Source organism: Carcharodon carcharias, chromosome 19 (assembly GCF_017639515.1).
Source record: "Carcharodon carcharias isolate sCarCar2 chromosome 19, sCarCar2.pri, whole genome shotgun sequence".
In the NCBI taxonomy this organism is placed as follows: domain Eukaryota; kingdom Metazoa; phylum Chordata; class Chondrichthyes; order Lamniformes; family Lamnidae; genus Carcharodon; species Carcharodon carcharias.
Window position 1 is genome coordinate 76,235,095 of NC_054485.1, and position 72,089 is coordinate 76,307,183.

Here is a 72,089-nt window from a genome sequence, read left to right on the forward strand (position 1 = left end):
TCACGGTTGGTGCTGCGGGTGTGTATCTGGGCTCCTCATGGTGGGTGCTGCGGGTGTGTATCTGGGCTCCTCACGGTGGGTGCTGCGGGTGTGTATCTGGGCTCCTCATGGTGGGTGCTGCGGGTGTGTATCTGGGCTCCTCACGGTGGGGGCTGCGGGTGTGTATCTGGGCTCCTCTTGGGTGCTGCGGGTGTGTATCTGGGCTCCTCACGGTGGGTGCTGCGGGTGTGTATCTGGACTCCTCATGGTGGGTGCTGCGGGTGTGTATCTGGGATCCTCATGGTGGGTGCTGCGGGTGTGTATCTGGGCTCCTCAAGGTGGGTGCTGCGGGTGTGTATCTGGGCTCCTTAATGTGGGTGCTGCGGGTGTGTATCTGGGCTCCTCATGGTGGGTGCTGTGGGTGTGTATCTGAGCTCTTCAGGGTGGGTGCTGCGGGTGTGTATCTGGGCTCCTCTTGTTGGGTGCTGCGGGTGTGTATCTGGGCTCCTCACGGTGGGTGCTGCGGGTGTGTATCTGGACTCCTCATGGTGGGTGCTGCGGGTGTGTATCTGGGCTCCTCAGGGTGGGTGCTGCGGGTGTGTATCTGGGATCCTCATGGTGGGTGCTGCGGGTGTTTATCTGGGATCCTCATGGTCGGTGCTGTGGGTGTGTATCTGAGCTCCTCAGGGTGGGTGCTGCGGGTGTGTATCTGGGATCCTCGCGATGGGTGCTGTGGGTGTTTATCTGGGATCCTCATGGTGGGTGCTGCGCGTTTGTATCTGTGCATCTCAGGGTGGATGCTGCGGATCTGTGTCAGGCCTCCTCAGGGTGGGTGCTGTGGGTGTGTATCTGGGCTCATCACGGTGGGTGCTGCAGGTGTGTATCTGAGCCCCTCACGGTGGGTGCTGAGGCTGTGTATCTTGGCTCCTCACGGTGGAACCGCGGTTGTGTATCTGGTCTCCTCACGGTGGGTGCTGTGGGTGAGTATCTGGGCTCCTCATGGTGGGTGCTATGGGTGTGTAGCTGGACACCTCATGGTGGGTGCTGCGGGTGTGTATCTGGGCTCCTCATGGTGGGTGCTATGGGTGTGTAGCTGGACACCTCATTGTGGGTGCTGTGGGTGTGTATTTGGGCTCCACACTGTGGGTGCTGCACGTGTGTATCTGGGTTCCTCACGGTGGGTGCTGCGGGTGTGTATCTGGGCTCCTCAGGGTGGGTGCTGCGGGTGTGTATATGGGCTCCTCAGGGTGGGTGCTGCACTTGAGTATCCGAGCTCCTCACGGTGGGCGCTGCAGGTGTGTATCTGGGCTGCTCATGGTGAGCGCTGACTGTGTGTGTCTGGGCTCCTAACAGTGGGTGCTGAGGGTGTGTATCTGGGCTCCTCACGGTGGGTGCTGTGGGTGTGTATCTGGGCTCCTCACGGTGGGTGCTGCGGGTGTGTATCTGAGCTCCTCATGGTGGGTGCTGCGGGTGTGTATCTGAGCTCTTCACGGTGGGTGATGCAGGTGTGTATCTGGGCTCCTCACGGTGGGTGCTGCGGGTGTGTATCTGGACTCCTCACGGTGGGTGCTGCGGGTGTGTATCTGGACTCCTCATGGTGGGTGCTGCGGGTGTGTATCTGGGCTCCTCACGGTGGGTGCTGCGGGTGTGCAGCTCGGCTACACATGGTGGATGCTGCGGGTGTGTATCTGGGCTCCTCAGGGTGGATGATGCGTGTGTTTCTGGGCTCCTCATGGTGGGGACTGTGGGTGAGTATCAGGGATCCTCATGGTGGGTGCAACGGATGTGTTACCGGGTGCTTCATGGTGGGTGCTGCGGGTGTGTATCTGGGCACCTCTTTGTGGGTGCTGTGGGTGTGTATTTGGGCTCCACACTGTGGGTGCTGCATGTGTGTCTCTGGTCTCCTCACGGTCGGTGCTGCACTTGTGTATCTGGGCTCCTCACAGTGGGTGCTGCACTTGTGATCTGGGCTCCTCACGGTGGGTGCTGCGGGTGTGTATCTGGGCACCTCATTGTGGGTGCTGTGGGTGTGTACTTGGGCTAAGCAATGTGGGTGCTGCACGTGTGTATCTGGGTTCCTCAGGGTGGGTGCTGCGGGTGTGTATCTGGGCTCCTCATGGTGGATGCTGCGGGTGTGTATCTGGGCTCCTCACGGTGGGTGCTGCAGGTGTGTATCTGGGCTCCTCAGGGTGGGTGCTGCGGGTGTGTATCTGGACTCCTCACGGTGAGCGCTGACTGTGTGTGTCTGGGCTCCTCACGGTGGGTGCTCCGGGTGTGTATCTGGGCTCCTCACGGTGGGTGCTGCGGGTGTGTATCTAGGTTCCTCACTGTGGGTGCTGCACTTTTGTATCCGAGCTCCTCACGGTGGTTGCTGCGGGTGTGTATCTGTGCACCTCACAGGGGTGCTGCGGGTGTGTACCTGGGCTCCTCACGGTGGGTGCTGCGGGTGTGTATCTGTGCACCTCACGGGGGTGCTGCGGGTGTGTACCTGGGCTCCTCACGGTGGGTGCTGCGGGTGTGTAAGTGGGCTCCTCACGGTGGGTGCTGCGGGTGTGTACCTGGGCTCCTCAGGGTGGGTGCTGCGGGTGTGTAGCTGGGCTCTCCACGGTGGGTGCTGCGGGTGTGTAGCTCGGCTCCACATGGTGGATGTTGCGGGTGTGTATCTGGGCTCCTCAGGGTGGATGATGCGTGTGTTTCTGGGCTCCTCACGGTGGGTACTGTGGGTGAGTATCAGGGATCCTCATGGTGGGTGCAACGGATGTGTTACCGGGTGCTTCATGGTGGGTGCTGTGGGTGTGTATCTGGGCTCCACACTGTGGGTGCTGCACGTGTGTCTCTGGGCTCCTCATGGTGGGTGCTGCACGTCTGTCTCTGGGCACCTCATTGTGGGTGCTGTGGGTGTGTATTTGGGCTCCACACTGTGGGTGCTGCGGGTGTGTATCTGGGCTCCTCACGGTGGGTGCTGCGGGTGTGTATCTGGGATCCTCAGGGTGGGTGCTGCGGGTGTGTATCTGGGATCCTCATGGTGGGTGCTGCGGGTGTGTATCTGGGCTCCTCAGGGTGGGTGCTGCGGGTGTGTATCTGGGATCCTCATGGTGGGTGCTGCGGGTGTTTATCTGGGCTCCTCATGGTGGGTGCTGCACGTCTGTCTCTGGGCACCTCATTGTGGGTGCTGTGGGTGTGTATTTGGGCTCCACACTGTGGGTGCTGCGGGTGTGTATCTGAGCTCCTCACGGTGGGTGCTGCGGGTGTGTATCTGGGCTCCTCATGGTGGGTGCTGCGGGTGTTTATCTGGGCTCCTCAGGGAGTCTGCTGCGGGTGTGTATCTGAGCTCCTCAGGGTTGGTGCTGCGGGTGTGTATATGGGCTCCTCACGGTGGGTGCTGCGGGTGTGTATCTGGGCTCCTCACGGTGGGTGCTGCAGGTGTGTATCTGGGCTCCTCACGGTGGGTGCTGCGGGTGTGTATCTGGGCTCCTCATGGTGGGTGCTGCGGGTGTTTATCTGGGCTCCTCAGGGTGGCTGCTGCGGGTGTGTATCTGAGCTCCTCAGGGTGGGTGCTGCGGGTGTGCATCTGAGCTGCTCAGGGTGGGTGCTGCGGGTGTGTATCTGGGCTCCATGTGGAGGGTGCAGCGTGTGTGTATCTGGGCTCCACACGGTGGGTGCTGTGGGTGTGTATCTGGGCTCCTCATGGTGGGTGCAACGGATGTGTTACCGGGTGTTTCATGGTGGGTGCTGCGGGTGTCTATCTGGGCACCTCATTGTGGGTTCTGTGGGTGTGTATTTGGGCTCCACACTGTGGGTGCTGCACGTGTGTCTTTGGGCTCCTCACGGTGGGTGCTGCGGGTGTGTATCCGTGCACCTCACGGTGGGTGCTGCGGGTGTGTATCTGGGCTCCTCACGGTGGGTGCTGCGGGTGTGTATCTGGGCTCCTCACGGTGGGTGCTGCGGGTGTGTATCTGGTCTCCTCACAGTGGGTACTGCGGGTGTGTATCTGGGCTCCTCACAGTGGGTGCTGTGGGTGTGTATCTGAACACCTCAGTGTGGGTGTTGCGCGTGTGTATCTGGGCTCCTCAGGGTGGGTGCTGCGGGTGTGTATCTGGGCTCCTCAGGGTGTTTGCTGCGGGTGTGTATCTGGGTTCCGCACTGTGGGTGCTGCACTTTCGTATCCGAGCTCCTCACGGTGGTTGCTGCGGTTGTGTATCTGTGCACCTCACGGGGGTGCTGCGGGTGTGTAACTGTGCAACTCACGGTGGGTGCTGCGGGTGTGTATCTGGGCTCCTCACGATGGGTGCTGCGGGTGTGTATCTGGGCTCCTCGCGGTCAGTGCTGTGGTTGTGTATCTGGGCTCCTCATGGTGGTTGCAACGGATGTGTTACCGGGTGTTTCATGGTGGGTGCTGCGGCTGTGTTTCTGGGCACCTCATTGTGGGTGCTGTGGGTGTGTATTTGGGCTCCACAATGTGGGTGCTGCACGTGTGTCTCTGGGCTCCTCACGGTGGGTGCTGCGGGTGCGTATCTGTGCACATCACGGTGGGTGCTGCGGGTGTGTATCTGGGCTCCTCACGGTGGGTCCTGCGGGTGTGTATCTGGGCTCCTCACAGTGGGTGCTGCGGGTGTGTATCTGGGCTCCTCACGGTGGGTGCTGCGGGTGTGTATCTGGGCTTTTCACGGTGGGTGCTGCGAGTGTGTATCTGGGCTCCTCACGGTGGGTGCTGTGGGTGTGTATCTGAACACCTCAGTGTGGGTGTTGCGCGTGTGTATCTGCGCTCCTCACGGTGGGTACTGCGGGTGTGTATCTGGGCTCCTCACGGTGGGTGCTGTGGGTGTGTATCTGAACACCTCAGTGTGGGTGTTGCGCGTGTGTATCTGGGCTCCTCAGGGTGGGTGCTGCGGGTGTGTATCTGAACACCTCAGTGTGGGTGTTGCGCGTGTGTATCTGGGATCCTCAGGGTGGGTGCTGCGGGTGTGTATCTGAACACCTCAGTGTGGGTGTTGCGCGTGTGTATCTGGGCCCCTCAGGGTGGGTGCTGCGGGTGTGTATCTGGGCTCCTCACGGTGTTTGTTGCGGGTGTGTAGCTGGGTTCCTCACTGTGGGTGCTGCACTTTTGTATCCGAGTTCCTCACGGTGGTTGCTGCGGTTGTGTATCTGTGCACCTCACGGGGGTGCTGAGGGTGTGTATTTGTGCAACTCACGGTGGGTGCTGCGGGTACGTATCTGGGCTCCTCACGATGGGTGCTGCGGGTGTGTATCTGGGCTCCTCATGGTGGGTGCTGCGGGTGTGTATTTGGACTCCTCACGGTGGGTGCTGCGGGTATGTATCTGGGCTCCTCACTGTGGGTGCTGCGGGTGTGTATTTGGACTCCTCATGGTGGGTGCTGCGGGTGTGTATCTGGCTCCTCACGATGGGTATTTTGCGTCTGTATGTGGGCTCCACACAGTGGGGGCTGCAGGTGTGTATCTGTGCACCTTACGGTGAGCACCACGGGTGTGTATCTGGGATCCTCAATGTGTGTCCTGTGGGTGAGCATCAGTGGTCCTCGAGATGGGTGCTGCGGTTATGTAGCTTGTCTCCTCACAGTGTGTGCTGTGGGTGTGTATCTGGGTTCCTCATGGTGGATGCTGCGGGTCTGTATCTTGGCACCTTACCGTGAGTGCTTCGGGTGTTAATCTGGGCTACTCACTGTGGCTGCTGTGGTATGTATCTGGGCTCCTCAAGTTGGAGGCTATGGGTGTGTATCTGGGATCCCCATGGTGGGTGTGTATCTGGACTCCTCACAGTGAGTGCTGACTGTGTGTGTCTGGGCTCCTCACGGTAGGTACTCTGGGTGTGTATCTGGGCTCCTCATAGTGGGTGCTGCAGCTGTGTATCTGCGTTCCTCATGGTGGGTGCTGCGGGTGTGTATCTGGGCTCCTCAGGGTGGGTGCTGTGGGTGTGTATCTGAGCTCCTCATGGTGGGTGCTGTGGGTGTGTATCTGAGCTCCTCACGGTGGGTGCTGCTGGTGTGTATCTGGGCTCCTCTCGGTGGGTGCTGTGGGTGTGTATCTGGGCTCCTCTCGGTGGGTGCTGTGGGTGTGTATCTGGGCTCCACATGGTGGGTGCTGCGGGTGTGTATCTGGGCTCCTCACGGTGGGTGCTGCGAGTGTGTATCTGGGCTCCTCACGGTGGGTGCTGCGGGTGTGTATCTGGGCTCCTCACGGTGGGTGCTGCGAGTGTGTATCTGGGCTCCTCACGGTGGGTGCTGTGGGTGTGTATCTGGGCTCCTCACGTTGGGTGCTGCGAGTGTGTATCTGGGCTCCTCACGGTGGGTGCTGCCGGTGTGTATCTGGTCTGCTCATCATGGGTGCTGCAGGTGCGTATCTGGCCAACTCACGGTGTGTGCCGCCTGTTTGTATCTGGACTCCTCACAGTGAGTGCTGCCTGTGAGTGTCTGGGCTTCTCACGGTGGGTGCTGCAGCCGCTTATCTGGACTCCTCACGGTGGGTGCTGCAGGTGTGTATCTGGGCTCCTCACGGTGGGTGCTGCAGGTGTGTATCTGGGCTCCTCACGGTGGGTGCTGCGGGTGTGTATCTGTGATCATTACGCTGGGTACTGTGGGTGCTTATCTGGGCACCTCACATTATAGCGGGTGTGTATCTGGGCGCTTCACAGCGGGTACTGTGGGTGTGTATCTGGGCTGCTCACCGTGCGTGCTGCGGGTGTGTATCTGGGCTCCTCATGGTGGGTGCTGCGGGTGTGTATCTGAGCTCCTCACGGTGGGTGCTGTGTGTTTGTATCTGGGCTCCTCACAGTGGGTGTTGTGGTTGTGTTACTGGCCTCCTCATGGTGGGTGCTGTGGGTGTGTATCTGGGCTCCTCACGGTGGGTGCTGCCTGTGAGTGTCTAGGCTCCTCACGATGGTTGCTGCGGGTGTGTATCTGTGATCATTACGCTGGGTACTGTGGGTGCTTATCTGGGCACCTCACGTCATTGCGGGTGTGTATCTGGGCTCCTCACGGTGGGTGCTGTGGGTGTGTATCTGGGCTCCTCACGGTGGGTGCTGCAGGTGTGTAACTGGGCTCCTCACGGTGTGTGCCGTGGGTTTGTATCTGGGCTCCTCATGGTGAGTGCTGTGGGTTTATATATCGGCCGCTCACAGTAGGTGCAGCGGGTGTGAAGTTGAGCTCTTCATGGTGGATGCTGCTGGTGTGTAGCTGGGCTCCTCACCATGGGTGCTGCGGGTGTGTATGTGGGTTCCTGACGATGGATGCTGTGGGAGTGTATCTGGACTCCTCACAGTGAGTGACGCGATTGTGTATCTGGGCTGCTCAGATTGGGTGCTATGTGTGTGTATTTGGTCTCCTCACGGTGTGTGCTGTGGGTGTGTATATCGGCTCTTCACAGTGGGTGCTGCGGGTTTGTATCTGGGCTCCTCACGGTGGGTGCTATGTGTGTGTATCTGGGCTCCTCACAGTGGGTGCTGCGGTTGTGTAGCTGGGCTTGTCACAATGGGTGTTAAGGGTGTGGAGCTGTGCTCCTTACACTGAGTGCCATGTGTATCTAGCTGGGTTATTCACGCTTTGTGCTGCACTTCTTTGGGACAGCAGCACGACCAATCCTTGATCATTACCCCCTTCAAGTACCTGATGGGAACCCCAGCACCTGAAATTTCCCATCCATCATTTCTGCACTGTCGCTGGATCAAAATCCTAGAACTCCCTTCCTAACAGCACTGTGGTTGAACCTACACCACATGGACTGCAGCGGTTCAAGAATGCAGCTCACCACCACCTTCTCAAGGGCAATTAGAGATGGGCAATAAATGCTGGCCCAGCCAGAAATACTCAGATGTCATAAATGAATTTTAAAAAGTGGGTGGGAATTCATGCAGTCTCAAGAATGGGGAGGAGAGTGTTTGTGTAGCATACGAGGTAAGGGTTACATGCACACTCATGACTAAGGGTGGGGGTAAGTCTTGCGCAGGAGGAAAGTGTTCCACAGAGACTTATGGAGGGGAGGGGGGTAGAAATAGTGTTGTGGTTAATCCTGAATGTCTGGGGCTGCTGAGTGACAAAAAGTCGTAGTCCTGGGACTGAGGCCAAAAGGTCGAGGTGGGAGATCAAAGGCAGTCCGCAAGCTCTGTGGGCCATGCTAAAGGGCTATGCATGGCACACACATCATGTCCTGGTCCAGGGAGAGGCCAGGTGTATCTGCTCAATGAAGGTCAGGCACAGCTTGGGGAGCAGGGCGTGGTCATAATCTCACACTCAGTGGTCCTGGGGGTGGCTGGCTCAGTACTGAGCTACAGATGGGATGGTCATGGTCATGGGAGGCATCTGCAGTGACGGAAGGGATTCGCATCTGTACTTCACCATGCATGTAGCCTCAAAATGGGAGGGGTGAGGCCCATATGGAGGCATTGACAGTGATGGGTTCAGGGAGGAGGACAGGAGTGTCCACAACAATTACATTGGACTCCAGGGTTACTGGGGGAGGCTGGAGAATTACTGGAGTGAGGTCTACCTGCACATCATGGGGTCTAGATGATCAGAGGGATATGAACAGTGACAAGGGGAGAGTCGAAACTGGTCTAGAAGGAGTAATGCAGCACTACCACCTTGAGACCCTGAAGCAATGATGCAGTTTCAAATCAAAACTGGAAAAAAGTCTCCACGGGATGGGTCTGTGGCAGTGTGGGAGGGGTCCACGGCTGGACTTAGGGGCCCTCTCATGGGGCAACTTCATACACATTAGAAGCTCCACGTGGAGATGAAGGTTCAGCTGATAGAACACGTGAACACTTATTATTGAGGAGTTAGAGTTGGAACCACTAAGTAATGGTGCGCTTTAACACGAGACTGTAATAGTCAATGGGTTCACATTGGAGGTGGTCTCATTGAGCATTTAAACTGAGAGAAATGTGGGAAGAGATGGCCAGCCATTAAGGGTACACAGCTGTTGGACATTTGCAAGTATGCCAGGAGTGTAGCAAGGTGCTTCAAGGAGGACAATCCTCAGTCACTGGTTATCACTTGACCGCCTGAGAACTGATCTAAATCCAACAGTAGCATCTCTCCAAATGCCATCCCTCATGCATGAATAACACTCAGGCCTCATCTTGATGTTGAGCCCCCAGGATGATATCGCTCTTCAGGGTGCTGTGATCTGTCACTCTACAGCATGGAAGCCAGTATGTGAGTCACCTTACCTTTGTAAGGGCATGGAGTGCTTCAGTGGACCATCATACGATCATTGACAAACACTCATGACCCTGCCCACACCAGGAGCTTCCCAAGTTCATGTCCAGCATTAGCTTGGCAACTGGGAGAGCTGTGGTGCAGTCTCAACACAGCGTTTATGTATATAGTGCCCTTGTAAATACTAAAGACCACGCAGGACATGTATATGAGCTTCATTCTCATCCCATTAGAGTCTCCACATTACAGTTACAGTCCTCCACATTTTCGTTCTGCCAGATAGCAATATGTACGAGGAAGTCTAAAACACTGATGACACTATCACGTTCAGAGAACCATGGCGATTGCCCTTCTGAGACCTGGCACAGGGATTATGTCAAGCCGCGCTAGCCAGGCCATCAGGTACAAACTAGCGTCCCCACATGTAATAGGCCGGCATCATGAAACTAGGCACACACCTATAACATTGCAGACTCATTGCTGTCTCGCAGTCGATTCAAGAGTTACCAAGTGCAAACTAGGCCCACTGCTCCTAATCTTGCAGATGGAGAGTGGGAACTATTGTCAGGGTAATGTTGGGCAGTAAACACGGTTATGAGTTAATGCTGCAGGCCAGGGGGAAAGGCTAAGGTCTCCGACGATTATTTTAACTGTAACTCTCACCTCAGTCATTACATGGAAGCCACTGAAAAGTACACTTGGTTGGAATGACTCCAATGCAGGTCACAATAAATAACTATAACATACACTGAGAACAGACTTCAGTGCAGCTACATCAGGATAATGCATAACCTTCCAAGAACTACATACTGTCCAACCACTTTATTCATAGAGGAACTGGCTCTGTTCATGTCACTCCTGGGGCACCTGTTACACTTGGATACCCGCAATACATTGCACCATATGGAAGAGTGATACACTACCTGAGAACTTGAGGCAGAAACATAAAATATACTTACACACATATATTGCAAAGTATATAGTGATTGAACACCCGGGCCACCATTGCACTCTCAGTACTTATTAACTTTTCTAACCCTACCGCTATGTCTAGGTGCATCCCTGACATCCACAGCAGGGCGGAGACAGCCTGCTGACAGCTAGGCCCTGTTGTCTGAGATGACTTTGGTGTGTGTCCTCTGGGGGGGCCGAGGTCTGGAGGGCCCCAGCCTGCTAAGGGTCTCCTGCTGAGGGGCAGGTGCACCCCCTCAGCCTAACCTGCTGGAGTTGATGGGATCACAGGCAGAGGGGATTTGGAGCAGCCGGACACCCTTGGAGTGTCCAGTGTGGATGCCCCTCACGCTTGCTCAGTTTTTTGTTTGAATGCAAGAATTGAAATCAGTTCTGATGAAAGCTCATCACCCTGAAATGTTTACTCTGTTTCTCTCTCCACAGAAGCTGCCAGACATGCTGAGTATTTCCAGCATTTTCTGTTTTTGTTTCACATGTGCAGCATCTGCAGTGTTTGACCTTTGATTCACCTGGGGAGGAGATCTGCCCACACAAGCATCATGAGGTGTCTTCTTAGTGAATGACCCCACTACATCTCAACCCATCGTGGATTCAATTAAATAGCCAGGGAATTTGGGTGCAGGGATGGCCAATGCACAATTACCCAGCACTCGGAAGGAAGTGATGAAAGCAGCGCATGGACTTTTAGTTGCCTGCTTATGTCCATGATTGTAGTGTATGTATGTAATAGTATATGTATGTCAGCACTGTATGTAATGGTGAGTGGCTGCACACCTCACCAGGGAGCCCAAGTTCATGTGAGGCAAGTGTAAAATAACCTATTTTTATTTTTATTGGGCTTTGGCTTTAAAATTGGATTATGGCTTTAAAAACTACCATGGCTACAGTTTGGAAGACATGTTCACTGGAACAGGATGAGGAATATCTACAATGTTGCTATCCTGGAACAGAGTGTGCCATAAAAGAACAGGATGGTGCCGGAAAGAAGTCCTGGACTAAGACCTAACAACAGTATTTTAATTGGCTCCTGACCATGTGGCCAGGGTTTTGTGTGATAACAGTGCAGGCAGAACTGCTCCTAGCCTGCAAAGAGGGAAGGCCTAAAATCTCTCTCTCCTGTGTTTGTAAGATTCCAGTAATTCTTCTATAGTACCTAGCTGTAACCTGCTTTTTCTGAAAACCCCTGTCAGGAGGAAAAGGGGAAAATCACCAGTAGAGACATTGAAAAGCAGGTTTTTCAACGAGTGAACCACAGACTGAAAGTGCTGAGAGACCACCTCATGTCATCAACAACAAACTGCAAGGAACCTAGAAGACATCAATCAAAATCAACCCACAAAATCTTGTATTCCAGATTGGTACTGTAGACTATTTTATCTCACCCTTAAAATCCATGTTTTATGTGTGTGTGTAGGTTTGAGTATAGGGGTTTAAGAAGGGGTAGAGTTTAAGTTATAGAGTTAGAAATTTGCAGTTCATATTTCTTTCTTTTGCCACTGGTTAAAGACTATTTGTTTATTAAACAGTTATTTACTCGTTAGTTTACAAACCTGGTGCTCGTAATCTGTTAACCTAAATTAAACAGTTAGGTAGAATTGGGGAAATTTGGTGGTCTGATCAAACACTTGTCCTGGCTCGGGGAGCAGTGGAGCTTGATATTACATTGCACTAGCCCCAGTGAGTTGTGATACAAGCAACATTTAAAGATAGCCTGCAGTACTTAAAGCCAAATTGCACTTTCTAAAGATGCAGTAGTAAGGGCTAAAACTGTTTGGACAACATTTGAAGAGCTTCAGGAAGGACCCAAAATGGCACATCATGTAGAGAGCATGCGGCCAGGTTTTTGGATGCCACACTGGAGTTGCTGGTGCAGGATAAGGACCCAGAGAATAGTGCTTATCTTCCCTCAGGAGGCCCTCCAGACAAGTGCTTAGAAGGCAGTGGTAGCAGCTGAAGACCTAGATGCAGTGCAGCAAGAAGTTTAACGACGTTACATGAGTGGTCAAGGTCAGTGAATGTATTCTTACATGCCATATCCTTCAATTGCACCACCAGCCTCACACTCACTGCTCCATTCACCACATCCCCTTCAGTCAATAATCTATATCAACCTAAACCCAAACTTCACATTCATAATCTGCACCTCACCCTGACACACTTAACATTACTGCAGGCCTCTAACTCACATCTCACAACTTGCCCACAATTAACTTTTCAACTATGGCAGGCACATTCTAACAACTCTGACACAATCACTTTCTTTTATATGAAAAGTCAACCCACAATGGAAGGTAGTAACAGCAAACGAGTCTGGGACGGTGAGGGGGGGGGGAGATTGGGTGGGGGATGCGGAGGGGGTGGTGGTGATGGTGGGAACAGGCGCCACCACTGACCCCCATGGAGAAGAAAGTGCTGGGTATAATTGACACAGTGGCCAGCACCATCATTGAAACCATTGAGATGATGGTATGTTCCTGCATAATGCACTTCTCAAAATCCACTTGACCCTTGTCCTACAATCTGTAATGATGTGCCAGCTGTAGGTGGTGTAACAATGCACTTCTTTTGTTCTTCCCCAAATCCCCTTCCCTCGCCCACAAACCATACCTTGTCCATTTCTGTTTTGACGCCCAAGAACTGCCACCTGACCAAGCAATGAAGCCTGAAGCTGTAGGCCCAGGGGAGGAGAATGCCGTGAGGTCAAAACACCATCACTTTGAGGTGTCAGTTATGGCCACCTCATGTGTCAGATACTGGCACTGCACATACATTACAGGGGAGTATAGAGCTGGGATCCACTCGCAGTGAGTCATTGGGCACAAGTGGATTGCATCCTAGGGGAAAGGGAAAGCATGTGTGCCAACTCGCTGGAGAGCCAGGTCACAGACAAGTTCTGCTGCAGAGAACTTGGATGAGGACTCTGATGGGCCAGTGTACAGGAAAAGGCTGATGGGTGAGCATGCTGAGATGCTTGGTGCATTAGCAGGGCTTTTTATTGTGGACATCGCTGGCAAGGCCAGCATTTACTGCCCTTGAGGACTAAGAGGCTTGCTAGACCATTTCAAAGGGCATTTAAAGGTCAACCACATTGCTGTGGGTTCGGAGTCACATGTAAGCCAGACTGAGTAAGGATACCAGATTTCCTTCCCTAAAATACATGAGTAACCAGATAGGCTTTGAATCAATGATACTTCATGGTCACTATTATTATTGGAACTTCAATTCCACATTTATTAATTGAATTTAAATCCCACCAACTACCATTGTGGGATTTGAACTCATCTCTGGATTATAAGTCCAAAGACATTACTACTACACCACCATCTCCCCATATCCTCTGAAGCCTGCCACAGAGCTTCCAGTCACTGCCAACAAACATGGAGCAATTGGCTCCAACTTGATATAAAACTTTGTGCAGAACTTGAAGCTCATCCTTTCCAGCAAGGAAGTGGTGGCCAATCCCATGAGAACACTTGAAGATCCAATCGCGATGTAGCATCAGATGGCTGGTACCTGACCTTCCATTGCAGCACATAAAGCAACCATCCAATGTTTGAATGTTGCCATGGAAGCTCAGACTGAAGTCATGACATCTCTGTTTGTTGCCATGCAACCTCAACTTGGCGCCATGCAGGCTCAGACCGCTGCCATCATGGCCATGGATACCAGTGCTCAAGCAGTCATGCAGGGTCTGATAGCAGTCCAGCAAACTCCCCTACAACGGATGACTGGGGTTGCCTGAGGCACCACCCCAGAGCAGTGGTAATGGCTCCATGGAGCATAAACCTGCTGCCCCCTCTCAGGGTGACAGCATTCATGCTCCCACCATTGCCAATGCCCAGGCTGTTGCCTCTCAGACAGCCAGCCCAAACTGCTGTCAACCATACTGAGGTGGCACAATCCAAACTCAGGCCCTCAAGGCTCACAGCTGCTTAAAGTCATCCTGCAAGCCACCTGCAATCTCTTCCACTGAAATTCAGCAACTTTCCACTGGCATCCACTGGGGTAGGATTGTTTAAGAGCACTCGGACAGGAAAAGATACACTCAAGACAGGTACGAATGATAATGAGTTGAGTATTGCAAGGAATATCGGATGTGCTATTGGATAAAGTTGATATGGAATGGTTCTTTGTTGGTACAATACCTTTAATTTCAGGATTGTGGCCGAGAGGAAACCATAATCATCCATAGCAGAGGAATGGTAAAAGTGTGAATTAACAATAATCTGCAGAATCTTTCAAGGGAAGTGAGTCTGAGTATGTGCTCACAGACAGCCTGTCTGGACCTCCGAGTGTGAGCTGCTTCCTCTTCCTAAGGTGGTCGCTGAAGACCTGGTGGTGAGGACCGATTCCTCATGAAGGCCATTGAGGATGCAGGGGACCATCACTTATTGGTCTGATACTGGAGGGCTCTAACTGAACAGTACAGGCAACAATATCATTGTTTCAGAATGTCAATGGTCTGCTCTATGACATTCCTTGTTACATTATGGCTGTCATTGTTGGAGGACTGTCCGCATGTGGTTGGGCGGTGGAAGGGAATCATCAGTCATTTGTCCAGTGGCTGTGCCTTGTTGCCAAGCAGCCGCCCAGTGCTTTTACAAAGGTGGCTCAAATAAGACAGCAGCTGCTGACTGGTGCAGATGAGGGAAAAATGACTGTTTCCAATATAGAAGGTATTCACCACATGATGTTCTGGGTATGGTCACACACCATCTCCACGTTCAGTAAGTGGTACTCCTTGTAATTTCAGTACAATTTCCCATTGAGAAGTACCACCCGCAAAGCCACTGTACTCATTCGATGGCCCATGAGGAAGCCCACTATCCTGGCAAAGCTACGCACCCACTTCTCCTGCTTCCCTCTGCTTAGAGAGAAGGCAATGAAGTCTCCTCTACTGGTGTACAGGGCCTCTGTGACCTCCTGGATGTGGCATGAATGGCAAAACACAAGGTGTTGGTGCTATCGCCTGTAGTATTCTGGAAAGATCTGCTTGCCCAAAAATTCAGTCATAGTCACCTTAGCGACCACTTGTCAGCCCCATCCTCAACCTGCTCTGAGTCCACAAGTCTAGCAGAGAGCAGGACAGTTCAGTAAGTTCCCTGTGAAGTGCCGCTACCAAACACATTGCTCCTGGCTGAGGTGTAAGCAGGAGAATAGCTTCCTGAAGACCTTCGGTGGGTAGAGCCTCCTGCAGGGTTAGAGGTCTTCTCCTCCTCCCTCTGAGAGCAGATGTCTCGTCTGATGCCCGTGCCTCATCTCCCTCTGATCCTGCAGCCTAACCAGAGTTGAAACCATGGCCCCAATGACTGGGAGCAAGTGGTGACCTCAGAGGCCTTGTAGATGCACAGAACTCACTCCAAACATCCAGTACCACTCCCTTCTGTTTTTAAACAACATATGGGTGGCATTTTCCGGTCCCACCAAAATCAATGGATTTTTGAACAGTTTGCCACATTTTCCAGCCCCTCCCCCGCCAGGACAAGGCTGTAAAATTCCACCTTATGTGTTCGTCAGAGGGCGATAACAGGAGAGGCCAGGTCCAGAATGGTAGGTTGGGCAATAAATCAGTGTTACATACTGACATCACGACCTGCCACTGTGCACACCTCTGGCATACTCACAGGACACTCGTCCTCCATGGTATGGATACTGGTGCAGGCTATGTCATAAGTAACTGGGAGCAACTCCCCTGCCCCCTGTCACCTTCACAACAACCAGATCCTGTAGCAATAGAGCCACCAAAAAACAGCTGAATTTTGCAGCCATTTTCATCTCCAATTAAATTAACAGAAGGTAAATGTAATGCGGTGTAAAGCAGGCTGCTCCCTCACTACTAAGCCTGGGGTGAACCAATCTTACCTCAGCGTTTGTAACTGGATTAATTTGAGAATGTAAATCCCCTCCTGCAGGGGGAGACATTGTAAAGTTTATCACAGGCTGAAATTCAACTTTAAACATTCCACACGGGTTAGGATTAAACACTTGTCCCAGTGACAGCTGATCCTCAGCCAGCCTGTGTTCAGAATGGCTATTGGAGTAATCTGAACTAAATAGTTATACGGTAGTTCAAGGCTTGTTTAAGTGGCACCAGTTACTCAGAGATTCTCATTCTGTAACATATATGGAGAAACTAAACTCCCCCAGTCACAAGCTACAGAAACACACAGCATATTGAGATGGTAATTGTGCCTGAGCCTCTAACACTCTCAGCAATCACTGGGATACAAATTGGTCTTCAGATGTTGTGCAAAATGGACAATGGTTTGTTTATTTCATCACTCATTCAATTGCTGACATATTCAGCTCAATGGGAAAGGAGATAGGATAGTGTGTAAAACAGGCTAATGATTCACTATGGTTCATTTGCATTCTCACCTGAGATGATTTTCTACATATTCACTACCCCAAATCTATCCCAGTTGGTCAGATGAAGCTGATTTAATGGCATCCCACTGCCAGTAATGAGAATCAAAGTGGTATCCATTAATTCATTCTGATTCTCCTAACCCATCACTTGTACAGGCAGAGTCAGAATACAGTCAGTTCTTATAATTTCTCAGTCAGTTGTTGGATATACACAGGTTGGAGTGTGTTAGACAGACAACCTCATAGACATTCATATCTTGGATAGGGATTCAGATCCATCCCTGTTGAACAGGCAGGTTTGTTCAGTCTATTGGCTATAATAGTTTATTCCAAATGAGTGTGCGAACATTCTTAACCCAGTTCTCACAACATAAAAATGTTCCAGTTCAGTGTTAGTGACAATATCAACTCAATTCAAACAGATTAAAGACAGTCATGAAAGGACATCTTGGGCTGAAATGTTAACTCTGTTTCTCTCCACAGATGCTGCCTGGCCTACTGAGTATTTCCAACATTTTTTTTGTTTTTATTTCAGATTGAAGGGGACAGTGATTATTGTATTATACATTTTAGGATGATAGTATAGGGCAATAGGAAACCCAGAGTAAAAATAATTAATTGGACGAGCTGACTTTGATGGGGCAAGAATGGAGATGGGCCAAATAGACTGGAATGAAAGATTGGCAGGAAAAACTTTAGCTGAACAATGAGCCACCTTCAAAAAGGAATTGGTTCGAGCACAGTCAAGGTATATTTCATCGAAAGGGAAAGGTAGGGCAAACAAATCCAGAGCTCCCTGGATGAAAAAGGAGATAGAAGTTCAGGTAAAGAAGGAAAAGTGTGCTTATGACAGGTATCAGGTAGAAAATACAATTGAGAACAAAAGGTTCAGAGGGGAGGTGAAAAAGCATATTAGAAAAGTGAAGAGGGATTATGAGAAAAGACTGGCAGCCAACATAAAGGGGAATCCCAAAGTCTTCTATAGACATTTAAATTATAAAAGGGTGGTAAGAGGAAGAGTAGGACGATTAGGGACCTAGAAAGGAATTCACACATGAACGAAGGGGCCACAGCTGAGGTATTAAATGAATACTTTGCATCCGTCTTTACCAAGGAGATAGATGCTACCCAGGCCATGATGACAGAAGGGAAGCTATGTCACTAGAAGGGTTCAGAATTGATAAGGAGGAAGGGTTGAACAGACTGTCAGTACTTAAAGTTGACAAGGCACTAGGGCCAGATGAGATGCATTCAAGAATGCGGAAGGAAGTGAGAGTAGAAATTGCAGGAGCACTGGTCATAATCTTTCAATCTTCCCTAGACTTAGGGGTGGTGCCAGAGGGCTGGAGAATTGCAAACATTATGCCCTTGTTCAGAAAAGGGTGTAAGGATAAGCCCAGCAATTATAGACCAGTCAGTTTAAATTCAGTGGTAAGCAGGGTTCTAGAAACAATTTTCAGGGATAAAATTAGTAGTAACATGGAAAAACGTGGGTTGATTAGGAAGAGCCAGCATGGATTTCTAAAGGGGAAATCATGTTTAACTAACTTGCTGCAGTTTTTCGAAGAGGTAACAAAAAAGGTAGATGAGGGTAATGCTGTTGATGTGGTGTACATGGTTTTTCAAAAGACATTTGATACAGTGCCACACAACAGACTTGTGGGGAAAGTTATTGCTCATGGAATAAAAGGGACAGTAGCAATGTGGATTCAAAATTGACTGAAAATAAGAAGCAGACACTAATGGTCAATGGATATTTTTCCGGCTGGAGGAAGGTTTATAGTGAGTTCCCCAGGGGTTGATATATATTAATGATCTAGATCTTGGTGTGATGCGGATGATATGAAGCTTAGAAGTGTTGTGAACTGTGAGGAGGATGGTGTGGAACTTCAAGAAGACATAGACAAGTTAGTGGAGTGGGCAGATAGGTGGCAGATGAAGTTCAATGCGGAGAAATATGAGGTGATGCATTTTGATAGGAAGAAGATGGACAGACAATATAAAATAAGGGGTGAAATTTTGAAGGGGGTGCCCGAGCAGAAAGACTTGGGTGTATATGTGCATAGTTCATTGAAGGTGGCAGGTGAGGTGGAGAGCACGGTTAATAAAGCATATAATATCCTGGGCTTTATTAATAGGGGCATAGAGTGCAAGAGCAGAGAGGTTATGCTGAATTTATATAAGACATTAGCTAGACTTCAGCTGGAATATTGTGTGCAGTTCTGAGCACCATATTATTGGAAGGATGTGAACATATTGGAGAAAGTGCAGAAGAGGTTTACAAGAAAGGTTCCAGGGATAAGAAACTTCAGCTATGAGGATAGTTTGAAAGGTTGGGATTGTTCTCCTTGGAGAGGAGAAGGCTGAGAGGAGATTTGATAGAGATGTTCAAAATCATGAGAGGGCTGGACAGAGTAGAGAAGGAGAAGCTGTTTCTGCTCATAATAGGATCAAGAACGAGAGGGCACAGATTTAAAATGATTTGCAAAAGCAGCAAGTGTGACATGAGAAAAAACTTTTTCACACAAGTGGCTCATGTCAGGAATGCACTGCCCAGAAGTGTGGTGGAGGTAGGTTCAATCGAGACATTCAAGAGGGCATTAGGTGATTATTTGAATAGAAACAATGTGCAGGAATTAGGGGAAAAGGCAGGGCAATGGCACTAGGTTAAAATGCTCATTTGGAAAGCTGGTGCAGACATGATAGGCTGAATGGCCTCCTTCTGTGCCATTCAGATTCTGTGATGCTGGGACCAGGTTATTAACTGAAATGCATATCAATACCACATTTTCCTTTTCGGACTGCTTATCAGAATTTTGGGCACAAGTTGCCCATGATTTCTCATCAAAATTTAACAGATAATAGAATGTATGTAAAATGCAGAGGATAAAAATCTAGACTATGTTTTCTGGTTTGAGAAGAATGCATCACATTTGTGCAGTCAGCATAATCTTCTGATTTTAGGCAACAGAGCACAGATTTAATTTGTATCTAACCTTGTGCCATACCTGTCCCATGAGTGTTTGATGAGGATAGCGTAGACGGAGCTTTACTCGGTATCCAGCTCCGTGCTGTACCTGTCCTGGGAGTGTTTGATAGGGACAATGTAGAGGCAGCTTTACTCTGTATCTAACCCCGTGCTGTACCTGTCCTGGGAGTGTTTGATGGGACAATGTAGAGGGAGCTTTATTCTGTATTTAACCCTGTTCTGTACCTGCTCTGGGAGTGTTTGATGAGACAGGTGTAGAGGGAGATGTACTCTGTTTCTAACCCCGTGCTGTACCTGCCCTGGGAGTGTTTGATGAGACAGGTATAGAGGGAGATGTACTCTCTTTCTAACTCTACGCTGTGCCTATCCTGAGGATGTTTGATGGGAACACTGTAGAGGGAGTTTTACTCTGTATCTAACCCTATGTTGTTCCTTCCCAGTGATTGTTTGATGGGGACAGTGTAGAGGGAATCTGATTGTTGGTAGACCCAGCGTGTGACATTAATGGCAGGTTTTAAAATAAGATAGGACTGGCAGTAAACAATTACACACCTACTAAGATTTTATTGTCAGGATCATCGGGTAAAGAAAATCTGGCTGGGATTTCCTGTGCCTGCCGGTGTTGGATGTGTTCGGTGGCATGAGCGGACAACATGGCGTGATCGGTTTCATGATGCTGTGAAACCAGTTCATGATCATCTGCTCAGTCCGCCAATGACAGACTGCATTCCCCGCCATCGGACATTGGGAACTCATTGTAATACATCAGCATATCATAATTAGGCCAGCGGCCGAAATCGTTGCCCACCCCACCAGCTCAATCATCCATCCACGTCATGTGCCGACGTATTTCACAACAGCAGTAGTGACGTGCGCCTGGCAGGCTGCACTTCATTAGGGACTTCAAGGTTTGTTTGCCTACCTTGCTTCGGGCAGCACTCGCAGTCATCAGTGCCAGGCTTCACAGACAGCACCACATCACTTTTAGGGGGAGCTCACAGCAGGTCTCTACCTACCTGATCAGCCATATGTGGGTGGCTTTTCAATGACTGCAGGGCAAGGTCTAGCTTGGGGAAGGGGGAGAAGTGGCCTGAGGCAAGGGAAGAGGCTGCAGGGTGAGGGCTGTACTGGGGGAGGGTTTCCCAGGGTGTGTGTGCAGGCACATGTTGATCTGTGCAAGTGGCCTAAAGACAGTGATACCTGAGGAAGCAGTCTCCAGAGGAGATGAAGCCAGATGGACATGTGAGGGTGTGTGTGTGAGAATGGGTGGTGATGACCCTTGAGCTGGCAGTGAGTGAGATGCCAGTGAATGTGTGTTGGGCTTGAGTGTGTGAGTTTAGAGTGATGAGATGGTTGCCTTACCCTGACAGCACAGATGAGATCAATTCTTTCTGCATTGGATGGCCAACCTCTTCTGTGCAGCCTTGGCACTGATCACCACTGCCATTGCCTACCAAGCCTGGTTGGTCACACCACTGCCCATCCTGCAGCCAGATTGAGGGAACAGGACATTGCGGCAGGCCTCCACAACATCCAAAAGGCATTCCAGTGACACATCACTAAACCTGGGGGCTGCTGTCTTTTTGCCTTTCGTGGACATCTTCCCTGCAGCAGTCCGGGGCTGGGAGCGCTGAGATCTGTGCGTCCGACTCGATGAAGCGGCGAGGTGATGGCGTGGTGGGCAAATGAGAACCCCCCCACCATTGAAACGGCCTGTTTCCCGGGAATGCACAAATAATGTGGCAGGTTTGGGGATACAGTGTGAAAACCCACCATCGCGGCCAGTGGATAAAATGTCGATTTACCCACTTGCTACCAACTTCACTGCAATTCAAGATGATTCCACCCTCTGTCTCTTTATCGTTCTCTCAAGGTTTGACCTGATTTGAGAAGGAGGAGAGATTGGGACAAGCTGAGGACGGAGACAATGTGAAACTGACCATCGAGCAAAAGGAGCAAAATCCCAAACTCAAAACTGTAACATTTTCAATCCTTGTTGGATTGTGATTTGTACTGACTGATTTCAGCAATTGAGGCTCCTGTCCAGCTCATCTTAACCTTATTCTCTCTATCCGCAGCATCTTCAGAAGAGGAGAAAAGATAAAAAAGGCAAAAAAAGGGGAAATTCTTGGATTATTTGCTATGATTCTACCAGGAACTTTATCCCAATAGATTGAACATCCTGAGGGAGGATTCTGATCAATACTGATCAGGAGTCATCATGAATCATTCACCCAGTTTCTCTCTCCAAAGATGCTGCCTGATCTGCTGAGTATTTGCAGTATTTTCTGTTTTATTTCTGATAAATACTGTTAAATGAAACAGAATGAATGCAGGCTAGGAATATGAAATAGACGTGGAGGAGAGCAGGAGACATTGGAAACAGCGTTAAACCATTAGCAGGAACTTTTTAGTTCAATAAAAGTAAACAGATATCTCTTCACTTATGAAAAAAGATCTTCATCTCACTGCTATTTTTTCTCAAATAAAACAAACTCAAGGTTCATTTAGAGAAATTTAGAACAGGCTTGAATTTCACCTGGAAACAGCTGATGGAGAAGATCTCAATTTGTGATTGGCTTATTAATGCTAAAACTCATGTCAATTACAGTGATACTTCAGTAAAGTGAGTGAGATAGAAACTTAGCTTCAGAGTCACACTGACAACAGACTGAGGGAAGCTGGCACTGGGTGAAGTCTGATCACAATTGGCAAAAACGAGAGGATTAGAATGGATGTTGGGAGATACTTTACTGTGTTGGTGCTGGTTTTAATTCATGGAGCCTGGGCTGTGAAATGTGAGTTATGAAAAAGTAAAGTTTAATAGTTTATAAATTTTAATATCTGATCCCACTGGATTCAGTGTGACGTTATTTATAGGGACTGTTAATTGTATATTAACTGGGTTTTTAATTGAATTCAGCTGTTGGATACTTACTGGGGATTTACCGATATTCATTATATATATTGTATGGGAGCAGTTAGGAGGTACATGTCTGCAATCTGTAACTCTGTAAATAAATTGTTTTATATAGGAGCAGACTAAAAATGTGGTTGATGGTATTGTAGTTAGGTGCACGATATGTAATGTGTGTCTCTGTAAATAAAGGCTTGTAAGTTTATAGAGACTAGGCTTCAGTTCTATGCTTCACCACCTGGCTATCTGGATTATAACATTATTATATTTATATTGTAATGCAACAACCACAGCTTGCATATATATATAGTTCCTTTTACATAGGAACATGTTCCAAGGAGTTTCACTGGGGGTTAATCAGACAAGACTTGAAAGAGTCCAGGGAGGAATCACTTTAAGGGGTGACTTGCTTGGTCAAATTAATTGATTTTAAAGGAGCTTCTTAAAAGAGTAGAGTGAGGTGGAGAGCTTCAGGGAGGGAATGTAAAAGTTTACGATCGAGACAGCTGAAGCCATTTCCACCAATGGCGGGGTGTGAGAGCCAGATCTGGACAAAGTCTGAGTGCTCGGAAGGTTGTAAAGCTGGAGGAGGTTACAGAGACATGGAAAGGGGAAGTCACGGATTAATTTCAACAAGAGGATGAGAATTTTAAACTTGAGGTGTTGCCAGATGGGGAGACAATGCAGATCAGTGGGTGCAGGTCTTGGTGTGAGTTTGGACATGGGCAGCAGAGTTTTGGACGAGTTCAAGTTTATGGAGGGTGGAAGATAGGAGATCAGTTAAGAAAGTAACAGAACAGTTGAGGCAAAAGGTAATGGGAGCATAAAGGAGGGATCCAGTAACACATAATCTGAGGCAGGAAGTGAGACAGGAGAGGTTACAGAGATGTAAGTAGGCAGTCTCAATGATGGAAAGGGGACGACATTGGACACTCAGCTCTGGGCCACAGAGGTCATTAAGATTGCAAACTGTCTGATTCAGCCTCAGTGAGTGGCCAGGGAGGGGAATGAAATAGTCAGCTAGAGAACAGAGACAATGATCAAGCAGAGGCTTTGATCTTCCAAATAATTCGTTAGAAGAAGTTTCTGCTCATCCAGTGATGGACGTTGGACTCTCAACGTGACAAATCAGAAACAGTGGAGGGGTCGAGAGAAATGATGGTGAAGTAGAGCTGGGTGTTGTTGACATACATGTGAAAACTTAATGTAGTATTTTTGGATGATGTTACTGAGGAGCAGCATATAGATGAGAAACAGGAGGGGGGCAAGAATAAATCACATTGAACTTACACATAATAACACGGCATAGAATCCGGCCATTCAGCCAAACCGGTCCATGCCAGTGTTTATATTCCACTTCAGCTCGAACATCCTTCCTCCTCTATCGCTAATACCTCCATTCCATTCTTCATCATGTGTTTATCTAGCTTCCCCTTAAATCCACCAATACCTTTCACCTCAGCAACACCAAAGATAACAGTGGGAGCAGATAGAGAAGCCATTGAGGGGACTCTCTGGCCACAGTTAGATAAGAATAGAACCAGATGAGATCAGTCTCACCCAGCTGGATGATAATAGAGAGCTATTAGAGGATGGAGAGGTCAATCATGTCAAAGACTGCAGATGGATCAAGAAGGCAAGCTGAAGAGGACAGAAAGCTCCCAGGGAGCAAAAAGGCCGAGAAGGATGAGGAGGAAATGCTTATCTTTGACACATAGGGTACCATTTGTGGATTTTGAAAAGAGTCATTTCATTACTGTGACCGAACCCTGACTGGAAAAGTGTCTTTTAAAGGTGATAGAGAGGGACAACATCTGAAGAGAGAGAACCATGAACAATATTGGCTAACATGGGGGCCAGGAGGGGGAAGTTGGATGATCAGCAGTTTGGTGAGAATAGGGTTGAGGAGGTGGGTCTCATGGACAAGATGAGCTCAGAGAGGGCAATATGGGGAGATGGAAATGAAACTAGAGAAAGATGTGAGTTCAGGGAGAGGGCAGGGACAGCATTAATGGAAGTTTGTCCAGGTGGGCTAGTGGAAGGGAGGGAAGTGGCAGAGGCAGCTGATGGGATGGTTTTAATCTTAGTGACAAAGAAGCTCCATGAACTCCTTGTTCCTGTTGGAGGTGAAGGTGGAGGAGACAGGTTTAAGAAGACAGCTTGCAGCAGAGAAAATAAACCTGCAGATACCTTTGCAATGGGACTCAGGCAGAAGTTAAACATTTTGAAGGAGTCAGGAGATGGCAGTGGGGTAGGGTTGGCAGTCTGGGCACATTCAGGAGATTGGGGCAGAGGACTTCTACTGTAGTGGCAATGTATATTACACGCTCTGTCACGGTATGACCTATGCCTATCTGCCCCTAAGACTCTCATCTTCCCTAAGACTACAACTATTCTGGGATGGACTTAATCCCAGGTCACCTTGCAAGTTAGCCCACACTGCATGATCACCCTCTCTACTTGCTCTCCAATGGGGAAGATTTCTGGCATGAGATCTTTCATCAGAGCCTACAGGATGCTTTCAAGAGTCCTCCCTCAGTGTGCCTCTTACTCAGCGTCTTTGGATGATGTTACTGTGGTTGTCAGTCTAATGTAAGGATCGAGTGGACAGATGAACTCTACACATTCAGTTGGCACAACCCGCTCTTTTATCCATTGTAATCTTTACCCCTCCCCATCCAGATGATCAACTATGGGCTGTCACAGATGGCACTGTTAAGAAGCATGGCATTACATCCGCTCTGAATGTGACCTGTGGCAACAGACTCAAACTTGCTAGTTTTCTCAGTGCCAAACTACGTGGTCGTGATATCAGCTGAGAATATCATTTGTGCAATTGAAGCTCTGTCCATCACAACTTCCAACAACCACTTCAGCCCATATATTGTGCAGTCCAAGGATCATACTTGTGTCCTCACAGACAACAAACCTCGTGTGTAGGCCTCTGAGAAACTGTGTAGGGGAGAATTTCTGCCAGTTGAAGGACACACTAGTTTCCTTTCCACAGTCAGTCGAAACCATACCTCTTACAGATACCTAGCTGGATCTGGGAACATTTCTTCGCATTCTGCAAGCTGCAATGCACCTGACTGTGGGGACCCCACATGTCAAGCTTGTTACTTCATACACCAGATCTCAGCTTCCACCATTCTCTGGAGATCCATTGAAGACATTGGCCGGAATTATTGGTGGGGGTGAGGAGCCAACCAAAAGCCCATTCAGCGGGACAGGAAGATCCCGCCCATTGTGTCAGGCTCCATAAAACTCCCTTTCACCAGCAGGCCAGCATGGCAAGCTAGCCAGTCTGAATGTCACTTCCTTTGTCGAATGCTTGCCTACCTGTTGAAAGGTACCTGCCCTTCAAAGCAGCTTACCAACATTCACAATGTCAAACCACTGGATGGTAGCTACCTCTAGATTGCTACCATTGCTTGGATGGTTTACTCATTGTGTGGCACAATGAGCCCCTTTCCCCTTCCAGGGAATGCATTATCTTTCCATGTAATGTTCTGAAAAACCTTACCACTACTCGCCACCTACATCTTGGTCACCCATCATGTCATCAGCTCAAATTGGTCACTCATCAGTATTTCTATGTGTTCGATATGGATGCCTCCATTGAACAGGTTACAGCTAGCTGCCATATCCGCGCTGTTCTCCAGACCATCTCACACACTGTTGTAACCCAGTCTCAGACATTCCAGAGGTGGTTAGCATCTCATTTTCTGCTGTTATCAAGAATGAGCAACAACTCATTTTTCATGTGCGATAGTGTGTCTCTTCTTACACTGCCACTTGCATCATTGCCAATGAACAACATAACACATCGAGGGATACTCTCTCCAGTTGTGCTTTGGGCTTTGTCTACTTGATGGTTCCCAAGCTGTCATACAGATAGATCCAGCCCCTGGTCTTTCTGCCTGTTGGGAGACAAGCTGCTTCAGGAACATTACATTGTCATTGAGTTTGGGAGATTGAAGAATTCCAACAAGAACCCAGTAGTAGAGAAGGCAGTATGGGAACTGGAGGGCAAGCTTCTATGTCAAGAACCACAAGGAAGGCCTATTATACCTTTGACCTGGTCTATTGCCACTGCTCGACTCACCTTCTTCCTTCATTCCCAAGGCCTTTCTGCAAGAGAGTTATGGATTCAAAGAAATCAGTTCATCAATGTGCAGATTCCCCTGTCCAACAACAGGGTTATTGAGACTCAACATCGGATCAGCCAGGTCAGAAATCCAAGGACTCCAGGACTCCAACTAACACTCACCTCAGTTGATGTTGGTGATTTGGTCTACCTTCATGCTGATTAAAACAAGTCACAGACCTGCCAGTGCTACTTGGTTACCTCTGTCGATGATGGCTGGGGCAATATTTGCAAGTTCATCTGTTCCCAACTACATAGCACAACTTATTCATCCAGGAGGTCTGGATGCTCCCTTCCTTCTCCGCTGGGTCTGTGATCTGCTCCATTTCCAGCTATGCTTCTACCAGCCATCGTGAATGCTCCCGACCCATCTGGCCTGTTCCTGCACACACTAGCATAGCAACTGAGCTGTCTACACCTTTCACAGCTCCAGTCAACGACAGGGTCAACTATGCAAGCCCCGCAGCCTACAGTAGATCCCCCAGTCACTGACATTGGGACAGGTCCCTGAGCTGCCCCTCGAAACAGATGCTGATAACTGATCTGGAGCCATGGCTTTATCGCTGATCCAGTCTCGTGGTCCCCAACCTAGAGCCTTGATCTGACGCAACCATCTGATCCAATCTTGCATCCCCAAGCCCAGGCTCCTGATCCTATACCAGCAGATTGTAGCACACCTAGCCAGCCAACTGCATGCACCACTAGCCCTGTTTCCTCAGAACCTGTGTTATGATGCTCCACTTGACATAGACACCTCCAAAAATGGATTTTGTACTTCAGGATAAATGCTAATATTTGGGGGCAGAATAAACTCCAAAGGCTGGAAGGAAGTCCATCCCTGTGAAATGTTTGCCTTCCCACATACAATTCCTCTGCATGTGTTTGAATTACCTTTTGCAGCTTTTGTTTCTTATATATGTGATGCTGTAATCTTTCCCCCTTTGTTCACTTGAGCCTTCATTTCAATGCAAAGAAGCTGTATGCCAAAAAAATTTTGAAGTTTAATATATGCATTGTTACAGAAAGCAATTCCATGGACATGGAAGAGAAAGAGGTCATACCATTACATGTTATCGCCCTCTGGTGGCTGGGAGCCCATTCTCATTTGCATGCGAACATTTTGTATTGGAGGTTGTACAGCTCAATTTGCGTTATATTAAACCTCAACATTTTCACCTAAACACTATTAATATTGTGATCCAGTTTATGTGCCAATCTGAAGGTGAACACAGCTCACTGGCGCAGTCATAGAACCAAGATTAGAGCCACTTCAGGAATTTGTACAGCGAAACTAGGGCCTATATTGAAGGTTCAGTTTAAGAAATAGTTTGATTCTCAGAGAACTGTATTCTGTTCAGTCAATCAGTACCTGTAAATTAAGCCAATTTGTTGACTTATAATTAGCCTTGTTTCAATAGAATGATCATCAGCCTACTTCCGGAAGATAGGAGTAATGTTCCCACCTGGACATGCATGGTCAGGATCACTGTACCCAATACAGGTACAGATAACAACGGGTTTTATCGTTAAAGCCTTGGATCCCACTATCATGTGACTAGACATTGGGTAGTAAAGCAAAACTACTGACTATACTGATCTCACCGACGATGTTCCCTAATCAAACAGCAACTTAACTGATTATCCTCAGAATGTATTCACTTAACACAGCGGCAGGTAGCTTACTAAGCCAATTAAGGGACCTGTTAAAGCCGTTCTCTCCCTACCCTGCAGTGACTGAAAGATGGCCAGAGAGGCAACTTTCGGCAGTAGATTGTGGACAGGATGCCAGCAGTCCAGGTGATGAAAACAGCCACAGCTAGGGTTGTCAACTTTCCAGGATTGGCCTGGAGTCTCCAGAAACTGAAGATCAATCTCCAGGACAGTGCTATGTGCAGCCCTGGAGAAAAATCATAGGGATATTAAAACAGATAGGTTTTATTTTTTAAAAATCTTGGAACATTTCTCTTTACCAGATATAAAAAAATATTTAAAATGGGGGTAGGGTGGGGAAGACTGCTTGGCTGACTGTCAAGCATCGTGCAATTGGATATTGAGTTAATTTTGCTTCCCAATTGGGGTAGGAAGGCAATACATCACAAGGATGGAAGAATGGGTATGTTGGCTGACTAATGGCTGGAGCGTAGGGGGCAAAATGAAACCTCCAGGTACACGTTTAGTCACAGTTGGCAACTCTAGCCGCAGCCCACCCTGTGAAGGGTTCCTTCAGCACCAGGAGCCCACCTGCCATCCCTAATTTAGAGGGTCAACACACTCTGTGGCCAATCCGAAAAAATTGTGTCAGTTCATTATTGCCACATTTGATCCTGGTGTAGATCCCAGACTCCAAAGGGAAAATCCAGGCAGGATTTTTTTTAAAGCGGTTTACTGACTTCTGACTATGGGTAACCTTGGCCCTGGAACCTGTGGGAGTTCAGGAATACTTAGCCTGATTGAGGGTCGATTTATTAGGGAACAGAGTCATTGCTTGATTCAATCCAACTATGGGATTGATATTTCAGTCGGTTTATTCCTGTTTTAATCGGGTTGTTTTGGTTTAATAATGTTTATTCTCAGGTGCTGTGAGCTGTAATGCTGACTCTCTCTCTCTCACACAGACCAGCACAAAGATTACCTGGTCTACGTGGTTCAGGAGCAGAGTCCGGATAAACAGTTTGATGTGGAGGTGGACGGTGATGAGGTTCTCTACATGGATTTCAACCTGAAGAAGGAGGTGGCGCGGATCCCCGAGTTTAACAACCAGGCAATGCAGGGAGGAGAGGCGGGGATCTCAGCCAACATCGCCATCATGAAACAGAGTCTAAATGTGTTGAAGAACCTGTCGCACGGGACCCTGGAACCGACATGTAAGTGACCGGGTTCACCCCCCGGGTCAGAGCTGGAACCAGGCTCAGTGAAACCACGGGGCCCGGCCCCGCCCAGAGCCCGGGCCCCGCCCCGCCCAGAGCCCGGGCCCCGCCCCGCCCAGAGCCCGGGCCCCGCCCCGCCCAGAGCCCGGGCCCCGCCCCGCCCAGAGCCCGGGCCCCGCCCCGCCCAGAGCCCGGGCCCCGCCCCGCCCAGAGCCCGGGCCCCGCCCCGCCCAGAGCCCCGGCTCCAGTGATGGGTTAACCCGCAGCTCTTTGCCCACTGCCCCTCCTGCTGGATTTATGTCCTTACTCCCCAGTCCCTGGGTTTTGGAGATTTAATCCCAAACAATTTGGGTTTTGGGAGAAAAGATATTTAAATCTTGATCCCATGGGGGAGATTGTAACTGGGAGCAGGTTTCAGGTGAATGGGGAATGCAGAGAATTACCTCCTGTTTAGTGAAAGTCTTTATGACCAGAGATTTTATTGGTCATACCCTATTATCACAATATGGTAAACCACAGAGTACAATAATATTTACCCAAACCAAACATCTCCCATTTCATATTTAAAAATTGTATGCAAAAATTACAAGAATTTCAAACACAGCCCTTAAAGCACCTGGTCATTTTATGGTATGTGTGAGATTTGTTGATGTTTGGTGCTGCAACACGTGTTGGTGTACAGGACTGATGAACAGTCAATTCCTTTTTTCATTGGCAATATCAGATCTGTCTCACAAGTTGTTTGCTGTGGTGGAGAAGCTCTCCAGTTGAGTGTAGATGTTTGTGGCTGCAGCCATAGATCTAGTCATTCACCTTCACTGTACATCCAATTTGACAATATCTCCATTATATCGAGACAATAATCTAGAGACGCTAACACCAAATCCAGGGACATTTTACACCGGAACACCAAACTCAGGGGCCAACTCTTAGGAAATAAAATAAGGGACTCATCAAGTGCTGGTGATTGGGAGGTTGGGGCAAGGGCAAAGGGGTGGTGGTGGCAGATAAGAGCGACAGCAGGGTGGGTGGCTCAGTATGAGAGGAAGTGAGAAGAAGGGGTCCTGAAATTATAATGGGGGTAGAAAATCAACGAAAACTTGCAGCATATCTTTCTGAGTCATAACATTATCGTCTCTCTGCTGGCCATCTGAACTCACTTGCAAACCCATTTGAATCATCAGACTCGCCTGGGATCAACCTCCCACATGCTGCCCTAGAAATACAAGACAAATAGCTTCCTTTAAGGGACATGGGACAATTCCTTAAATTACAGGACAATTGATCACCCTGCAAGGAAACTGCACCTGGACTGTGTCGCCAAATCTAGGGACCACTTACACCCTTGAGATCCAGGGACCACTAGAAAGACAAGCAGACACATGAGAACATCATCACCTGTAAGTTCCCCTCCAAGCCACTTGGAAATATATGACTGTTCCTTCACTGTCGTTGGGTCAAAATACCCTACCTAACAGCACAGTGGGTGTACCTACACCACATGGACTGCTGCGGTTGAAGAAGGCAGCTCATCACCTTCTCAAGGGCAGTTAGAGATGAGCAATAAATCTGGCCTAGCCAGTGAAGCCCACATCCTGTGAATGAATTAAAAAGAAACTAATACCGAGGCACTGCATCCAGGGACCACTTACACCAAGACATCGCATCCAGGAACTGCTTACACCGAATCCAGGGACCGCTTACACCGAGACACCGAATCCAGGGACCGCTTACACCGAGACACCGAATCCAGGGACCGCTTACACCGAGACACCGAATCCAGGGACCGCTTACACCGAGACACCGAATCCAGGGACCGCTTACACCGAGACACCGAATCCAGGGACCGCTTACACCGAGACACCGAATCCAGGGACCGCTTACACCGAGACACCGAATCCAGGGACCGCTTACACCGAGACACCGAATCCAGGGACCGCTTACACCGAGACACCGAATCCAGGGACCGCTTACACCGAGACACCGAATCCAGGGACCGCTTACCACTGAATCACCGAATCCAGGGACCGCTTACCACCGAATCCGGGGACCGCTTACCACCGAATCCGGGGACCGCTTACCACCGAATCCGGGGACCGCTTACCACCGAATCCGGGGACCGCTTACACCGAGACACCGAATCCGGGGACCGCTTACACCGAGACACCGAATCCGGGGACCGCTTACACCGAATCCAGGGACCGCTGACGCCGAGACACCAAATCCAGGGACCATTTACACCGAATCCAGGGACCACTTACACCGAGACACCAAATCCAGGGACCCCTGACGCCAAATCCAGTGACTGCTGGCACCGAGACACCGAATCCAGGGACCGCTTACACCGAATCCAGGGACCGCTTACACCTGGACACCGAATCCAGGGACCGCTGATAATGTGACTTGCACAGAGACAGCAATTCCAAGAATGGTAGGAGTTGCTATCTTTTCTGAAATTCTCTACTCTATTTGTTTTGTCCCATGAATTTCAAGAGATCAATTGACTCACTCAAAATGTTATTGTGCTTAATGGGCTTAGTTTATTCGTATCGTGATTACAGATTTAACATTGGCAAGATTTGAAATGGTTACATAAAAATTAAAATGGCTACAGAAAATGAATATAGAAGAAACGGGTTGAAAACTGATAATAAAGAGAACAGCACCTGCTTTGTTACTTTACTCCCAGCAAGTCAACTCTTCACTGATATCTAATGTCAGAATTTTTAAATATTCTTTTATGGGATGTGTGCATTGCTGGCATTTGTTGCTTTTGAACTGAGTGGTTTGCTTGGCCATTCTAGAGGGAAGTTAAGAGTCAATCATATTGCTGTGGGTCTGGAATCACATGTAGACCAGACCAGGTAAGGACGGCAGATTTCCTTCCCTAAAGGACAGTGAACCAGACAGGTTTTTATGATGATCGGCGATGGTTTCATGGTCACCATTACTGAGACTAGCTTTCAACTCCAGATTTTTTATCAATTTAATTTGTTACTTAATTGAATTTAAATTCCACCAGTGGAATTTAAACCCTAACCTCAGATATCAGCCTGGACCTCTGGATGTTCTCCTCTCCAGAGACTAATTGCAGTGCCAGGTGGGAAAGTTGGCACATTTTCTGCCAGCTGGCATGGCAGGTTTCGACACCAGACCGTCCACTTTTCACCTCGTCATATATACATGAATGAGCAGCACGTCCTGTCTCGTGGTGGGGCAGACTGGGATTCGTCTGGCTTGCCATTACCTTATTGGCATTCTGGCCAAATTCTGACATTACCTATTGGCTCGTATTTCCAGGCGTCATATTTAAACAGCACACATTCACTCTCTGCAGCCCAGGACTTGTCATGGTGTGCACCAGAATGGCCGCCAGAAGAGACAAACGTGGACGGCCAAATTCATCACAATGCACTGGCGACACTCCTCCAGGCAGTTGAGGATCGGTGGGAGATACTTTTCCCCCATCATAGGAGCCGGAGGTCCACCAATCTCACCACCAAGTCTTGGGAGGAATTCGCCAGAGCGGGTCAGTGCCTGCTATCTGCTATCAGGAAGAGCATAAATGATCTCATCTGTTCCACTAGGGTAAGTGAACCTTCTCCTCACACAACTCATGCTCTCATAAGCCCATCAGGCATAAACAGGGTTGTAGTCCACAGGGATCTCGCACTGTACCATCACAAACGACATCATCACTGATTCTCTCAAGCACACTTCATCTCTTGTCATTCTTCACAAGTCGCATCCTCAGCTCTTACATATGTCCACTCAGCACACACAGAAGGCAGGTATGCTTATCATCTGCTTTGGCATCCGTACAGCTCATAGTCTGACCATCTGTCAGTTTGCAGGACAAGATCGTTCGCAACAACAAGGAGAGATCCCAGGCTGGAGCTCAGGCCACTCGCTACCTTCAATGAGCAGGCAGCAGAGCTGGCTGGTGAGGACAGAGCCCATTGCTGTGCCAAAGGCAAGACCAGCATGACCACTGACTGCTCTTTAACATAGGTGACTATCCAGCCAATCACTAATTATCCCTATTATAGCCACCAGCAAGAAAAGGAGGAGACAAAGCGCTAGCCAGCCCATCAGCCCCTGCCCCCAGACCACCTTAGATGATGATCCTGAGGACCTGCTAAATGAAGACCCGTCAATGCATTCATCTGCACCCTCCATCAGCGCAGAGACATGCACCTTGATAGGACCTAGTTTCAGAGCAGGCTCAGGGTCACCATCTGGTCAACACAACACAGAATCTGGTCCACAGCAGGCAAAGGCAGTGACAGCCAAGGTCTCTGACACTCGGAGGACTGCTGGAGACCAGACTCCTGCTGAGTTTGAATCCGATGACGTGCCTCTGGATCAGCCCTCAGAGAGATGGTGGAGCTGCAAAGACAGACAGGTAAGGCTGTCAGAGGCCGTCAGCAGATTAGAACGGAGGATGGAAGAGTCTGCATTCCACCTGATGTCTATGTGCTGACAAAAAAAGGAATGAAACCAGACGGACCACCCAGCATCGACCTAGGCACCGAAAACTAACATAGCTGGCCGAGTCCTAAAGGACACAGCTGCTAGACTGGGTCTGCGGCAGGTGGTGAGGGAGCCAACAAGAGGGAAAAACATGGTGACCTCATCCTCACCAACCTGCTTGCCCCAGATGCATCTGTCCATGACAGTATCGGTAGGAGTGACCACTGCACAGTCATTGTGAAGATGAAGTCCCGCCTCACATTGAGGATACCCGCCATCGTGTTTGTGGCACTATTTCGGTGCTAAATGGGACAGATTTCGAACAGATCTAGCAACTCAAGACTGGGCATCCATGAGGCGCTGTGGGCCATCAGCAGCAGTAGAATTGTACTCGAACACAATCTGTAAACTCATGGCCCAGTATATCCTCCACTCTACCATTACCATCAAGCCAGGGCAATTAACCCTGGTTCAATGAAGAGTGCAGGAGGGCACGCCAGGTGCAGCACCAGACATACCTAAAAATGAGTTGTCAACCTGGTGAACCTATAAAACAGGATTACTTGCATGCCAAACAGCATGAGCAGCAAGTGACAGACAGAGCCAAGCGATTGCACAACCAACGGATCAGATCTAAGCTCTGCAGTCCTGCCACATCCAGTCGTGAATGGTGGTGAACAATGAAACAAATCACTGGAGGAGGTGGCTCCACAAATATCCCCATCCTCAATGATGGCGGAGCCCAGCACATCAGTGCAAAAGGTAAGGCTGAAGCATTTGCTACAATCTTCAGCCAGAAGTGCCAATGGATGATCCATCTCGGCCTCCTCCGGGGGTCCCCAGCATCACAGATGTCAGTCTTCAGTGCATTTGATTCACTCCACGTGATACCAAGAAACAGCTGAAGGCACTGGATATTGCAAAGGCTATGGGCCCTGACAACATAGCGGCAATAGTACTGAAGACTTGTGCTCCAGAACTTGCTGCATCCCTAGCCAAGCTGTTCCAGCACAGCTACAACACTGGCACCTACCCGGTTATGTGGAAAATTGCCCATGTGTGTCCTGTACACAGAAAGCAGGACAAATCCAACCTGGCCAATTACTGCCCCATCAGTCTATTCTCGATCATCAGTAAAGTGATGGAAGGGGCATCAACAGTGCTAGCAAACAGCACTTGCTTCACAATAACCTGCTCACTGACACCCAGTTTGGGTTCTGCCAAGGATACTCAGCTCCTGACCTTGTTACAGCCTTGGTTCAAACATGGACAAAAGATTTGAACTCCCGAGGTGAAGTGAGAGTGACTGCCTTTGACATCAAGGCAGCATTTGACCGAGTGTGGCATCAAGGAGCCCTTGCAAAACTCAAGTCAATGGGAATCAGGGGGAAAACTCTCCACTGGTTAGAGTCATACCTAGCACAAAGGAAGATGGTTGTGGTTGTTGGAGGTTAGTCATCTCAGCTCCAGGACATCACTGCAGGAGTTCCTCAGGGTAGTGTCCTAGGCCCATCCATCTTCAGCTGCTTCATCAATGACCTTCCCTCCATCATATGGTCAGAAATGGGGATGTTCACAGATGATTGCACAATGTTCAGCACCATTTGCGACTCCTCAGATACTGAAGCAGTCCATGTCCAAATGCAGCAAGACCTGGATAATATCCAGGCTTGGGCTGACAAGTGGCAAGTGACATTCATGCCACACAAGTGCCAGGCAATGACCATCTCCAACAAGAGAGAATCTAACCATCTCCTCTTGATGTTCAATGGCATTACCACCATTGAATCTCCCACTATCAACATGACCAGAAACTGAACTGACTAGCCATATAAATACTGTAGAACAGGTCAGAGGCTAGGAATCGTGCAATGAGTAACTCACCTCCTGACTCCTCAAAGCCTGTCCACCATCTACAAGGCACAAGTCAGGAATGTGATGGAATCCTCCCCACTTGCCTGGATGAGCGCAGCTCCCACAATACTGAAGAAGCTGGACACCGTCCAGGACAAAGCAGTCCATTTGATTGGCACCACATCCACAAACATTCACTCCCTCTACCACTGACACACACTAGCAGCAGTGTGCACCATCTACAAGAAGTACTGCAGGAATTCACCAAGTCTCCTTAGGCCGCACCTTCCAAGCCCATGACCACTACCATCTAGAAGGACAAGAGCAGCAGACACATGGGAACACCACCACCTGGAAGTTCCCCTCCAAGTCACTCACCATCCTGACTTGGAAATATATTGCTGTTCCTTCAGTGTTGCTCGGTCAAAATCGTGGAACTTCCTTCCTAACAGCACTGTGGGTACCTACACTACATGCATTGCAGCGGTTCAAGAAGGCAGCTCACCACCATCTTCTCAAGGGCAATTTGGGATGGGCAATAAATGCTGGCCCAGCCAACGAAACCCATATCCTGTGAATGAATAAAAAAAAAAATGCCAGAGCATCGAAGTCACTTTTGAGACTGTGGTGACTGTCATGGAGACTTTGGTCCAGTAGTTTGTGCTGGTTATGCCCTCGGCCTGCACACCATCGCTGTAGCCATGAGTGGATCCATTAGTGGCTATGTGAGAGGGAGACAGGGCACTTGTCAAGGAGTCAGGGAGGGGTCTCTGATGCCCACAGGGAGGAGGAGGAGAGTCAACTGGACAGCCCTGGGCAATCCACGCAGGATGCTCCTGGGCTGTCCAGCCTCTCCAAATGCCCTCTGCATGTGACCCCAGCAACTCCAGCTGCTCAGGCCAAGGAGACATCAGCCCCACAGCAGGAGAACCAAAGCAGGTCGGGTCCCTCCAGGCCTCGGGCCTCCAGAGGACACCGCCAAGTTCATCATAGACAACAGGGCATAACAGTCATAAGGCTGCCTCCACCTCTGCTGTGGATGTTGGGGAAGCACCAAGGTCTAGCGATAGGTTAAGAAAAATTAATAAATACTGAGAGCACAATAGTGGCATGGGTGTTCAATCACTGTATACACTTTGCACATCTGTAAATATATTTTGCTTATCAGAAATTTTCATTTAGTGAATGGCTTTTCTATCAGATACAATGCTCTAAGATCATACAAGTGTAACAGATGCCCTCTGCCCCCGCCCTCACTTATCTCACATCCCTCAGGCCTACAATGTTTCACACAGTCTCAGTACAGTGAGCCACATTTCTGTCCACAGCAGTGACATGAACAAAGCCTCTTGCTGTTTCAACATGGTGATTGGGTAATGCATATCTTAGACTTGTGTCTGAGGATCATATCATGTGGCATCATGAGTATAGATTTTGCAATTTTCCTTATTCTCCTGATGCTGCTGCACTAAAGTCTGATCTCTGTGGATGTTTTAGGTTTTAATGGTGACCTACATTGGAGTCATTCTCACTTGGTGCACAGTACAGTTCAATGGTCTCCATGTAATGCCTGTCAGCCTTGGGTGTGAGTTACATTTCAAGTAATGGTTGGGAACCTTAGCTGTTCATAGCAGCCTGAAGCATGATGTCATGACTGTGTGCACAGTTAGACATCACCCCTGCAGTAGTTCCCATTCTCCACCTGCATGATGCAGAGATATGGGCCTAGTTATCACTTGGTGACTCTTAAAATGTCTGCTAGATGGCAGCGACTATGCAAGGTCTGCCTAGGCTCCTGATGCCAGACTATTAAATAGAAGGACGCTACTCAGGACTTGAATGTCTGGCTAGTGTGGCTTGACAGAGTCCCTGAGCCAAATCTCTGATGGGCAGTCGACATGGTTATCTGACCGTGATAGTGCCATCAGTATCCCAAATTTCCGTGTGTATATCTGAAACTACTGGAATGAAAATGCGAAGATCTCAAAATGGGATCAGAGCAAAGTTCCACTACATCTGATGCGAGGTCTTTATCAACAAAGTTACTGATTAATGCCAAATGCAATGTCGGCATTTTCTGGCCCACAGATACCAAGGCTAGGCTGCACGTGAGCTTGGGAAGCTCCCCATCCGAAGACTGGGTCTTGAGTGCTTATCAATGATAAGACGATAGAGCTGCTGAACTTCCCTCTTTGCACAGTGGTGACCTGAATTTCAGACTCGCATCTGTGACTGAGAGTGACTGATCACTGCTTCCTAAAGAACGACCTCATGTTGGGGTCTCATTATGATGACGAGGCCAGACATTATTCTTGTGTGAGGGGTGGCCTGTGGAGAGATGCCGCAGTCTGGATTCAAATCAGACCTCAGATGTTAACGTGGGAACCAGTGATTGATAATTGTCCTCCTTGAGGTGCATTGCAATGCTCCATGAGAGCACTGAGGTTTGCAGTGCTTCTCCTGCCTCTTGAAGGCTGCCATAGGCAGTGAAAAGCGATGCTTGAAAAGACTGCCCCATGTCTAATTTCTTCACACTGCGCACTGGCGGAGTTCTTATCCCATTAACAGAATGGCCACCTGCTCCATCGGCTGTCTAGCCTTCCGAGGATGAGGCCATTGTGACTACATTTTCTGAGAGTGATGACTTTCATTGACACATCCTTTTCTATCCTCAATATCTCAATGTCGAGCTTGCGTGGGGAGGGCACAGGTGAAAGATTGTTTGAGCTATTCATTTTCATCATCCTGGAACTTTGTGGCTATAAGGATCTCACAGACACGTCTGGCTCATGCTATGGCATCGTCCCCGGGGCCTCAACATCCTCATCAAGCTCAGCCCTCCTTGACTTCCTCCTCATCAGAGAAGAGGTGCAGCCCCTCCATCTCTCCATCCGGCAACTCATCCCCCCTTTGGAGTGCTAGGTTGTGTAGAGTGAGAAAACTATGATGATGGGGTACACCCTCTGGGGAGAGTACTGGAGAGCACCGCCTGACCGGTCCAGACATTGGAAATTTTCTTCAGCATGCCACTGGTCTGCTCAATCACGGAGCATGCCAAGGAATGACCTATATTGTACCTCTCCTCTGAAGCACTTTGTGGCTGCCAAATGGACGTCATTAGCCATGTCTTTTGTGAGTAGCCTTTGTCACCAAGGAGCCAACCCTGAATGTGCTGAGGGCCCTCGAAGATCTCTGGCACCTGTGAGTGACTCGATATAAGAGTCATGGGAGCTCCCAGGGTACCTCGCATAGGCTTGCATAATCTGCTTTTGTTGGCAGCTGCATGTTGAGAGAATAGAAGCCTTTTCCATTCATGAATCTTACTGGCTGCTGTTAGGGAGCTCTTAAGGTCACATGAGTGCAGTCGATGGCCCCCTACATCTGTGGGAATCTGGAGATCGCTTCAAATCCCACTTCTCTGACAGCCTGGCTGGCTTCATTCAGGAAGAACTGGACATAATTGTCTGCCTTGCTGCATAGGGCTTCAGTGACCTCCCTTATGCGTTTGAGTGGAGGATTGCAATATTCCACAGAGGTCTCCAGTGGAGCCATGGAGCGAGCCACTCACAAAAAAGTTGAATGTGGCGGTCACCGTTAGAGGCACTGGTGAGGGATGGCCTTCCTGGCTGTGCTGTGCCAGATCCTCCTGAAAATGTGGCTGATGTGAGCCACCACCTCGCTCTCGCTCTCTTGCTCTCTCTCTAAACCATGCAGTTTTTATTTAAACCATGATTTGCCTTTGCCCAGAAAATTATCTTTTGCCTTCTCCAGCAATTTTCCATTATGTGAAGCCCCTTTATAGTCAATTTTCCAGGAAAAGAAGTTTATATTTTGCTAGAAAACTTTATCTCAATTAAAGGTCTAGTCTTCATAATTAAAACACTAGTGTCTCTGGCTGGCCTGTAATCACTGTCGTTTTCCTTGATTACATTTTTTTTGTCTCACGACTTGGTTAAGGTTTATTTTAGAAAATAACTGTATAACAGAGTCCATGTTCATTGCAGCAAGACCTGGACAATATCCAGGCTTGGGCTGACAAGTGCCAGGCAATTACCATCTCCCATCTAACCATCACCCCATTGATATTCAATGGCATTACCATCACTGAATCCCTTGCTGTCAACATCCTGGGAGTTACCATTGACCAGAAACTGAACTGGACTAGCCAGTTAAATACTGTGACTACAAGAGCAGGTCAGAGGCTAGGAATCGTGCAGTGAGTAACTCACCTCCTGCCTCCCCAAAGCCTGTCCACAATCTTCAAGGCCCAAGTCAGGAGTGTGATGGAATACTCTTGCCTGGATAAGTGCAGCTCCAATAACACTCATGAAGCTCAACACCATCCCACCCAAATGAGCCTGCTTGATTGGCATCTCATACACCACCTTCAACGTTCACTCCCTCCACCACTGACACACAATGGAAGCAATGTTTACCATCTACAAGATGCAGTGCAGCAACCCACCAAGGCTCCTAAAACAGCACTTTCCAAATCAAACCACTATCACCTAGAACAAGGGCAGCAGACACATGCTTTCCAAACAGTTTTTACAGCACAGGAACAGACCATTAGGACTGATGGGTCCATCCGAAGTTTACACTCCACATGAGCCTCCTCAGCCTAATCTCCTCTTTCTTTCTCCCATTTATCAATTATGTTTAATTACCGTAACACTTCATGGTTATTTGAGCCATTCAAGATTTTTGGTTCCACAGCTGCATGAAAGATGTTACAGATTCGTGCTGAACACAATTTTTTAATGAACTGATGTCAGATTGATTCACTTGGTAAGACTCTTGCCCTTGAATCTGAAAGTTTATGGTTCAAGTCCCACATAGAGAATTAAGCATAAAATTTAAGTTGACATTGCAGCAAATCACCAAGGTTACTTCAGCAGCACCTCCCTCCTTGATAACCTCCACCATTGAGAAGTCAAGAGGAACAATGGGCAGAATCTTCTGGTCCCAACAGCAGTGGGAGGCTTGGCAGCCGAGGGAACTTAATTTGATGAGGCCAAAATTTAGTTTTCTGACGTCAGGATGAACTTTAGGAATTCTTTTCTCGGGAATTCAAAGGTGGGTCGAGCTTCCGGCGAACAATATCGGGAAGCCCTTTTGCATTAGCATGTCATACCTGCTCATTAAAAGGCCAGCTTGCTGGAATTAAGATCCCCTTCAAGTTAAGTTCCCCACCAGTCAGAAATTAAAATGTTCACTTTTGCAACTGTATGCACGTGGCATGTGCCTGACAAAATTGACTTCTTCCATGATTAATGGTGAGTTGGTGCTACATTGCCTTTTTTGGGGTGTCTGTAAATGCCAGCCTATGCTTGAGACCTTCTGGTGGCAGTGCAGGAAGGAGGGAGGAAGGGTTAATGAAGAAGGGTGCAGCAGTGGCTGGGCAAAGGTGGAAGGGGTAGTGCAGGCTGTTCGAGTGCCTTTTAAGCATGGTGCCCAGACCATGAACCCCATGAGGTAAGTTGGAGGGGGAGCTTGATGAGGTAACGGTGGGATGGCAACTTCCTGCCCAACCCTGCTGCAAGATTCGCCGAGCTCTGCACAGATGCATAGATAATGAGAAGAGCGATGCAAGATCACGCATGTTCAGCCATTCCACCACTCCTAGCAGAAATCACTCCCACTTCTGCTCCAGCCACCAAACTTAGACTCCAAAGCAGAAGATTCTGCCCAATGTATGAGAACAACATGATCTCCAACTTATCCTCCAAGTGACACATTATCCTGATTAGACATCTATTGCCTTTCATCATCATCACTGATAAATATCCTGGAATTTCTTACCTAAGAGCACTGTGGGAGCTGTGTTACAGAATTGTTAAAGCACAGGAAGAGGCCATTTGGCCCGTCACTTCATCCCCGGCTGTGCCGTCCTTTCCCTGTAGCACTGCATCGTTTTCCTTTTCAGATAATGATCCAATTCCTTCTTGAGTTCCCTGATTGAGCTTGACTCCACCACACTCTCAGGCAGTACATTCCAGATCCTAACTACTCTCTGCATGAAGAAGTTTCTCCTCATGTTGCCATTTCTCCTTTTGTCAATTACCTTAAATCTGTTCCCTCTGATTCTTGATCTTTCCACCAGTGGGAATAGTTTTTCCCTATCTACTCTGACCAGACTCCTCATGGTTTTAAATATCTCTATCAAATCTCCTCTCAACCTTCTCTTCTCCAAGGAAAACAGTCCTAAATTCTCCAATCTTTCTATGTAATTTAAGTTTCTCACTCTTGAACCATTCTTGTGAATTTTTTCTGCACCCTCTCTAATGCCTTCACATTTTTCCTACAGTGTGGTGCCCAGAACTGTACATAATACTCCAGTAGAGGCTGAACCAGTGTTTTATACAGGTTTAACATAACTTCCTTGCTTTTGTACTCTATGCCCCTATTGATAAAGCCCAGGACACCATATACTTGATTAACCGCGCTCTCAATCTGCCCTGCCACTTTCAATGATTTTGCACATGTACAGCCAGGTCCCTCTGTGCCTGCACCCCCTTTAAAATTGTATCCTTTATTTTAGATTGTCTCTCTGTTTTCTTCCTACCAAAAATAAATCACTTCATACTCCTCTGTATTGAACTTCATCTGCCACTTGTCCGCCCATTCCACCAACCTGTCTATGCCCCTTTGAAATTCTACACTATCCTCACAGTTCACACTTCTGAGTTTCATTTCATCCACGGTCTTTGATATTGTGCCCTGTATACCAAGGTCAAGGTCATTAATATACATCAGATAGAGCAAGGGTACCAGCACTGACCCCTGAAGAACTCCACTACAAACCTTTCTTGAGTCTGAAAGCATCCATTAACCACTACTCTCTGTTTCCTGTCATTGAGCCAATTTCATATCCTGTTGGTTTGTCCCTTTTATTCCATGAGCTCTGACTTTGTCACAAGTCTGTTGTGCGATACATTATCAAATGCCTTTTGGAAGTCCATGTACACCACATTAACAGCATTACCCTCATCAATCCTCTCTACCTCATCAAAAGACTTAAGCAACTTAGTTAAATGTGATTTTCCCCTTACAAATCCTTGTAGGCTTTCCTTAATTAACCCATATTTTCCCAAGTGACTATTAATTTTGTCCTTAATTATTTCTAGAAGCTTCCGCACCACCGCGGTTAAGCTATCTGGCAAGTAGCTGCTGGGCTTGTCATTACACCCTTTTTTGAACAAGGGTGTAACATTTGCAATTCTCCAGTCCTCTGACTCCATCCCTGAGTATAAGGAAGACTGGAAAATTATGGCTAGTGCCTCTGCAATTTCCACTGTCTGTATCCTAGGATATATCTCATTCAGTCCTGATGCCTTATTAAATTTTAAGTATAGACGGCCTATCCAATACCACCACCTTATCAATTTTAAATCCCTCCAGTGTCAGAATAACGACCTCTTTCACCATGACCTGTGCAGCATCTTCTTTATTGTAAAGACAGAAGCAAAGTATTAATTTAATACCTCACACATACCTCCTGTCTCCATGCAGAAATCCCTTTTCTGGTCATTAATTGGCCTAATTCTTCCTTTTGCCACCCTTTTACTATTTAAATGTCTATGGATAACTGTTGGATTCCCTTTTATATTAGCTGCTAGTCTCTTTTCACATTCTCTCTTTGTTTAGCTTATTTCCTTTATCACTCCGCCCCCCCCCCTCCCCTCCCCCCAAATGTTTGATATTCAGCCTGGTTCTCAGTTGTATTCGCCACCTGACATCAGTCATCAGCACACTTGTCCCTCTTTATCTTAATCTCTATCTCTTTTGTCATCCAGGGAGCTCTGGATTTCTTTGCCCTATCTTTCACTTTTGTGGGAATATCCCTTGACTCTGCCTGATCTATCTCCTCTTTAAAGACAGCCCATTGTTCAGTTACCATTAGTCCTGCCAACCTTTGATTCCAATTTATTTTGGTCGGATCCATTCTTCCCCCATTGAAGTTGGCTTTGCCCCAGTTAATTATTCTTACTCTGGATTGTCCCCTGTCCTTTTCCATAGTCAACCTAAACCTTCTGATACATTGATTGCTGGTCCTAAATGTTCTCTTACTGACACTTGATCCATTTGTACCCACCTCATTCCCAAAGCCCAGTGTCTTCTTCGTTGTCGGACTGTAAATATACTGTCGTAGAAAATTTTCCTGAACACGCTCTAAGCACTCTTGTCGCTCTCTGCCTTTAACACCATTACTATTCCAGTGTATTTTTGGATAATTAACATCCCCATTATAACTAGCTCTGTAATTTCCTTGCAAACTTGTTCCTGTACATCTTTCCCTCTAGTTGGTGACCTATAGACCACACCGAGCAATGTAATTGCACCTTTCTTTTCCCTTACCTTTAGCCAAATAGATTCTGTCCTTGGCCCCTCCGGGACATCCTCTCTCCCCAACACTGCACTGTTCTCCTTAATTAATACTGTCACCCCTCCTCCTTTCTTTTTCTATTTTTCCCAAACATCTTCTATCCAGGAATATATAATACTCAGCTCTGCCCATAAGGACGGCAGCAATTCAAGGAGAAGGACCCTACCATTTTATCTTGGTGGTTAGGGATGAACAATAAGCGGCACACACATTCTAAGAGCAACTAACGCATCAAATGGGGCAGACATTCTGAGTTGCTGTCTTTCAGATGTAATGTTAAACTGAGGTTGCTTCTTTCTTCAAAGGTGGTCATCAAAGGTCGCATGGTGCTACTGAAAGAAGAATAGATAGTTCTCTGAGTGTCTTAGTCAAAGTTTATTCCCCAGCCATGGATACAGATGAACTTGACTTTCATCTCATTGGCTGTTTGCAGGATCTTGCTGTGTACACAGCAGATTGAAATCATTGTTTGTAAAGAATTTGAGGATGAGATAAGGGGCTATATAAATGTAAACTCTTTCTTTAGTTAACTTGTCTTCTACTATAGGTTGAAATAGTCTAATTTCTGATCTGAACTGATAGCCTCCTCATGGTTAGGAATTGGTTATTGTCATTCATTGTCTAATTCCACACTGCATACCTACCTGTTATACAATATATTATAATATTACATTCTGTTTATCCTGCTACATCACTGATTAATGGTATCCATATTGTGTGTCCTATCTGTCCACAGTTGCCCCTCAGATTGCCATGTACCCTGAAGACCCTGTAGAATGGGGACAGCCCAACATGTTGATCTGTCTGGCTGATGGGTTCCACCCTCCACACATCACCATGAAGTGGAGAAGAAACAATGAAGAACTGACTGATGGAGTCAACATCACAGAGTACTATATAAAAATAGATTATTCCTACCAGAGATTCACATACCTGAATTTCATCCCGAGTCCAGGAGATATGTATTCCTGTCATGTGGATCATGAGAGTCTGGAGGAGCCAACAACTGTATTCTGGGGTCAGTATGGATTTGATTATCCAGGAATTGATTGCTGGTTTATAACAAGCAACGTGCCCAAACTTCACTTCTTGTTGTTAAAAGGCCTCAATTTACATTTTTCACCTATAAAGTCGACAGAATCCCATGTACTAAAATGTAATTAGTTTGACTGATTGGTGAGCAAGTGTGATTAGGGCATTAATTGTAAACCCAATGTAGAGTCCAACAAAAATATCTCAACGTCTGTAATTAAATCAAAAGTTGACTTTCACAGATGAGTAGAAGTGGTTCATTGTGTAATCTTCAGCAATGAATCTCTGCTCAGTGTTGAACTTATCCAGTCATGGGTCCTGCAGAAAATATATGTAGAACAATACCATGAAAACCGACATCACGCTAGCTGCACTATGTGTCTGTTACATTTCTCTGTCCTGCATGTTCTTTATACTTTGAATTCTGTGGTTCAGATTATTCTCATTGGTGAGTTTTTCACTCAGTTAGGTACTCCAGACCACCTTCAGCAATAATGAAATCTAGAGCAGCCCAGAAAAGTAAGCAACAAGATTTATCTAATGCCGCCCCCTGTTTCTGAGAAGCAGATTATCACACCAAACCCCGTTTTAGGCTTTAACTGTGAACAAGTTAATTGAAAATTTGATGAACAAGTGATCCTTATGTATAATATATTCTATCTTGCATGGTGTTTCCCACAGTAGGTCAGTGAATATAATAACTTCTTTACCTTTGATGTCTCTGTGTTCTTTCTCTGGCCTTCTTTTGCCCCTCTCTCTTTCTTATTGCCTGCTTTCTCCTTAATTCTTCTTGCTTCCTCCACTCTCATGTTTTCTTGTTTTCTCTTTCTCTCTCTCTCTCACTCTCTGTACACCACCAACAACTTTGAGGTTACGCAGCATATATGGCCATTGGTCCCTTCTCCTCCACCAAGGACTCAGCCTTTTCCCCACTCCTTTCTTTTTTCTGACCATGTTCTGAGAAAATCAAAGTGTGATATCACAGGGAAACAGGTAAGTGATTGGTTGGTGAGTATCTTTTTTCATTATCTTCTGAAACTCAGGTAATTTATTCATAATTGATAGCTTTTATTAGTAGCAGTAAGGTTTACTTGCAGTAGTAAAGCTTATTAGTAGTACCTTTATCAAATAAATTAATTGAGAGAAAAATAAATGACACAAAGATTGGCCGGGTGGTTAACAGTGAGGTTGAGTGTCTTGGGCTACAGGAAGATATAGACGGGATGGTCAAAGGGGCAGATAAGTGGCAGATGGAATTTAACCCTGAAAAGTGTGAGGTGATTCACTTTGGAAGGAGTGTTACCTGGCAGGGGAGAGACCTTCATCGCGTTTCTGCCAGGGAAAGAGAAATGGCTATAACCAGTCGAACTCCTTACCATGGGGTACCTAACACCATCCGAGTCATGGTGAAGGGCAGCGAGCAAGGAACAGGAATGGATAGGACCTTCTTCACCAAGAGGATCCTATTCAAGCTGTGTGGTTTCGAGGCTGCGGAGATCTACTGCCTACAGGATTTCCCCAGTGCTGGATTTTTTGATGTGACTTTCAAGCAAGTGGCAGCTTGTGTCAAACTCCTGAAGGTGTTTGAGGAAAAGAAAGACCTGCCAGAAATGAAGATCCTGACGGCGGAGCCGCTCTTTGCTCTGCCGTTGCAACGAGACTGGGTTGCGACGGTGCATCTTTACAACCCCTTCGTCCCTGTCACGGACGTGCTCACCTTCCTTACCAGGTACTTCGATAAGGTTGGGAGCTGCACCGCGGTTAGAGATGATTTGGGGATCTGGACATGTAAACGCCAGGTTAAGGTAACGCTCAAGACCGACGGTAAGGAAGCCGTCTTCCACCCTCCTTCCAGATTCGCTATCGGGGGAAGCCGTGGGTACCTTGTCTACGCTGGGCAACCCAAACTTTGTCGCTCATGCGGCAAGTCTGGTTATGTGGTGGCCAACTGCAGCGCCGTCCATGCAAGAACTCAAACAGGAAGGGCACCAGACAAAAGACTGTAGACAGGCTAAGTGCTGCAACCTGTGTGGCGAGGCAAGTCACCTCTACAAGACCTGCCCCAAACGTTGCTGTACTTATGCACAGGCAGCCAAAGCCAATGAGGGGGAAGCAGAAGAAATGCCTCGTGTCACTCCAACTACCAAGGCCCCCAGGGAGAACAACGGGACAAAGGAGGACACAGAGAGAGACAAGGTGGAGTAAATGATTGGGGCAACAGACGGCCAACCAACAGCACTGCCCCCTGAACCTCCCACTCCTCAGGAGAGCGAATCAACGGAGGAGGAGGAGGCAGCAGTGGGAAAGCAGCAGGGGGAGTGGCAGCTGGTGAAGAGAGCCAAAAGGAAGAAGGGGCTAAGAAGAAACCAAGCCACTTCTCAGACAAGAGGCAAGAGGCATCTCCTATCCGACACGGATAACAAGAGCAGCAGCTCTTCGGATGAAGAAGGGCCAGGGCGGCACCAACAGAAAAAGCGGCAAAACGCTACGGAGTTGGAGGATGAAACACCCGAGCTCCAGAACATTGGAGACAATGAAGAGACTAGCGCACCCCAACTTTGCCCACAACCCGAAGAGGCCAGTGTACCACAGCCCCAGGAATCTGGGAACAGTGAGGCGCTCAGCGCACCCCAGCTCCGGGAAGCCGGGAGCAGCAACACCCCAGAGGGGGAGAGGATTGGAGAAGCTTCTCCAACAGAGGACATTTCAAACCCCGCTCTCTGCACGGACCCCCAGATGCCACCCGAGCAGAACACCGCCATTGGGGAGGTTCAGGACGCTTTCCTCAGCCCATCCAAAGTGAAGCAATTTGAGCACACTACGGGCATGAAGGAGCAGACCAAAGGTCTGGAACTCTCAGAGACAACAGGTTTGGTAAGCGACTAACTGCTTTAAAATGGGTGTAAAGATTGTATCCATAAATGTGTGTAGCATTAAATCTACTACGTGATGTGTTGCGACCTTGGACTACCTTGTCAAGGTCAAAGCTGACCTGTTGTTTCTGCAGGAGTGTGCGATACCGCACCTCAGCTCCTACAGGCAATGGTCACGATGGTGGTCCCATGGGCCATCGATCTGGTCGGGAGGAAACGACCCTCGTTCCTCCGGCCTGGGTATTCTGCTGCGGGGAGGCAACTTCACCGTCTCCCAGGTTAAGGAGGTGGTGGGCGGGTACCTCCTCGTAGCAGACGTAATGTACAAGAATGCTCCACTCCGGGTAATTAACGTCTACGCCCCGTCACAAGGGGCTGAGCGTCTGGAGGTTTTTCAGCAGCTCCCACTGCTGCTGGCAACTTCCAGGCCAGTCATTCTGGGCGGTGACTTCAACTGCATCATCGATGCGGCTGGACGATCTGGCAGGGCCGAAAGCAGATTGGACGCTACGTCCAGATCCCTGATGGAAACAGTAAAGGATGCCAAGCTGCACGACGTCTTCAGCAACCCTGCAGACGGAGCGCAGCGTAGATACACCTGGTCGCGGCCTGACGGGTCCGTCTGTTCCAGGATAGATTTCCTGTTTGTGTCCCATGCATTCACAGTCAGATCCATCGACGTCAAGTCGGTGTTCTTCTCTGACCACTGCCTCCTACTGGCTGACTGTCACTTAGAGGAAGACCAGAGGGTTGGCAGGGGGCCATGCAAGCTAAACGTGAAACTGCTGACCCCAGAGAACATTGAGGAGCTCAAGAGGGATTACAAAGGTTGGAGAACCATGAAACCCCACTTTGAATCACTGACACACTGGTGGGAAACAATCAAGGGAAACATCAAGAGGTTTTTCATCCTCAAAGGCACAGAAAGCTAGAAAAGAACAGAGGGAAATGTCCCGACTCCAGAAAAACATGCAGAATCTGCTCCGGCTGCAATCGATGGGGTTCGATGTCAAGGAGGAACTCCAAGAGGTGAAGAGCCAGCAAGCCTCGCTCTTTGCCTCGGAGGCCTCCAAGAGCATCTTCCATTCCAGAGTCCGCTCCATGGAGCAGGACGAGACATGCTCACGTTTCTTCTTCCAAAAGGTACACAGAGAGAGCTCTGTGATCAGCAGCCTGAAGGAAGAAGATAGCTCAGTAAAGTCATCACAGTCCGACATTTTGAGGATCAGCAAATCCTCTTATGCCGGATTGTATGACGTGAAGCCCACAGACAGCACGACCTCCCAATCCTTCCTGTCCTCTATCATGGAGGTCTTAGACGACAGTACACGGGAGAGTCTGGACAAAGCGCTAACTCCTGACGAACTGACTGAGGCCCTTGAGTCCTTCGAGAAGAGTAAAATTCCCGGAAGCGATGGCTTGCCGGTGGAGTTGTATTCGGCTCTGTGGGACTGGATCGGCCCGGACCTGCTAGAAGTGTACGAGAGTATGCTCCTGGCCAGCAGTATGTCATAATCCATGAGGAAAGGCATTATCACCTTCATCTACAAGCACAAGGGGAAAAGGGAGGAAATTAGAAATTGGTGACCCATTTCACTGTTGAATGTGGACTATAATATTCTGTCCAAGGTCATCGCCAATCGGGTCAAATCCGCTCTGGAATTGGTGATCCACCCTGACCAGACCTGCACTGTGCCGGGGAGGAAGATCTCTGACAGCCTCACGCTGCTCAGGGATACGATTGCCTATGTACAGGACAGGGGTGTGGATACCTGCCTCATCAGCCTGGATCAGGAGAAGGCCTTTGACAGAATATCGCACACCTACATGGTGGATGTGCTCTCCAAAATGGGGTTTGGGGAGGGAATTCGCAATTGGATCCAACTGCTCTACACTAACATCAGTAGTACAGTCTCTATCAATGGGTGGGAATCAGATAGCTTTCCTATTAAATCTGGAGTCAGGCAGGGCTGCCCCCTCTCGCCTGTTCTTTTCGTTTGTTGCATAGAACCCTTTGCTGAGTCCATCAGGAAGCATCCGGGCATAAGAGGAGTGACGATCCCAGGCAGTGGAGGCCCTCAGGTCAAAGCCTCCCTGTACATGGACGATGTCACCGTCTTCTGCTCGGATCTGCTGTCGGTGCGCAGACTGATCCACATCTGCGACCAGTTCGAACTGGCCTCGGGAGCCAAGGTAAATCGTGGGAAGAGCGAGGCCATGTTCTTTGGGAACTGGGCTGACCGATCCTTTGTCCCCTTCACTGTCAGGGCTGACGGCCTGAAGGTGCTGGGGATATGGTTCGGAGGGACCAGGGCATGCGTTAGAAACTGGAAGGAGCGAGTGTCTATGGTGAAAAGGAAACTGGGCATGTGGGAGCGACGCTCCCTCTCCATTGCGGGTAAGAACCTGGTCATCAGGTGTGAGGCACTCTCGCTGTTGCTGTACGTGGCGCAGGTCTGGCCCATTCCACACTCCTGTGTGGTGGCGCTCACCCGAGCCATCTTCCACTTTAACTGGAGGTCGAAAATGGATCGTGTCTGCAGGGATGCGATGTACAAGCCTCTAGATAAAGGGGGAAAAAACCGTACCCAACATCGCCCTCATACTGATGGCCACCTTTGTGTGCGGCTGCATCAAGCGATGCGTAGACCCTCAGTATGCAAACACCAAGTGTCACTACTTGCTGAGGTTCTACCTGTCCCCAGTGTTACGAAGGATGGGTCTGGCCACGATGCCGCGGAACGCTCCAAGTAGTTGGACCGTGCCGTACCACCTGTCCCTCGTGAGAAAATTTATGCAGAGAAACACCTTTGACCACAAGTCCATCAGGCAGTGGTCGGCACGTAACGTCTTAAAGGCCCTGAGGGAAAAGGAGAGGGTGGATCCTGTGGGATGGTTCCCTGAGCAGACTGACAAAGTCATTTGGCAGAATGCCTCATCGCCAGAACTTTCCAACAAGCACCAAGACGTAGCTTGGTTGGTGGTGAGAAAGGCCCTCCCTGTAAGATCCTTCCTACATGCCAGGAGTCTCACCCCCTCTGCACGTTGCCCTCGAGGTGGCTGTGGTGGGGAAGAGACCGTTGTTCACCTCCTTGTAGATTGCGTCTTTGTGAAGAAGGTCTGGAGAGAGATGCAGTCGATTCTGTCGAGGTTCATCCCGAGCAGTTCTGTGACAGAGGACTCTGTGCTTTACGGGCTGTTCCCAGGGACACACACCGAGACAAACATCAACTGCAGCTGGAGGATCATCAACTCGGTGAAAGACGCTCTTTGGTCTGCACGAAACTTGTTGGTTTTCCAGCACAGAGAGTTGTCCCCGACCGAGTGTTGCAGACTGGCACATTCCAAGGTCCAGGACTACGTGCTGAGGGACACAGTTAAGCTTGGGGCAGCCGTCACAAAGGCGCAATGGGGAAGGGTTGCTGCCTAAGACCTTTCTGCCACAGTGCACTGAGGGGCTGGGAACTGTAAAGAGCCCCTCAGGCTGTACAGCTTAAAATGAATGTCTGCAAATGATTGTAATATTCATTGTTTGTACTGATACACCTTGTGATTCATGTTGTAAAAGTTGAACCTGATTGTATTTTTGTAATGGTGATTTTGAAATGGTTCAAAATGTTTTTGAAGATTTAAGAATAAAGTATATTTTTGCAAAAAAAAAGATACACTTTGGAAGCAGTAATTTGACAAGGAAACATTCAATGAACGGCATGGCACCAGGAAGTTCTGGGGAACAAAGGGACCTTGGCGTGTGTGTCCACAGATCTCTGAAGGCAGAGGGGAATGTTAGTGGGGTGGTGCAAAAGGCATATGGGACACTTGCCTTTATCAATCGAGGCATAGATTACAAAAGTAGGGAGGTCATGTTGGAGTTGTATAGAACCTTGTGGGGGCCACAGCTGGAGTACTGTGTGCAGTTCTGGTCACCACATTATAGGAATAATGTGATTACACCGGAGGTGGTGCAGAGGAGATTCACCAGGATATTGCCTGGGATGAAACATTTAAGTAATGAAGAGAGGTTGGATAGACTTGGGTTGTTTTCATTGGAGCAGAGAAGACTGAGGGGCGACCTGATCGAGGTGTACAAGATTATGAGGGGCATGGACAGGGTAAATAAGGAGCAGCTGTTCCCCTTAGCTGAAGGGTCAGTCACGAGGGGACACAAGTTCAAGGTGAGGGGCAGGAGGTTTAGGGAGGATGTGAGGAAAAATGTTTTTACCTAGAGGATGATGATGGCCTGGAATGCGCTGCCTGGGAGGGTGGTGGAGGCGGGTTGCCTCACATCCTTTAGAAAGTACCTGGATGAGCACTTGGCACGTCATAACATTCAAGGCTATGGGCCAAGTGCTGGTAAATGGGATTAGGTAGGTAGGTCAGGTTTTGTCAAGTGTCCGTGCAGACTTGATGGGCCGAAGGGCCTCTTCTGCACTGTGTGATTCTGTGAATTAGCATATAATAAGGATGGGCAGGTCATGTGTTGCGGCTGCAGGTTAGATCAAGGTATTCAAAAGTGAATTGTTTTGTTACCTGAAAAGGATAAATGTGGAAGGTTATGGGGATAAGGCAGGGGAGTGTGGCTAGGTGGAATGCTCTTTCAGAGACCCAGTGCAGACTCAATGGGCCGAGCAGCCTCCTACACTGTAAAGATTCTGTGATTCCAGAGACACCGGGACATAGCTTAAGAATAAGAGATGTACTGTTTAAGACAGAGATGAGGAGAAATTTTTTCCCTCAAATGGTTGTTAGTAATTGGAATTCTTTTCCCTCAAAAGCAGTGGAGTCTGGGTCATTAAATGCATTGAAGACTGAGTTAGACAGATTTTTGATTGACAAGGGAGTCAAGAGTTATGGGGGCAGATGGCAAAGTGAAGTTAAGACCACAACCAGATCAGCCATGATCCTATTGAATGACGGAGTAGGCTCAAAGGGCAGAATGGCTTACTCCTGCTCCTAAGTCCTGTGTTCCTATTTCAGTGGCTTGGAAAGGGTGCAGAGATTTACCAGAGTTCAGGGATGTGGGACTTCAATTATGTGAAGAGACTAGAGAAACGGGTTGTTTTCCTTAGAGCACAAAAGGTTAAGAGACGCTCATAGTTATGAAAGGTTTTGATAGACTAGATATGTAGAAACTGTTTCTATTGGTGAGAGGTTGGTAACCAGAGGGCACAATTTTAAAATAATTAGCAAAAGAACCAGAGAGGAGCTGGGTAGATATTTTGAGCACAAGTTATGAAAAAGAGAATTGGATAAATAGTTGAAGGGGAAATATTGCAGGGCTAGAGAGAAAGGGGAGGGGAGTGGGACTAATTGGATAACTCTTTCAAAGAGTCAGCAATGGTATGATGGGCCAAATAGCTGCCTTCTCTGCTCTGAGTATCTCATATTCCTGCTCATAACTAGTTTCCCATTCCTGGTAGCATTTTGGTGAGCCTCCACTACTCTTCCTGTATGTTAATGTCCTTTCTCTGCAGATGGTGTTCTAACTGTGTCATACCAAAATTGTGTACAAATTTATCACCAGCAGTAATTCCCAACTTTTGGATCCTTGAGTGTGTGGCTGTGACTGTAGTGCATAGCGTTATGGACATGACCATGGGTATACAAATTATTGATGCAGCTGACTGTTGAGGGACACTCTCCACCAGTATTGTGAATTTGTTTAGTCGTCTCTCCACTCTGTTATGTTCACCTTGTGTTTCACTGTGAGACACTCATTCCTTTCTTGTCTCTGTTTCTCTATACAGAACCCGAAGTGCCTGAGGAAAAGTCTGGTGCAGGGACAGTGATCTGTGCTCTGGGACTCACTCTGGGAATCATCAGTGCTGTTGTAGGGATCATCTTACTGATCAAAGAGAGACAGAGGCTGCAAGTTCAACAACATGGCATATAGGGGTAAGTACAGGGAACATAATCTGTGTTAATCGTTAACATTCCTGGAAGTAAATTTCAACCAAAGCCCCTACTCCTCATTGTTCATCACTGAACCCCTGCAACTATAAACAGATATGGACAGGATTGAGCTTGGCTGTTGTATCCCTTCTTGACATTTTACACATGAAGAACCCTTACTTAGATGAGATGCACCTTGAGAGCTGGCACGTTCAGGAGAGGAGGACACTTTCACCATCTGACATACTTTGCAATTATACCATAACACTGCAATAACGCTGATGTTAAATAAATACTTTGCATCTGTCTTTACCAAGAAAGCAGATACTACCAAGGTCGTGGTGACAGGGGAGGAAACTCTGTTACTAGAAAGGTTCAAAATTGATAAGGAGGAAGTGTTGTATAAAGTGTCAGTACTTAAAGTTGACAAGGCACCAGGACCGGATGAGATGCATCCAAAGATATTGAAGGAAGTGAGAGTAGAAATTGCAGGGGCACTGGCCATAATCTTTCAGTTTTCCCTAGCTCAGGGGAGGTGTCAGGGGACTGGAGAATTGTAAATGTTACACCCTTGTTCAAAAAGGTTGTAAGGATAAGCCCAGCAATTACAGACCAGTCAGTTTAACTTAAGTGGTAGGGAAGATTCTCGAGACAATTATTTGGAATAGAATTAGTAGTCACATGGAAAAATGTGGGTTGATAAGGAAGAGCCAGCATGAATTTCTAAAGGGGAAATCATGTTTAACTTGCTGGAGTTTTTGAAGAGGTAACAGAGAGGGTAGATGATGGTAATGCTGTTGATGTGGTGTACATGGGCCTTCAAGAGGCACTTGATAACAGTGCCATACAGCAGACTTGTGAGAAAAGTTATAGCTCATGGAATAAAAGTGATGGTAGCAACATGGATACAAAATTTACTGGGTAATAGGAAGCAGAGAGTAATAGCCAATGGATATTTTTCGGACTGGGGGAAGGTTTGTAGTGGAGTTCCCCGGGGTCGGTATTGGGACGCTTGCTTTCCCTGATATATATTAATGATCTAGATCTTGGTGTGCAGGGGACAATTTCAAAGTTTGCTGATGATACGAAACATGGAAGCATTATAAACTGTGAGGAGGACAGCATAGAACTTCAAAAGGACATAGACAAGTTGATGGAGTGGGCAGATAGGTGGTAGATGAAGTTTAATACAGAGAAGTGTGAGATGATGCATTTTGGTAGGAAGAACATGGAGAGGCAATATAAAATAAAAGATACAATTCTAAATGGTGTGCAGAATCTGGGTGTATATGTGCGTAAATCATTGAAGGTGGCAGGACAGGTGGAGAGAGCAGTTAATAAAGCATATAGTATCCTTTATTAATAGGGGCATAGAGTACAAGAGCAGGGAGTCATGATGAGCTTTTATAAGACCCCAAAAACTTTTTCACATAGCAAGTAGTTCAGATCTGTGACACACTGCTTGAAAGTGTGGTGGAGGCAGGTTCAATTGGGCATTCAAGTGGGCATTAGATGATTATTTGAATAGAAACAATGTGCAGCGTTACAGGGAAAAGGCAGGAGAGTGGCACTCAGTCATAATGCTCCTTTAGGGAGCTGGTGCAGACAAGATGGGTCTAATGGCTGCCTTCTGTGGTGTAACAATTCTGTGATTCTGTGAAAACAACCGTCTTTAAAACCTTTCAAACCTTTTCTGGTTAGCACATTCATCCCTATTGGAACTGTCGCTGGCCATCCATTTGTCCTTAGACGTACAATAATATTTTGTATCTCTTGTGAAAGTCTCAGAAAAGGAGTAAATTTAAATATGGATGTATATTCTAGGCCAACAAATAGTAGGAAGGAGATAATGGAGCAAATTTGGAGACAAATTACAGAAAGGTTCAGGATCTACAAAATGGTGATGATGGGGCATTTTAATTATTCTAATGTAAACTAGGATGATGAAAAAAGGAAAGAAATACTTGCATTTATACAGTGCTGCTCATGAACATTGGTTTTACAGGCAATAAAATATTTTTTTAAGTGTAGTCACTGTTGCAATGTATGAAACAGTGTGAAGGGTGAAGAGGAAGAGGAATTCCTAAAATATGTACAAGAGAACGTTCTTGATCAGTGAGTAACACCACTGTATACATAGCTCCAGTCTGCTTAGGAACAGGAGTCAACCATTCAGCCCCTCGCACCTATTCCACCATCCAATGAGATCATGGCTTATCTGCAACCTGACTCCACACACCGGCTTTTGCTCCGTACCCCTTAATATCTTTGGATAACAGAAATCTATCAATCTCAGATTTAAAATTTTAAATTGATCTAGCTTGGTGTGTGTGAAAGAGAGTTTCAAATGTCTGCCACCCTTTGTTGTAGAGGTGTTTTTTAATTTCACTCCTGAAAGATCTGGCTTTAACTTGTAAACTATGTCACCTAGCCCTAGACTCCCCAGCCAGTGAAATAGCTTCTCTCTATCTACCTTACCTGTTCCCAATAATATCTTGACTCTCTGATCGCTTCACCCCTTAACAATGTAAAGTCCAAATAATTTAACCGTAGTTTCTTTAATCTCTTCTCACAGTTTAACCCTTGCAGTCCAGGTATCATTCTCGTCAACCTACACTGCCCTCCCTCCAAGGCCAATATATCCTTCCTATGGTGAGGGGCCCAGAACTGCTCCCAGCATTCAGGTGTGGTCAAACAGAGCTTTGTAAAACCCCTTGGATTCTTTTCCTCCAAATATAAAGACCAGCATTCCATTCACCTTTGATTATTTTCTCTACCAGTTCATAACATTTTAGTTGTCTCTGTACCTGGGTCCTCAAGTCATTTTGGACCTCCACTGTTTCTAGTTTTTCCCTTATTTAGAAAGCACTCTACTGTCCTTTTTTAGCTCCAAAATGGGTGACCTCACATTTTCCTACATTGAAATCCATTTGCCACAGTTTTCCCCATTTACAGAATCATAGAATGGTTACAGCAGAAGGAGACCACTTGACCTGTTATGTCTGCTGGCCCTCTAAAGAAGTAATTTACCTGGTACCACTCCCCCTCCTTCTCCCCACAGCCTCATATTCTTCCTCTTCAGATAATAATCCAATTCCCTCTTGAAGCCTCGATTGAACCCGCCTTCACCACAGTCTGAGGCAGTGCATTGCAGATCCACTTGCTGCGTGAAAAAGCTTTTCCTCATCTGTCAGTATCGCTTTTTAATTTTACACTTCCACCTACACTGTCTACAATGCTGCCTATTTTTGTGTCGTCAGTAAATTTGGATATGTGATTTTCTATCTCATCATCTAAGTCTTTAATTAATACAGTGAATAGTTGAGGGCCAAAAATAGATTTTTGTGGGACATAGCTATTCATATTCTGCCAATTTAGCGAACAGTCTCTTATAAGGAACTTAACGTGCACCATTCCATTTGACTTATGCTACATGAGCTGCATGGGAAGCAGTCAATGGCACACTGCACTACAGTTTACAGGTAGGCCTGCCTCAAGCAGCGCTACACGGATGAACTTTGTGTCCTATATCTTGTAAATGCTGTAATATTGAGCTTTTGGTCACTCCTAATCTTAGTCAATCTCTGACCATTGAAATTCTATTTCAGTAATATCCCTATCAGATAAAACAACAAATATTTGTCAAGGAGTCCGATTTCCACAAGACTACTGTAATGGTTTATATAAAGCCAATGCCTTTAGATGGAGCAATAAAAATCTCATTTTCAATTCTTCAGGACTTATTTTCTTTCTGTCTCTTGCAATTCCAACAAACACATTCCCCCTCCTCCATAGATGATTCCACCCTCAATTCTTCATCAATTGCCATTCTTGGCCTTATTTCCTCCTTTAGTAAAGCTGCATTGAAACAAAAAACATCTTTTGTGCCATAAAACTCAAGTTTATCCATGATTTGAAACTGCTCCCATGTGAAACAAAAACAGAAAATGCTGGAAAAGCTCAGCAGGTCTAACAGCATCTGTGGAGAGAGAAACAGAGTTACTGTTTCGAGTCCGTATGATTCTTCTTCAAATGCTATGTATCTCTCATCAACTCCACTCCTCCGCACCACCCCCGCCCCTGCCCCTGCCCAGACGCTTGTCACACCGTGAGACAACCGGCCTCACTGAATTCTGTCTTTCTCATGGGGGTTTCCAATCTCCACTCTTGAAGAACTCGTTTTGGAATCTTTCCTCAAACGACGCTTTCTCACAGATGCCTTCCACAACAGCAGATTTTTCTACCTTGTGTTTGTTTTTAACTTCCCTTCAAGAGTCTTAAACCTTATTAAAACGCAGACATCTCTTAAAGTAAAACTAAAACTCAAGTTCTCCCTTTACCATACCAATACAGAAATACAAGTCAAACTTTATTCCTAACACCCACTAATGCAAATATAACTTACTTAAACTACCTCTAGTTCCTAACAATCTGAATGTTTAAACAGTTATTAAGGGAAGAACTTCTACGTGCCAGGAGCACACATTGCAAAATTATGAACCCTCTGACTTAGATTTTCCATCTGTGACATTTAATGGATACTGGATCATGAGTTTGGTGTGTGCCATTTCCTGACATACACACAAAATGTACCAGAAGTGCTGAAGTAGTACATTTGCAATTTTGAATAATCTGTTAATTGGTGTGGTTGGCTGTACTCAAGCAGGTCACACCTCTCCCAAGCTAGTAAACCTCAGTCAAGTTTGTCAGAGTTGGATCACTGATTCTAATCCTGTCCATCATGGTATTATAACAGGTGGTGGTTTTGCCCATTGCATGTGGTGAAGCTGCTCAGATAGATTTCATCAATGTTATTTATTTATATTCATACCGTATACATATTCCAGAATAAACCCAAGTTACTGATTGGAGGATTGTGCAGGTAATAAGATAAGAATTCAATGTACCCAGCTTTTGATGTATTTGTGATGACTTTCTTTTCAACTTAGATGGAAGGCTTAGCCACACCATAAACCCATCACTGTCGCACTGTGTCCTCTCACCTCTGCACTATGTCCTCTCATCACTTCTTGTGAAGCTGCAGGAAACGGAAACTAATTTCTGAACTCACGGAGCGTTGATTTATTCTTGATACAATTATGTCTTCAGAATTCATGATTGTTTTTAAAATCATTTTTAAAGATAGACTAATTTGTTAGAAATATCTCCACATGAACAATGTCAGTACGTTAAAATGTTTGTGGTGTCACAGATTTCATTAAAACTTGTACAAAGTTGTAAAATATATACTTGTACTTGTATTTTTTTTGTTGTAGTCGTACTTTCACCATCTTGTCCCAATAATCAGTTCACTGCAATGTTCTGTACAATCCTGTTTAAAGGACTTCGCAAGATGACAAAGTCCTGCTGGATAATAATGGAGCACCCTGTCACTCAGGTCCCAGTGTTAACTCAGTGTGGAAACACAGCTGGTAGGGATGAGGTGAGTAACAAACCTATCCCCACCACCCCCCTCCTACTCCTGCCTGTTAACCTCAGCAGCATGAAGCCCAGTAGCCTTTAACTCACAGGCCTCATTTGCACGTCCCCCAAAACCATTGGGAAATGGAATGAAGGCTATCACAAGGCCATTTGCTGGCAACAGAGATATCCAGCCCTCAAGTAAGTCACAAGGAGGCAATTTTGGGAGGGACTTTGTAGTATAAATGTCTGGCAAATAAAGAGTTAATGTGGAACTGAGTACAGTTCTGCCCACAAAGTGATGTGAGAGAATAAATGACCCACACCTAGGAGTCAGTGTAATGTTGGACAGAACCATTGTAGAAGCAAGCATGGAAACTCCTAGCTTGGACCTTTACTGTACCTGTGCATATAGTTTCCAGTAGTTAATAAATACTGTTAAAACTACCAAAAACTATGAATAACTTAGTAAGACCTACCAAACTACGCTCAACACCTTACAACAGAGTTGTGATCAGAAAGGAGGCGGAGTATATGACAGGGAAAGCCGAAGCTTTCCTTGTGGGACCAGGGGATAGAACAGCAGTTTGAGGAAAGTTACAAAGGGTAGGTACATAATGCCAGAAATCTTAGCCTTTGATAATGGTACAGAGGAGGCAAAGATATAATAGTGACCCAGAGTCAAAGGAGTTCAGGCTGCAATACAAGGCTGCAGATGACCACGCAGAGAAGGTGGGATGAGGCTGTGGAGTGAATGAAAATAAAGACAAGGACCAGGAAACAGGAATTGCTAGACGGAAAAAGACCAAAGGGTGGGATTTCCAGCTCTTGTTCATGACGAATGTCATGGCGAGCAGGAGCAGAATATATCACAAGACAAAAAAGCCAGTTTACATCGGTGAAAAAATAGGGTCCTATCATCCATTCCAGACTTCAGTGGCAGAGCATATCTCCTGACAGAGGCTCTGCAAGGGGCCGCAGGGTAAGGCCTCCACCAGGGGAATGGGTGTGCAGGGCACCATCAACTCGGCTTGTGACTTTAAAAGCTCCCTGGCAACAGGCACTGGGATACGTAAACAGGAAAAGCTTCCACTCAATCAATATCCAGCTGGTCTGCAACCACAAGAAACAAATCCTGCAGATTTGTGCCAGATAACCAGCAAGCTGCCACAGCTCCTACATCTTGAGTAAGTCACAGGTCCTGGTCATATTCAAGGGACCACACCTGATCCAGTGTTGGCTCCTCAGTGACAAAGGGTACCTCAAAGGGAGTGGCTGATAACACCTGTGCAGCCACAAAATGAAGCTGAAAGCAGGTACAATGATGCCCATACCATTACCTGAATATGAGTGGAGCAGAGCATTGGCATATTAAAGATGCGATTCCAATGTCTTGACAGATCTGGTAGAGCACTCACTCCATTCACTCCCCAGAGGGTCTCATGGATCACTGTAGCTTCTTGTGTGCTGCATAAATGAGGGAGGACTTGCCAGAGGCCAAAATGGAGGAACTGCACGTCTCCTCTGATGAGGAGGATATCGAAAGGGATGAGGATGATGGGGTTGAGGAAACCGAGGCTGCAGGGGGAGATGCCATTGCACAGGCCAGACCTGGCAGGCGTATATGTGAGTCACTCATAGCCACTAGATTTCACAAGGAGGATGACCAGTAGGAGTGAGCCTCTTCTTGGACAATTACCCTCCACTATGGGCACAAACTAACCCCAGTGTGATTCTCCCTCATTTCAACCATCCATTTTAATCAAAGAGTGACCACTTAACCATCAGGCTCACTTTGTCCTGATGCTTTGAAGGATGCGCAGGCCTCAGGGGCTTGTGCCCTTACTGAGGTAAGGCCCTAACTGAAGGAGGGCATCCTGGCATCACACATCAGAAGGTGCTACTTCTTCAAGCGTCCCTACAGGATCCCACTCATTACGGCAGCCTGGTAGGGGCAAGAGCTTCTCTACAATCCACAGTGTGGACGTAGCTGTATACCTTCAATCTGACAAAACACCTCAAGGAGATCCATCTCCAGCAGCGGTACAATGTTTTATGACTCACTTCGATGGTGATATTGAGAGGTGACACTTTGGCCAAGGCAGCCAAGGACGTTACGCACGTCCTCATGCATTTTGAGATGACTCAGTGTTCTGTGTTACCTTAACGTTGACATCCAGCCCTCTGCAGGTCTACATTTAGCCTGACCTTTCCATGACCATGCCCACACACTTGCCACACGTTAAAATGCCTCATCCTGAACACAGTCCCCCCAAATGATCAGCCCTGGCCCTTGCGAACTCGATATAGCAAGAAACCATGGAGACTCAAATGTGAGGCGTGGTTCACATTAAAGAGCACACTTCGGCTTCATTACATCCTGGCTCCTAGGCCATTGCTGCCCTCAACATTGTCTTCTCATCAAGGTAACATATATGCATCAAGAGCATGCTCAAAGATTTGACTGAATGCAATACATTATCATTTAGAGTTATCATCATTCACCCCAGAGACTTGTTAGGTGAGGGAAAGCTACCGGACAATCTATGTCCCAGCGCTGCTTCCTTACATTGTGATGAGAGCCCTGTGGGTGCTATGCAGACAAGTACAAGATCAGAAAAGCTCAAGATCGTAGGGTCGAGTACCAGGTCAATAATGTGGCTGCGAGGGGAAGAGCTCTGGCACATTGAACTGGGAATTGCTCACGCTTATTGGTCAGTTTATCAGATGTACGCTTAGAGAGTGGGCAACGCACAAGGCAGACGGGACCACTCATGGGCTCTGAGTTTGGGATCATCACAGATGGGAAATCCTGCCGGATGACAGAGTGGAGTTCCAGTATATATGAACATTCTCAGTGCATTTCAACATCTTTCCTTGCACGCCAAACCTTCACCTTTCAATAATGCTGAGGAGATGGCTGAACACCTCTGCCTCAATCTTACACTACCAAGATCTAACATTACATGGCCCAGCAAAGCAAGAGAACAAGCTTTCTTCCACAAGCACACTTTAAGGATGGGTTAGTTGGAAGCATACAACATTTGCCAGAGGCACGAGAACAAATTCTGTGATATTTGTGGGGAGGGACCACGGTGTCACACATGATTACAACAACACATCACCACAAAGAGCAGGCTTACACAAGAGGAGAGGTGAAAGGGGTGCTATTCTATTTACATTTGTGAACCCTGCATACACGTGTTTAACACCCTTGCCACCGATGTGATCCTAATAATCTTTTGTCTTCCTGAACCTGCCATTATGTCTTGGTGCTTCCCCAACATCCACAGTGGAGGTGGAGGCAGCTTGCTGACTGCAATGCCCTGTTGTCTGTGATGACTTTGGCAGGTGTCCTCTGGAGGGCCAAGACTTGGAGGTCCCAGCCTGCTTTGGGTCTTCCACTGTTGGGCAGGTGCACCCTCCTTGGCCTGTAGAGCTGGAGGTGGTGGGGCCACAGGCAGAGGGCATTGGGATCGGCTGGACACTTCAGGAATCACCTGGGTGGATAGCCCTGGGGTGTTGAGCTGCTGGCCCTCCTCCCTAAAGGTGCCCGAGTGGCTGACACCCTGAGGAGGAGTGGAAGCTGGAGTGAAATCGAGCTGCCCCACCCCTTCTCTCGTGTAGCCACTGATGGATGTCACCGATGCCTACACCACTCCTGCCGCACTGCAAGAACTATGTCCTGGACCAAAGTCTCCATGGGGCTGCCATTCTACCAATGTTGACCTTGGTGCTTTGGCATGCCAGCGCTACTATCTCAGACTGAAGGTGGATGGACTTCTCCATTGCGCGTTGATATTTGGGGAATGTAGCAGATATCACTTCCTAATGTTCCCGGGATTGTCGCTGCAGCTCCGACAACTGAGAAAGGACCAAGTTCAGAGGCTCATCATCTGACTCGGACGCAGCAGAGTCCTGGCCTCCAATAGTCCTCCGAGTGCTGGCTACCTTGGATGTCCCTGCCTCTGTCTGCTGTGGACCGGATTGTGTACTGTGCTCACCAGATTGTGACCCCAAGCCTGCTCGAGAACTAGATCCCACCGAGCTGTGTGTCTGTAATAACTTTGTTGGATGAACCGATTTCAACCAGAAACAGTTAACTTTATTCCAGTGAGCTTTTCAGGTGCTACATGCTTGAACAATGACTATTGATAGGAAGACCTGCCTCCCAAATTTGTCCGCGCTTAGGGCTCATTTGTCGGAGGCTCCCAGACATCATATGATCCTTGATTGACAGGACGAAAGGCTGTATCTTACAGTTTCTACATTTCCTCCCCCTTTAGTTTTTTTACATTTTCTATTCACAGGGAATATTTACATATCCAACAACATATACATACTTACAACTATAGGTGATTAAAGATTAAGTCTCTGAGGTGCTTTCCTTATTGCGTTAGAGTGGTGTAGCTCTACCACTTGAGATTCTTCAACAGGACTGACAGAAACAGAAACTGCAGCATGAGGCTCATCATCAGAACAAGGCAGTTCAATGTTTTGCAACTCGACAGAAACATCAGGCATATCTATCCTAGGTCAATCTGTCACCCCAGGGATTGATGGTTTGATGTTAATCACAGGCGAAATAATTGGTTGTTGGAATGTCTCTCTATCCAGAATATGGTCCATGTGTTTTTGAACAATTTGATGTTCCACTTCCACTTGGAATGATAAGAGATCAATTTCTGAGACAATAGTTCCAGGAACCCACCAAGGTCCACTTCCAAACTCTGTCTCCTACAGGAAACTCTGAGTTTTGTTGTGAATATCGTGATTTAATTTTTGATTATTCTGATTCTTCTCTACCTTCTCCTCAAAGCTTTGAAACACCAGACCTAACCTTGTATGAAGGTGACGTTTCATCAACAACTCAGACAGTGTAGTATCCGCAGTTGAGTGAGGTGTTGTTTGGTAATTTTCTTTTTATTCATTTACTGGATGTGGGCTTTGCTGGTTGACCCAGCATTTATTGCCCATCCTAATTGCCCTTGAGAAGGTGATAGTGAGCTGCCTTCTTGAACCGCTGCAGTCCATGTGGTGTAGGTATACCCACAGTGCTATTAGGTAGGGAGTTCCAAGATTTTGACCCAGCCACAGTGAAGGAATGGCGATATATTTCCAAGTCAGGATGGTGAGTGGATTGATGGGGAACTTCCAGGCAGTGGTCTTCCTATCTAGCTGCTGCCCTTGTCCTTCTAGATGATAGTGGTCGTGAGTTTGGAAGGTGCTGTCTAAGGAGCCTTGGTGAATTCCTGCAGTGCATCTTGTAGCTGGTACATACTGCTGCTACTGTGCATCGGTGGTGAGGGAATGAATGTCGTGGATGTGATGCCAATCAAGTGGTCAAGTGGGCTGCTTTGTCCTGGATGGTGTCAAGCTTCTCGAGTGTTGTTGGAGCTGCACTCATCCAGGAATGTGGGGAGTATTCCATCACATGCCTGACTTGTGCCTTGTAGATGGTGGACAGGCTTTGGGGAGTCAGGAGGTGACTTGCTTGTCACAGGATTGTTAGCCTCTGACCTGTCCTGTAGCCACAGTATTTATATGGCTCGTCCAGTTCAGTTTCTTGTCAACAATAACCCCCAGGCTGTTAGCAGAGGATTCAGTAATGGTAATGCCATTTAATTTCAAGGGGCAATGGTTACATTCTCTCTTGCTGGAGATGGCTATTGCCTGGCACTTGTGTGGTGTGAATGTTACCACAGACATGGACTGCTTCAGCATCTGAGGAGTTGTGAATGGTGCTGAACATTGTGCAATCATCAGTGAACATCCCTATTTCTGACCTTATGATGGAAGGAAGGTCATTGATGAAGCAGCTGAAGATGGTTGAGCCGAGGACACTACCCTGAGGAACTCCTACAGTGATGTCCTAGAGCTGAAATGACTGACCTCCAACAACCACAACCATCTTCCTTTGTGCTAGGTATGACTTGAACCAGTGAGAGTTTTCCCCCTGATTCCCATTGGCTCGGGTTTTGCTAGGGCTCCTTGATGCCACACTCTGTCAAATGTGGCCTTGATGTCAAGGGTAGTCACTGTCACCTCACCTCTGGAGTTCAGCTCTTTTGTCCATGTTTGAACCAAGGCTGTAATGAGGTCAGGACCTTAGTGGCCCTGGCGGAACCCAAACTGGGCGTCAGTGAGCAGGTTATTGCTAAGCAAGTGCCGCTTGATAACACTGTTGATGACTCCTTCCACTACTTTACTGATGATCAAGAGTAGACTGATGGGGTGGTAATTGGCTGGGTTGGACTTGTTGTGCTTTTTGTGTACAGGACATACCTGGGCAATTTCCCACAAAGCCGGATAGATGCCAGTGTTGTAACTGTGCTGGAACAGCTTGACTAGGGGCGCAGCAAGTTCTGGAGCACAAGCGTTCAGTACTATTGCCAGAACATTGTCAAGGCCCATAGCCTTTGCAGTATCCAGTGCCTTCAGCCGTTTCTTGATATCACGTGGAGTGAATCAAATTGGCTGAAAACTGGCATTTTTGATGCTGGGAACCTCTGGAGGAGGCCGAGGTGGACCATCCACTCGGTACTTCTGGCTGAAGATTGTAGAAAATGCTTCAGCCTTATCTTTTGCACTGATGTGGTGGGCTCCTCCATCATTGAGGATGGGGATAATTCTGGGGCCTCCTCCTTCAGTGAGTTGTTTAATTGTCCACCACCATTCATGACTGGCAGGACTGCAGAGCTTAGATCTGATCCATTGGTTGTGGGATCACTTAGCTCTGTTTACACGCTCTGCTTGGCACGCGAGTGGTCCTGTGTTATAGCTTCACCAAGTTGACACCTCATTTTTAGGCATGCCTGGTGCTGCTCCTGTCATGCCCTCCTGCACTCTTTATTGAACCAGGCTTAATGGTAATGGTAGAGTGGGGGATATGTCGGGCCATGAGGTTACAGGTTGTGTTCGAGTACAATTTTGCCGCAGCTGATGGCCCACAGCGCCTCATGGATGCCCAGTCTTGAGTTGCTAGATCTGTTCAAAATCTATCCCATTTAGCACATTGGTAGTGCCACACAACATGATGGGGGTGTATCCTCAATGTGAAGATGGGACTTCGTCTCCACAATGACTGTGGGGTGGTCACTCCAATCAATACTGTCATGGGTGGGTACATCTGTGGAAGGCAGGTTGGTGAGGATGAAGTCAAGTATGTTTTTCCCTCTTGTTGGTTCCCTTACCACCTGCCACAGACCCAGTCTAGCAGCTAGAAGTGGTGCTACATTGATGGACATTGATGTTCCCCACCCAGAGTACATTCTGTGCCCTTCAAGTGAAGTTCAACATGGAGGAGCACTGATTCGTCAGCTGAGGGAGGGCGGTACATGGTATTCAGCAGGAGGTTTCCTTGTCCATGTTTGTCCTGATACCATGAGACTTCATGGGGTCCGGAGTTGATGTTGAAGACTCCCAGGACAACTCCCTCCCGACTGTATACCACTGTATCGCCAGGGATGGTGATGGTGGTGCCTGGGACACTATCTGTAAGGTATGATTCTGTGATGATGACTATGTCAGGCTGTTGCTTCACTAGTCTGTGAGACAGCTTTCCCAATTTTGGCACTAGCCCCCAAATAAGGAGGACTTTACAGGGTCAACGGGGCTGAGTTTGCTATTGTCATTTCCAGTGCCTCAACTCCAGTTCATTTTTAGAGGCTTTGCAACAGTTTGATACAACTGAGTGGCTTGCTAGGCCATTTCCAGATTTGGATTCATCTGTAAGGACATTAGTGCAACAATCAACAATGAAACCATTGTCATCATTAGACTTTTTTAAATTGAATTCTGCCATGGATTTGAGCCCAGGTCCCCAGAGCCTTAACCTGGGTCTCTGGAATACTAGTCCAGTGACAATACCACTATGCCATTGCCTCCCTCTAAACTGAGAAGGAAACAGGACAGTCGAGTTTCAATGATGCCCTCTGATAACCTCTTCATCTCTGATTTGAACATTTGAACAGCCCTCTCAGCTAAACCATTTGATGAGGCATGATATGGTTCTGTCTTGATATGTCTGATTTTATTCTGAATCATGAAGTTTTGAAACACTGTACTGGTAAAAGCAGTACTGTTGTCAGAAATGACGATTTCTGGTAGGTCAAACATGCTAAAACCATGACACAGCTGCTCGATAGTTGCACTTGATGTCGGTGATCTTACTTCATACACATCCGTCCATTGAGAATGTGCATCTACAATCAACAAAAACATGGTACCTAAGATTGGGCCTACATAGACAATGTGCAAACTAACCCAGGGCCGATCAGGCCACTCCCACGGATGGTTTTGCTGACAATGGGGACAGTGCTTGACCATGCTTTTAATGTCACTGTTTATGCCTGCCTACCAGACATAGCTTCGCGCAAGAATTTTCATCTTCCAAATGCTTTGATATGCACTATGAAGCTCTGTTAAGAGTGGAATGCCTCGTGAAGGGATGACAACTCTTGATCCCCACAATAAGATTCCATCTTGACAACTTAACTCTGTTTTCCGGGCCTGGAATGGTCTTATCTCTCCAGACACTGGTGAATCTGACTAGCTTTGCAACAAGGTCTCTGGCTCTTGACAACATTGGATCTCAGTTTCTCCAGTTTCTGATCTGCTTCATGCATACTGGCAAAGAATCCAAGAAGTTCAATACCAGCACAACTTCTTGTGGCACAGGAGCATGTACAATGCTATCTTTTAACGGGAGACAACTGATTATGTCTGCATTCGCAGCGCGTAAGCCCAGAGGGTACATGAAAGTATACCTCGTATGCGGATAAAATTAAACCCCAACATTGTATTCTTACTGAGGCTGTGGAATTTTCTTATTCTCACTGAAAAAAGTCTTCAGGGGCTTGTGGCCCGACACGATAGTGAGGTGTCAACTGTGATAATACTGGTGGAATTTCCTCACTCCAAACACCACTGATAAACCTCTTTTCTAGCTGGGAGTACCTTGGGAGTACCTTTCTGTGCTGTGGAGAGTGTCCTAATGACATAATCAATTGGCCTTTCAGATTCATCTTCCATTCTGTGTGACAATACTGCTCCCACTCCGTAAGAAGCATCACAGGTTAGTAGCAATTCCTTCGATGGGTCATGGTGTGCTAGCAAGCATGACGAGTGCAATAGTTTCTTGACTTTCACAAAGGCTTCTTCTTGTTGCTGATTCCATGACCAGTGATGATTCTTCTTTAACAACAAGTGTAGTGGTGCTAACATTGTTGATATGTTTGGCAAGAAATGGCCATAATAATTTATCATGCAGAAAAAAAGACTTGAGTTTGGTCACACCAGATAGAGAAGGTGCTTCTTTAATTGCCCTAACTTTCTCTCCTACTGGATGGAGCCCCATGGTATCCACACTATGGCCCAGGTCAGTGACTTCTGGTCCTTGGAATGTACACTTCTTTTTTAATCTAACGTTGGCCTCCAGGAATCGTCTTCGTTCCTCTTTCAGGTTAGACAAATGCCCAGTTTCAGTCAACCCTGTGATCAGGACATCATCTAGGTACACTACCACTCAGGGAAGTCCTTATCATAAACATTCCATGGTTGGAAGATTGCACAAGCAGACGGCTCCAAAGGGCAGGCAGGCATATTGATACAGGCGCCTGTGCATGTTAATGGTGTCATACCCCCCAGATGTACTATCCAGCTCCAGTTGCTGATACACATAACTCATGTCCAGTTTTGCACTAGATTTTCCCCCAGTTAGTTTTGCATACGGGGTTGGGTATTTATCCAGTTTCACTGCCTTTTTAATGGTTAATTTATAATCCCCATAGGTGCATATTGTCTGGTCCTGCATTACCACTGGAACTATGGGTGCTGCCCACTCTGAGAATTGACCAGGTTGGATGATGCCTAGGTTTTCAAAACGGCACTGTTCTACATCCACTTTCTTGTTCAACGCATAAGGCACAGGTCTGGTCTTAAAGAAACGTGGTATCAACTGAGGATCCACATATATTTTGGCCTGCATGCCTTTTAACTTTCCTAATTCCTCTTGAAAGACTGTGTTGTATTTGCTCAGAAGTTCAAAGACTCCTCCAGATTTTAGAAGACATATTTCTGACCAATTAAGCTTGAGTTTTGTAACCGGTCTCAGCCTAGAAGAGTAGGTCCTCTTTCTTTCAGTATCATCAAAGGCAGTTGGGCTGTTGGCCGTTGGTAAGGGTACTGAGGCGATGACTTTCATCTGGATTGACTCCAGTGCACATCTTCAATTGGGCAATTGCCTGCTCCAGGGTTAATGACTGGGTACCTTCACTAAGGTATTCAAAAATGTGTTCTATACCACTGTTGTCAAAGCTCCCATGTCCACCTCCATTATAAGTGGTTTAACATTGACTTGAATGGTTACAGTGATAGGTTTCAATGACAGTGGTAGTGTCAGTGTCAGCAGCTTCAGGTTCTGCTGTATTATTTATGTCAATCACGTTGGTTTGCTGCTTCATGGCCTGTTTCGACTTCACCCTGCATTGCTTCACTACGTGACCTTTCTTATGGCAGTAATGGCACTCAGCCTCCTTGAATCTGCAGGTCTCCAGTTCGTGGTCACTCCCACATCTGTAACATCTCAAACTCTGAGTTGCTGCTGAAGTGTTCCTATTAGGCCTTTTTATGCTCTTGAGAGTAGAGGTTGCACCTCGCTTCAAAGTTGTGGACCTAGCTTTCACGCCACGCTCGGCCCTACATGAAGAATTTTCTCTGCTCCATAAAACCTGCAAGTCCCTCGCAGCACTTTCCATGGTGAGGACTATATCTAGAGCCCGTTCAAAGTTGATATTGACTTCAGTGAATGAACGGTGCTGAATGGCATCATCCTGGACTCCAAAAACTAATGGTCTCAACATTTCATTTAATGTGTCCCCGGAGTTGCAGTGCACTGTCAACTGCTTTAAACTCACTACATAGGTCATGACTCTCCCTGGGCCCTAATTCAAGAATTAAATTTAAAACGTTGAATTATTACGATGGCTTTGGTTGGAAATGCGTTTTTACAAGGCCCACTAATTCATTGTAGGACTTAGAATTAGGTGCACCCAGTGCCGTCAAATCGCGGATGAGTGTATGTTTTGCTCCCACATACACGCAAAAGGATTGCTATCTGCTTTTCCTCTGTGGTGATTTCGTTCGCTACGAAATAAAAACCAATGCGCTCTACATATTGGCTCCAGTCTTCTGAAGTCACATTGTAAGGATCAAATCTGCCAAAGAGTGACATGACTAGTGAGTAGTCTTTTCTTTTTCTTTAACTCGATGTACTCACTTGAACCAGGCAAGTTTCAGGATCGGAGATATTTGTCTTTGTTGCCAGATGTAATAACTTTGCTGGACAACAGGTTTCAAGCAGAAACAGTTAACTTTATCACAGAAATCTCTTCAGGTGCTACATGCTTGACCCATGACTATCAACAAGAAACCCCGCCTCCTGGATTGCCCACGCTTAGGGCTCATTTATCAGAGGCTCCCGGGCATCACACGATCCTTGATTGACAGCAGGAGAGGCTATAGCTTACCACAGTGCCTCTGCGCTGGTGAAGGGTGTGGATGAGCGCTGTGATGGGTCTTCAACAATGCTGTCCTTAGGTTCCTCATCTGATCTGTCGTCAGGGCTCAAGCTGAGGGCTTGGCTGGCTGAGGGCCTCAGGCCCTTGGCAGAGGTGCCTTTGAAAGAAAGAGATGATTAGTGCATGGCAGGCAATTTGAAAAACGGTCAATGAACTCAAAGCATAGTTGTCTGAGGGATGAGCTGGTGCAGGATCCTCACTTGGGTAATTGTCACTGACATCTCCATTGCAGAAGGAATGGTCCATGTCCTCTCCAGCCAGCGCAATGGCTCAGTTCTTGTACTCAATGAGGACCTTGATGTCAGGCACTCCACCTCCAGCCTGGGACTTCTCCCTCCGATTGTGTGCGAGCTTGTCCTGCATAAGGACAGACGGAGAGAATGTGAGCAGGACACATGCTAGTGCAGATTATAAGGATACATCCACTGAGTGGAGCCATGGACTGTATTAGGGCATGTGTGCATGTAATTAATGAGGCAGGTAGTGGACAATGTGCCATTAAAACCCGCCATTGTGGCCAGTGGAAAAAATGCCAATATTCATGCCCATCAGCACAATTAGAAAGCAGATGGGAAAATCCCAGCCAAGGTCTATTTAGGATTACCTCACTATTTAAGAACAATAGTGATCATTTAATACATTACAACATCTGATTTGCTTTATTCACTGTCATTCAGCATTGTTATAGCAGCTTCAAGCTAATGTTAAGCAAGACTTCCAGATCTCTCTCATTTTCCATGTACATTATTTTATATGCATTTAGGTCATTGTCTCTTCCTGAATCTTTTGTCCCCATGAAAAGTGTGTTGAATTTTTCTACATTGACTTTCATCTGCCACCTGTCTGACCAATCTCCAACTTTATTGAAATGCTCCTATAGCTTACCATAATCAGGTTGGAGTCTATCATCTTGAATAGCTTTGTATTACGTGCTGATGTAGACACTGTGTTTATGACACCCATCGTCAGATAATTTATGAATGTATTAAAGAATGGAGCTCCAAAAACACATCCCTTGGAGGTTATAACTTGGTACCCATTACTGAGACATGGGGCTGAATTTAATGGCCACACTGCCTGGGGAGATCCCTCCGTGACAATTAGCGAAGTGCAGATCAGTATAAATGCCTCCAAGAGCTGCTGGTCAATCAGATGGCTGAAAGCTC

General features: G+C 47.4%; 1 protein-coding gene across 1 annotated transcript; it reads left to right on the forward strand.

Annotated features, from left to right (window-relative positions):
* Positions 1 to 22,121: 22,121 nt before the first annotated feature.
* On the forward strand, positions 22,122 to 59,168 carry LOC121291593 (H-2 class II histocompatibility antigen, A-U alpha chain-like). The gene is made up of 5 exons (XM_041213021.1): positions 22,122 to 22,280; positions 29,162 to 29,410; positions 44,863 to 45,144; positions 53,779 to 53,926; positions 58,873 to 59,168. The coding sequence occupies exons 1-4, from the start codon at positions 22,214 to 22,216 to the stop codon at positions 53,922 to 53,924; spliced, it is 744 nt and encodes a 247-aa protein (XP_041068955.1). The 5' UTR covers positions 22,122 to 22,213; the 3' UTR covers positions 53,925 to 53,926; positions 58,873 to 59,168.
* Positions 59,169 to 72,089: the final 12,921 nt, after the last annotated feature.

Coding starts and splice junctions, on each gene's coding strand:
- LOC121291593 (XM_041213021.1), top strand. CDS start 22,214: ATGGATGTTGGGAGATACTTTACTGTGTTGGTGCTGGTTTTAATTCAT. Junction 29,411..44,862: donor CGGGACCCTGGAACCGACAT/GTAAGTGACCGG, acceptor ATCTGTCCACAG/TTGCCCCTCAGATTGCCATG. Junction 45,145..53,778: donor GCCAACAACTGTATTCTGGG/GTCAGTATGGAT, acceptor TTCTCTATACAG/AACCCGAAGTGCCTGAGGAA.